Genomic DNA, 64,526 nt, shown 5'->3' with positions numbered 1-64,526 from the left:
GGATCTTCTGAACGCAGCTGTTCAAACGCTCTTCTCTGCACAAACATGACATGTTTGAGAGGAGCAAACTGCTCGCAAAGCAATAGCTTTTCCTCCATCAAGTGAACATGCGTGCTCCATGCGCTCTAAAGCATACTTCCAATTAGCACCTAATAGGGATTTACAACCTTATTGAGTTTCATAAATGTATTGAAGAACCCATAATAAATATACTGACTTAATCCAGAACCGCATACTGTAATTTTACTGCAAAAATAAGAGCAGTATGCTAGAATGCAGATCCAAATTCAGCACTGATTAATTTGTGTATGTAACATCAAGGACTTTATAAATTTTATGATTAATGATAATAGCCAACATAAGGGTTCTTGTTGTTCAGGTCATATTTTGCATCACAATCAAAAGAAATACATACAAAATTACATTTTGAGCAAAGAAAATATTTTGTATTTTATATATATATATATATATATATATATACACACACACACCCATACATATATATATATATATATATGTATTTCACAAAATAAATAAATAAGAAATTATATTTTGCTTATAGAAATGTTATATAATATAAAACCACTACCGACAATTATAAATAAATAAATTAATTAATTAATTTAATAAAAGCAAAATTTTGCGTATATTATGTTAACTTAGGCGGAACAAGCTTAACTTAAAAATTTAATTAAATTCATAATGGCACTAAAAAGCTTGTTTGTTTATTTATTTGTTTTCATTAGATTCACCCACACCATGAAAAAGAACTAAAAAGAGGTTTATTTGCTAAAGGTGTTGTAAAAAACCACAGAGCAACTTTTTAAAAGTGCACAGCAGATTTTTTCGAAGTAGTAAATAAATTATTATTGAGTATGTTTTACGAGAAAATACTACTTCAGTCTTTCTAAAAAAAAATTTTAACATTTAATTCAACATTAAACAAACCAAATACCAATTATACCATTTTTTTAATAACAATATAAAATTAAAAAATATCACAACACCAAACTTGTAATCTGTTGCATTTCTCAGTAATTGGCAAAAACAAATAACTTGCTGTAAATGAGCGTCTTCAACAGCTCTCTGTTCAACAACAAACGCTCGTCTATTGACCAGAGAGAGACAGTAAATAACATGTTGAGCATGTTCCCATTTTATGTTCTATACACAGCATAGAAACACAGAAAATGAGTCCATCCGCCAAATTCTGACTGTAACCATGAGTCAATATTAGAACGGAGCAGAATGAGTGAGAGCAGCAGAGGAAATGGGCTTTTTCCAGACACATTCAAAAACACAGAGAATCTGTTCTGGCAGAAATTCATCTCCACACAAACACCAGAATAAACGCTTCATCTGTGTTCATTCTCATTACATTTAACCTACTGGCCCACAGCCGTCTCTCATGGGCCTTTGAGTCTGTAACATCCCCTGAAGGATTTTTAAAATGTAAAACACTGATTCAGTGAAAATAATATGAGATACAGAATTCAGAATTAAAGTATTAGTAGTGGTATAGTAATAGTATTGTATTATTATCTGTCTATATATATATATATATATATATATATATATATATATATATATATATTTTTTTTTTTTTTTTTTTTTTTTTTTCAAAATGTTAAACCTCTCTGTAAGTGTGCTGCTGTTTAAAAGTTTGCAGTCATGAGCTGGCTATACAGTGACGTCAAAGAAGGGTGCGGAATAGAAATTATAACATGTCCATGTTTCTAATCTAAATCTGTGAGAGGGTCGGTGGTGGACAGAAGAGAGATTCATTCATTCGTTCGTTTCATTCAGGACTGGTAGACACATGGCTGGAGCGTTTAATAACATCTTGGCCTTCACAGCTCTGTGTCAGTAAACAGACCACGATCCTCCTGCAAACCGTCTGTAGACTGACAAAATCACACTGTCTTCAGCAGCAGACTACATATATACATAAGACAATTTAAAGGAATGGTTCACCCAAAAATGGATGTAGATGAGTTTGTTTCTTCATCAGATTTGGAGAAATGTAGCATTGCATCAGTGTCTCATCAATGGATGCTCTGCAGTGAATGGGTGCCGTCAGAATGAGAGTCCAAACAGCTGATAAAAACATCACAATAATCCACAAGTAATCCACTCCAGTCCATCAGTTCACATCTAGACAAGACAAAAACTATTCAATAATAAAAAATAAAACTTCAAACACTTAAAACCAGCTAAAATATGAGTCCATAATCCATAATAACGCTTCCTCCAGTGAAAAAGTCCATCTCCTGTTGTCTCTCACATCAAGTGCAGATTTCTCTTCTGATTCAGACCACACCACTTTTTCACTGAAGGAAAATTATTATGAACTCATATTTTAGCTGGAAGCAATGGTTTGAAGTTAAAAACATCTTAATAATGGTTTTGCATAGCTTTTGTCTTCTCCAGATGTTAACTGATGGACTGGAGTGCTGTGGATTATAGTGATTTTTTTATCAGCTGTTTGGACTCTCATTCTGACGGCACCCATTCACTGTAGAGCATCCATTGATGAGACACTGATGCAATGCTACATTTCTCCAAATCTGATGAAGAAACAAACTCAACTACATCTCGGATGACCTGAGGGTGAGGATATTTCCAGTTCATGTCGAAGCACTGAAATAACTAACTGTAAATTTAAAAAAAATAAAATAAAACTGAACTAAAACTGAAATATAAATTAAACCCAAAGAAAAAAAAAATAATGACAAAAGCACAAAAAATTACTAAATTATATATATATAAAAAAAAACAAGCACAAAGATTACTAAAACTTTAACTTAAAATGAAAGTATAAAAATATAAGCTAATTCAAAATGTTAATTAAAACTATAAATAATGCTAAAATAACACTGGATCCCAAAGCATTGTGGGATTTCTTTCTCCATACACAGACTGTTTGTCTTTAGAGGAAGTTAAATATTAGATGAACTGCATGTAAATACCCAGAAAAGGGACATTTCATCCTATTTACGTCTGCAGCTCAGTTTCAGTCTCAGAGTTTGTAAAGCTTGAAAAATGAAATAGCAGAAATGTCAAAGTTTTTGCTCATTAGAAAATATTAAATATAAACTACATTTGTTCAGAAGTCAGTTCGACCCAGTTAAACTTTTCCTATCCTGTACCATAAATACTGAAATACCGAACGTCTCAGACTCTGTCTTTGGCTCGATTTAATCTCAACTCTCATTACTTTGGTGCTAGGGAAGATTTCGTCCCACATCTACACGTCTTTCCTGTTTAAACATCTCAACTGAGAGCTCATTTGAACTTTTTATGTATTTAACAAACTCATGATTTAATGAAGAAAGAGTTTAGAAAACAACCACAATCCATTTTCTCTATTACATTCTCTGCATTTCTGTTTATTGCAAATCAAACCACAAAAGACCTCATCCATCCAAGTCCAGCATTCATGGAAGGAGTCTTATAATCACGGCAAAGACAAAGGAAGCTCGCAGCAAACATTTCAAGATGTTTAAGACAGAAATATCAACTGAAACCTGGAAAACTATCCACTTTAATAGTGTATATTTTGCACTAGTGATCAACACTGGAGTAAAACACTCAACCACTATGTAATAAAAAGCCAAAATAACACAAAACGTCCCTCAATATTATCTTAGTTTAAAAGACAATGTTTATATTTTTTCATAACCTATGCAATAAATACAAACACTAACATTCTAATCTATTAATTTATAGTTCTTCATTAAATAAATGTAAAATACATTCTATTATAATGCAAACATCACAAAAACATGTTGATTTGACTTAAAATTGCTTGCACTAGGACAAGAAATCATCTAAAATAGATACAGTACATTTGTCTTAAATATTACTCCAACAACTTTACGGAGTGTTTCAAGTTACTAAAAAAAAACTTTAAATTAAATTAAACCTATGCCTTTAAAAATCATCTCAAGGGCTTTACATCCTGTGGAAACAGAAAGAAAGAAATATAGAAATGTAGTGGATTATTGCTATGATCTCATATTTGTGACATATTAATGTGATGAAGTAAATAAAAATGCATTTCCTCACCCAGTTAAGATGCAGTTTCTTGTTTGGATGTAAATGCCGGTGTAAATGACCTCACATCGCACAACGTTGTTGGAGAAGTCAGACTCGGGCACTAGGAAGTCTGGATTGACTGTGACCTGGACAGGAAGTGAAACGCACATCAACAACAGGATCCCGTTTGGAAAATGTCTCTACATCAGCTTTATATCTCATACCTTGAGAATGTAGTTTCCAGGAGGGACGTCTGTGATGTCGATCCACTGGCAGTCGATGTCGGCAGCGTATGTGTCGTGGCAGCCTGGACTCAAACCCTGAAAATAACAGCAATAATATCTCTATTAAACCAAAACACTGAATATGATCAGCACAAATCTGTCTTCTTTAGATTTATGCCATTAGAACTAAAATTATAAATTTTTTGTTAATTGAAATTAAGCTAAAATAAAATAAAACATAAGTAGAAAAACTTAGAAATCAGAAATGCCTTACAGTTAGTTGCCTTAATATTTCTATTAATCAAAACACTAAATACATCAAGCACAAATTCATCTCAACCAGGGTAATTATTGTCTAAACTGAAATTATTTGTTGTTAATTGAAATAAAGCTGAAATAAAATAAAATATAAATATGAAATGAAAAACTTCAATTAAATTAAAAACAAAAAAACATCAATAATAAATAAATAATCAAAAAAAAAATAAATAAAAAATAAATAATCAGAAATAATGTTTCATCCAGGGTTATTACTAATAAAACTAAAAGTGTTACTATTTATTTATTGTTGTTTGAAATGAAGTGGAAATAAAATAAAATCAATTATAAAATAAAATGTAAATATGAGATTAAAAAAAACTTTAATTAACTGGAAATAAAATAAAAATAAATCAAATATAAATAGTAATATAAAAAACAAACTAATAAAAGAACAAAAGCACAAAAAAATTAAATTGAAAATTAAAAGCTAATTCAAAATATAAATAAAAACTTTAATAGTATATAAATACTACTAAAATAACACTGGTCTCATGTTAATGAGATTCTATTATATTTTTCATCAATGTTTTGAATGCATTTTTTTTTTTTTTTTTTTGTGAACTATAATAACGCTGCTGTGCATTGTCGGACACTGTGGTGTGTGTGTGTGTGTGTGTGTGTGTTTGTGGTAGTACCTGTGTGTGTGCAGTGCAGGCGTATCGGCGGTGAAATCCAGGATCACAGCCCGTATCTTCCAGACAGAAACTGGCCTTGTGACCCTCAGCGACCTTCAGTCCGGTGTTGATGTCCAGCAGATCATAGTGACTGAATGCATCCATGCTGTGATAGTGCCTGTCAGATATCACACAGTTCATACGGATCATGCACTTCTCATGTGTTACGATTAACTCTATTAATACATACACATAATGATTTGAACAAACACACTAGCAATCGCATAGCAACCCATTGAAATGCATTACTCACATAAGATTTATTAAACACATAATACTAATAAATGTAACTTTTAATGAACATTAATGTATTTTATAATATTGCTGTTGCTGTGATTTTATAAGAAGCAAGAAGCATGAATTGCATTACAGTAGGGTTTTTATTATTTATAATTTTAACATAATTTATAATTACATCACCCTATTTGCTGAAAGAAATCCAATACTTGTTTCTAACTAATTTTGGGCCGCTGATTTTAAAAATACTGCCTGTTTTGCAGCAGCAAGTCACTCTTTCACACAAAATATGTGCATTTCATAGCATTATTGCTTTTGACAAGCATTTGTGCAGTGAAGAAGTCTCATATTCTCCAGCAATCAGCAGAAAAAAACCACAAACACACAATTCCTGTCCAAATCTGAGCCTCATCACAACTAGCTGTTCACTTCTAAGCCATTTTCACATTTATTACATTATTTGATGAAGAAAATGCAAACATGAGCCTCATGTTTTCTGTTGCATCTGTGTTGATGTAGTGAGTATTTTAACATTTTTGCAGATTGTAAGTTAAATGATACATATTGAAAACATAGTTTTTGGACATTTGAGTGCTTTTGTTATTTTGATAAGTGCATTAAAGCTTATACATACATATAATTTGGAAATTATTATTTTGTGAAAAAAAAAAACTGTCCATGATTGAAAGTATTTATTGATATTTTTAACTCAGCATCATCAAGTTAGGTAATATTGGACTCTTTTTTTGTTTTGTTTTTTGCAAATCATCTGATTTTATTTAAAGATGCATGGCTGTGTAATCATTAGGATGATTAATCAGACTCTCACTGATGACAGCTGTGCCACTCCCACTGATGTCTGGGTTTGACGGGCAGAAAGTCAGTCGTTCCCATGTTTCTGACCTTCTGTGGGAAGCGCAGCAGAACCCTGTAGTCGATGTCTCTGACTGTGGGTCTGTATGCAGATCTGAAAGATGAAAGATAGCAGAAGATGAGCTCATGGATCATTGGGTCACGAGAGGTCATGCAGTACAAAAAATAAGTTTACATATATTTTTAGCAAAATTGACCAACATTTAAACCATGCAACATTTAATTTTTAGGGAACACTATGCCTGCTTCAACTGTCCAGTATTGCAAAAACTGCAAACTCCACATATTGTGACCATAAAATGTATTTGGACTCTCAAAACAATGTCTGAATATCAATGAATTAGACAAAAAACTCAAAGCAAGATCTTTTCTCTTCACTAATGTTCACTTTTCATGATTTTTTTAAGTCTCGGTGTGTTTGAATCCGCTGGTGTTTTAGTGGTTTTAGTTGATGTATGAATTCAAGTTCACACAAGGGTCATAGTAGAAGAAACCACAGGTGGTTACAATTATGCATGAAATCATACAATGCATTATAAGGTGCTTAATTAATGTATTAAAATACTTTTATAATGCATTATATTTAAAGGCTTCAAGTAAAGTGTTAGTGTCAAATGTTTAGCTTTGTGTGTATGTGTGTGTGTGTGTGCGTGTGCGCGTGTGTGTGTTTGTACATTGTTCTTGTACAATAAATGACATTTTCTTTAATATTTTGTATCTAGTGCAATGATTTTCAGACATTTTTAACCCTCATGTTGTGTTCTGGTCTCATGTCTTACAATTGTCTCATTATGCTATATTATCTTTTTATCAACTTGTTTTCTTTGAATTAGCACAGGTTTTCTATTTCATTTTGCAACTGATTGGTTATCTGAGCTTATGTTCCCCATGATAATATAATAATGCTTTTTTACTCAGAAACTGATGCACATAAGTTCAGATTATATATTATAATATTATAATATATCCATTCAGGGATATTTTTTCTTAACTCTCTTCATCACTGAACAAACTGGTGTCTCATTAGATTTGTTAAAGCAAAACAGGCAATAGTCCATGTTCTTTGGAGAGAGTTAAACTATGTTTGATAACGTTTGATCAAAAACATTTACTTGAAGTATACAATGTGTACAATGGGGTTCTGGGGTGAAAATCTGGAAACGTTTGAAAAAAAATGCTGTCATTAAAGCAAAAGAGAGACACAAAACAAATACTATACTATAAAAACTATAAAAAATTCTTTAAATTTTTACATATATTCTTTACCTTTTTTCGGATTCTGAAAAAAAAAATCGTAAAATAAATATGCTGTCATAAATGAGAAGTCGGATAAAAAACAAATACTAGAAAATATTCACGGTTATAGGATCATACGTTTTTCAAGATTCTGGAAAAAATAAAATAAAATAAAATAAAAAAGACAGGTTTGGAAAAATGTTATTAATATATGTATTGATGGCCGGACCCAAAAAAGGTAGGTAAATTAATGAGTTAAGTGTCTAAATGCTTGTTATAGCCGCTGTAAATCTACACAGTCACAGATGATAACTCATAACGCACCGCGCCAGGCAGTTCTCCTCCGCCGCGCACCGGAGCGCATACATCTGTGCGCGCTGGATGTATGAGCCCGACTGGATGGAATATGGATCTGGCACAAGATCAGGAAGACCTGCAGTAGAGCACAACACAAGCATACTGAAAACTGTCCGTTTTAAAGAAATCCCACACATCCCCCCACATGTTGAGGCTAAAATCGTCCATTGCGCGCAGCTCACCATTTTGGAAGTATCTGGTGCCGTAACCGGTGCCAGGCGGCGGGCGGTGCGGGATGACCGTCCTGCCGCCGGGCGGGTAGATATTATAGAAAACCGTATTCCTGTTTCGCGGATCATCTCCTGCCATACTTTCAGACGTGGTTCCCTGCTCCACATTTGGAGCTTGCGCTCTGGAGAGCCCCGCTTCATTATAGTTTTCATTAGTTAAAGTGTTTGAATTCTCTGTAGGCGCTTCCAGGTGTTGGAGATTGGCAACCACTGGCGCCCTCCGTTCGGTATTTTCCCCTTGTGCCGAGGTTCTTCCGCCGCCGGAGTACTCGGACGAAGCGCTGGCGTTGGATCTGGTTTCTGCAGGTGCTCTGAGCCGCTGACGCACCTGCATTTGTCTGGCGCCAGGCGCGCGGCTGTTGGCCGCGATGTATTGCATGCGGTCCGGACGCAAAAGCGCGGTGCTGCCGCTATTAGTGGCCGCAGAATCGGACGCTTCCACTCGAATTTGCATGGTCCTGTCCCGGACAGCATCTCTATTGCTGCTTTGAAACACCCTGGACTGTCTGGACGCCACCGGTGCCTGATACTCCGAGCCGGTGCTAATTAAACTGAACACCTGGCCGTTATTGACCCACTGGATCCGGTTCCTCCAGGGCGCGGAGTTTTGCGCGCTGATAAAGTTATTAAGTCCTTGAAGTAAATAGAAAACCAAAAGCAAGTTTGGCATCTTGAAATAGATTTTAGAGCTGGACGGTCACTGATCTGGGCTCCCAGCACAGATGTCCCTCTGCCAGTGGATGTGGCACTCCGAGGTGCGTCAGCGGCATAGTCCGGATCTTCCTCCAGATACTGGAAACGGACCGAGGGGGAGCGGACGGACATTTAGTAAATTGTGGGAGGTCACGCGCGCATGCACGGTCAGGGATAGCCTACTCGCGCTTAACGCTTTCCTCCCCGGACTAATGTTGGTGACTCATTAGTTTTGCTAAAGCAATTAGTAATAAATAAATAAATAAATAAATAAAAACTACATAAATAAATAAAAAATAAAATAAACAAATTTAGCTAAAATGCTGTCATTAAAGCAAAATTAACAAAACAAATACTATAAAACGTTCTGCAATTTATGGGAATTATAGCCTACTTAAGTTTTTCAGAATTAAAAAAAATAATAATAATAATGCAAAAGAGAGACAAACGATAAAACTTATTAAAGTTATGGGATATATGTGTACAAGTTTTTCAGGGTAAAAAAAAGAAAAATGCTGTCATTAAAGCAAAAGAGAAACACAAAATAAATACTATAAAACTTTCTGTAATTTATGGGATATACATTTATCAGGATTTTAGGAGAAACAATAAAAAAAGATAGATTTTTTTGAACAAAAATAAAATGAAATAAATGAAATAAAAATGAAAGCTGGATTTTGAAAAACAACAACAGATTTGGAAAAGTTAATTATATTATAATTATTTAATTATAATTTATTATGTAATTATGTAATTATAAAACGATAATGATAATAAAAATGACAAGTTAAGTGATATAGGCTTATACTTTTTTTTCAGGATTCAGAAAATAATTATTAAAAAAAATACATTTTGGGGAAAAAAATCATTTTATTAAAGCAAAAGTGAGAAAATTCAAATACTATAAAAATGTCTGTAATTTATGGGATATAGGCCTATAAATTTATCAGGATTGTGGGAGAAAAAATAAAAAAAGATAGATTTTTTTGAACAATAGCAAAAAAACAAAACAAAACAAAAAAACTGGCATTAAAGTAAAAGAGAAACACAAAACAAATACTAGTTTTGTAATGTATGGGATATATATGCCTATACGTTTATAAGGACTGTGAGGAATAAAATACTATAAAACTTTCCATAATTTAAATATTAGCATATATTTAACAGGATTGTGGGGGGAAAGAACTTTATTTATTTATTTTATAAAAGAATAAATAAAAAAATTGCTGTCATTAAAGCAAAAGAGGAACACAACACAAACATTTAGGATTTTGAAAAAAAAAAAAAGTAAAAAAGACAGATCTGGAAAAATGCTAATTATGTAAAAAATGATAATGATAATAAAAAAATATAATTTAAATGATATAGGCTTATAGGCTAATCCTAGTAGTTTATCACTAACTACAAACCAATATTTGGTCCTAAAATGGTTAGCCCCATAGTTATAGTTGTTATAGTTAATTGTGTTGAATAAACAACATTCTTAAGGTAAAGCACCTCTTTTTTTTCTTTTGAAATCTTTTTATAACAGTTGAGTCTCATTTGGCACTATATATTTGTGGAAAGACTCATAAACGCTGCACACTGGTATTGTGGTGAGATGTTTGTGAGCTGTTCTTCTGACACAACAAACAAACCATCCTGCTGTCAAAAACACTCTCCAGACCTGTTCATTTACAACAGTCCTAAATAACACAGTCCATCTTTCTCCGTGAATTAATGCAATTTAAATACCTAGATGTGTTTGCTTAATTCAAATCTACCACAGTTGAATTTGGTGAGGTTCACAACTAAAAATAAAGACACTGAATATCAACTTAAAGAAGGAAATGTTTGTGAGACTGACAAAGTCCATTAGATGGCAGTGTGCACTAACAGAAAACATACAGACTGAGGTAGATTCATCTCATCAAATTCAACGTCATGTCAACAATTCATTTCTCTGCCAGTGATTTTTTTTATATTGGTCTCAAACATCCATTCAACAGCAATAACAACACACTGACACACATTAAGATGAAATTCACTGCATAAAAAGCTTGAAAAAAAATGTGTTTTTCATAATGTCAAAACAATATTTATAAATGCTACCTTATTATTATTATTAATATTTTTATGTTTCATTAATTCTTTTGTGTTTCATAATTGTCTTATATTAAATTTGGCTGAAAAAAAACAATAAAATAAATAAAAACAAAAACTACAAAAAAAGTTTATAATCAAAAAAAAAAAAAAAAAAAATAAAAAACATTGTTATTACTTGAAATAAAATAAAAATTAACTGAAATAAACTTAAATATAATTTTTTTGTTTAGTTTAAGTAGTCTAAATAAACTAAAACATAATAAAAACTGTTAAGACAAAAAAAACAACAACATAAAATTACTTAAGTTTAAAATGAAACAATAAAATTACTAACTACAAATAATATAAAAACCTAAACTAAAAGAGATAAAAAAAACAGTAATTAAAAAACTAATTAATATGACAACAATTGCTAAAACTAACTAAAAGTTTAATGAAAACAGGAAAATATGATTTTTTTTTTTCAAAATATTAACAAAAACTAAAAAAGCATATAAATTATACTAAAAATAAATAAATAAAATACTGGTTCCCAATGTGCCAACTTACTCCAGATAATATGACAGATTATATTGTAACGAACTGCAATATATACAGACACTAAATATTTTTTACATATTTAATGGTATTTGATACTTTGTTAATTGCTTTTGATATATTATACTTTCAGTAAAACATTTGCATTGGATTTGTAAAGGATAGTTTTACACATGTTTTGGTGTGAGTTTTCGTTGCATTTACAAGTTTTGACCAGCAGGCGTCACCAGCGTGCAGAGCTTCGAAACAGTGAATCATTTTGCGAAGCAAAAGTTTCAGTTGATTCGAAGCTTCGAAAGGATTCGTTTCTCCCTGAATCAGTACAGAGTCCAAGTACTTTATGAGAATAACAACACATACACTAACAGTCAAAAGTTTTTGAACAGTAAGATTTTTAATGTTTTTTAAAGAATTCTCTTCTGCTCACCAAGCTTGCATTTATTCTATCCAAAAAATAAAAATAAATAAAAATACTGTGGAATATTTTTTACTGTTTAAAATAATTGCTTTCTTTTTGAATATATTTTAAAATGTAATTTATTCCTGTGACTTCAAAGCTGAATTTTCAGCATCATTACTCCAGTCTTCAGTGTCACATGATATTCAGAAATCATTCTAATATGCTGATTTGCTGCTCAAGAAACATTTATTAATACTTTTATTTAGCAAGGATGCTTTAAATTGATCAAAAATGATGATAAAGACATTTATGATGCTACAAAAGGTTTCTATTTCAGATAAATGCTATTCTTCTTCATCAAAGAATCATAAATAAAAAAAAATATACAATTTTAAAAATAATAATCAAAAACATTTCACAATCTGCTGTTTTCAACATAATAATCAGAAATGTTTCTTGAGCAGCAAATCAGCATATTAGAATGATTTCTGAAGATCATGTGACACTGAAGACTGGAGTAATGATGCTGAAATATCAGCTTTGATCACAGAAATAAATTACATTTTACAATAGATTCAAATAGAAAGCAGTTATTTTAAATAGTACAAATATTTCACGGTATTCCTGTATTTTGGATCAAATAAATGCAGGCTTGGTTCTTTAAAAAACATTAAAAACTTTTGACTGGTAGTGTATACAGCCAAATATGGAATTGTGAAACACATAATTATAAAACAACAACAACAACAAAAACATTAATAGAGCATCGTTCGTCACAGCGTATTCAGTATCATTTCATTTCTTGTGTCAAATCACAGCGAGGACTTGGAAAGCCAAATAAGGCAAGAGCTGCTGATAGAGTAACGTGACACTGCGAGCAGGAATAGAAATGAGCTGGAAACACCCCTGACAGCCTTCATAAGAGCAGAGAGCCGAGCTGACACTCACACTCCCTCAGCAGAAGAGACTAAGATACAGTTTAGACTACAGTAAGTATCAAACATTACATTGAGTCTTTACTTGTGTGTCTGAAAGTGCCAAATGTGTAAAACAAACCACAAGCAGAAGCGTTGCTTTCCACCAGCTTCTGGACATTGTATGTACAGTAGCGAATAAACTCAGTGTCTTTGGCGCTCCTGGTTGTTTCTCTGTTGGGTTTGTTGAATAAAATCTTCCCCGTGTTTCCTCCCGACATCAAACTAACGCTGCTACGCTTTTAAATTATTTCATTCGTAAATCTAGGTGTCCAGAGCTGCACTGATCTTTGTGTGATTTCACGAAGATGGTCTTTAATGGTTTGAGCACAAGATTTCCCAAAAGGAATATATTTCCACACACCTGATGCAGAAACATTATTCTTCGAGGAATTGCCATCTAAATGATAGTGCCTAAAATAAAGGCTGAAGGTCACCTTTAATTTACTTCTGGAAGCAGGTGAGAAAACGCATTTTTGCCTTTCAAGGAGATACGCAGCATGAACGAGCTCTCAGACTTGTGGATCATGGAATATGTGACTTGCTTGGAAGAATAGTGCAAGCGGATCGCCAGAATGGATGTATGATCTATAATCCGATGAACAAAATGTCTATCTGTCTCATTTTGAAGCATCAACCTTGTGCGTAAAGCGCGCGTCTCCAAATGCGCGCCAGGATTATCACGCGCGCAAACGATAAAACGATTACAGCAAAAACTAAATTGAACTAGAAAAGAAAAAAAATGTACTTGCATCTGTAATTCGGAAAATATACTTTATGTACATATATTCTACTAGCGCTTCGGTATGAGAAAAGCGCGTAAATGTATCACTATCATTTATTTACTTTTGTAATTATTATATACAGTTACACATAAATACAGGCAGTCAGTTCAATAGTAAATAAAGCATTTAATTTATTTAGTTTTAGTGAATATATTTACAGATATTTAAAAATTTAATTTAATGTCTATTTGTTGCTATTTGCATAAAATATATAGCACAACTCTAACATTTTGTTTTTAGTAAAGTATATAATGTGTTAATTATTTATTGAATATACTTACTGACATTTAAATATGAATTAATACTGTTTTAGTATGCATTTTGTTGCGATTTGATTTTATAAAACTATAAAAATAAACTGGAACAATATGCTGTGAATAAATGCTATATATTTCTATATAATCCAAGACAACAACATAAATATAATTTATTTAAAATGTAAGACTAATTTAAGACAAACAAACAAATAACAACTAAAAGAACAATACATTTCCTATAATAAGACATTCTTTTATATATAAATATAAATCTACTGATTCAGTTTGTTGATATGGTGTTTTATGATTGCGCGTTCAAGTTCACGCAAGTAAAAACTTGCATATGACCTACATTCCTGCTAACACTGAAGGCCGTAATGTCCTACAGTTTCAACATCCAAATTTGTCAGTGTCCATATTCCTTCATTTAAAGCGTCCGTATGTCTGCGTCACGTGGTCTGCATTAACACGAGACGTGTGTGTTAAAAAAAAACTGTTGCTCAGCTAGAAATGGAGGAAGATGAATATTATTTGTGTCTGATGGAAAAAGAAACCCAGTTTGAATTTCTTGCTCGTGGTTAGCACTGACCTGGTGCCTGTCCTATTGGTAAACCAGCCATTCTGATTGACCAAGTTGGTCTTGCTAGTTATACTATATGTATTTTTTATTATATTACGATAATACAAAGTATTCAACATTTGCCTATTTATAATTACAAATATAATTGTGTAATTATAAACGTATCTCTAGTTTGTTCCATGAAGTATTTAATTTTACCGAAATAGAAATTAATAATAGAAAATTATAGAAATTAATTTAAATCACTAAAACGTAAATATATTGACATATGTATGATATATATATATATATATATATATATATATATATATATATATATATATATATATAGATAGATAGATAGATAGATAGATAGATAGATATTTAATCAGAAATGAATATTTAAATGTCTATTTTGATTCTACACAAAAAATAAATATTGTTATAATATTATACACAGCATATATATGTGTGTGTGTGTGTGTATTATATGTATGTGTATGTATTATATATGAAATATATATATATATATATATATATATATATATATATATATATATATATATATATATATATATATATATATATATATATATATATATATATATTAATTTTATGATGATAATTAAAAAGATATCAGTGTCTCTTCTGGTCCTTAGTTTATCTACACAAATTAATAATAATATATCAAATTTATATTATTTATGTAATATTTATATAAACTCTAGACACAAATGCTAGAATTTCCCAATAATTCAGGACAAATAATAATAATAATAATAACAATAATATACTTGAAATTTCGTTGTTCGAAAGTGTCAGGTTCTATTAATAATCCTCAGACTGAACACAGAAATGCCTCACATATTTGCAGCTACTGATGGGACAGCAGCTGCCGCTCTTCAGCTGTCTCAGATATGAGGGTGTGTGACATCAATTTCAGCCCTCAAAAAGCCCCTCACACACACATCACTTCCTGCAGGCTCACCCAGAGCAGTTAATGATTCAGTGACGCTTGAGTCTAAATGTCTAAAACTGGGAGTGAAAAGCATATGAATATCAACTCGCATTTCAACTAAAATAGGAAAAGCTGAGTGGCAGCTCTGCTACTTTTTTGAGGTCTTTGTGACAAACAATGACGCTGGAGACATTCTCACCTTTCCTCCAGCCAGACCTCGTGGTCCAGACTCTGATGGAGTGACAGTGTGACACGGGGTCGAACCCGTTAGAGATCAGAGCATGCACATCTATTTACATCTCACAGAGGCCCTTCTCTTCTGACACTGAAGGCATGTCGCCTAAATATAACGGCTCACACACATAACCGCGCTCCAGACCCCCTGACAATGCATCATCAGATACCCTCCAGTCCAGTACAGTCATAGACATGCTTTCCAATCTGTTTGACAACCTGCAGGACTGCAACGAGATCAAATGGAGAGCAAACAAGGACTCTAGCTTCAGAAGACAACACATGTGCATTCAAGTCAGAGATCTAAATATAAACGTAAACATTTCTCATCTAAATTCTACATCTACTACAACTATTGACTCACTTCAGTCCATTTCTACAAATTAAAAAATTTACAAATTTGTAACTAACACAGTAGTTTTGTCTTGTTTTGAAGTACAAATATTTAAACATTCTTAAATCAAGATACATTTACTTAAGCAAAATGATGCAAGATATTGAGTCTTGTTTTCCAAAAATAAATAAATAAAAAGTATTAAAGTTTTTGCTTACAACAATATCCCATCAAATTCATGTTGTCTATAACACATGCATGAATAGAAATCAGCAAAGTGTTGATTGTAAAATGAGACATAACTGAGATAACCTTGAAGCCATAAAAGCTCTTACAGCTCACAGCGATCATGTTTGTCATTCACACCTGGTATTAAATTCCAGTCTGTATGAACAGATGCCAGTAGAGGCCTACTGTTACTATTTAACATCATGCATCAAACACTATTAAAGTGCATTCTGTTTATTGATATTACTTAATATTATGGCACAAAAAAATAATTCACTGTACCATAGACACAAATCCATGCATGCAGTACAACATGATCCAGTCTGAAGTACTTGATATCCAAAGGATGAAATAAGGAAGGGAAGGTTCTGATTGTTTGTGTGCACTGAAAGTACTTTAATAAAGTTTAGTAGCCTATTGACATTTCATACAAGCTATGAATACCAACACACTGACCTTGTGTCTGAGTGTCTGATAAGTGTTTGTTTTCCTGTTATATGGCATATATAACTTTGAATAAATGCTTGAATAAATGTAAAACCAGAACCAATGTTGCTGTAATAAGTATTTTGCCAGAGGAGTTTTTGATATAGTAAGTGAAGAGATATAATGGAGCCAAATATAAATATATCAGGAAATAATTAAATAAATAATGAAATGTACAGTGACATGTGAACATAAATAAACAAACTAAAATGAGAAATTGCAAAAAAAAAAAAAAAAAAAATAATAATAATAATAAATAAATGCACTGGAATTTAATATGGACTAAATTAAATAGCCTTCAATAAATAAATATACAACATATAATGGTGTAATGATAATTTTATGGAGAATGAAAATGACACAAAATATGACATATAATTTTATATGCTGGGAAATTAAATAAATAATAACAGCATGAAATGCATATATATATACTGTATATATTTATTTCAACATTTTTATTAAATAATTTGATTAGATATTTTGTTTTCCCCTTTACATTCATCCATCATAGTCCAGAAATTGAAATCATAAAAAGTTCAATGTTTTCTACACATGTCCCAATGTTGAGAATGAAAACACCACACAGATGTCTGTTCTGATTGAAGATGGTAGAGCTTTGGCTACAGTGAAATGAAAACAAGGTCATAATTGCCATAAACTGTTCATCTCTGGGCATCCCAGAGAGTAATACTTGTTTTTAATAAAACAAAGTTATATAAATATAAAATCACAGGCTTTTGCCATCAGTTTTAAATTAAGTTAGTATTTATTTACAAAATCCGTCTAGTGGCAGAAGCTATTTACAGTTCTATACACACACACACACACACACACACACACACACACACAAAACTGGAGATGCTGCAAAGAGAAGAAGGAAAATAGATAAGAAAAACATCTTTACAATGATGCATGTCATATATATTAAAGGATGGAGGATCTCACCTATAAGACATTCAACAGGGAGTTCTGGATGCCTTTATAAACTTGGTTATAGAGGTCGTCTTTTGTTCTCATTCCATCCAGATATTCTGCAGATATGAATCGTGCATGTGAGTTACAGATTGCAGAATGCCATTTTAATGCTAGATTGGATGACTTACGGATATCTAGGCGGTTGTTTTCCATCTCCTGCCTGTATTTCAAGTACATGGGCCACACGTGGCCGTCGAACAGACCAGGAGGGTCAGGAACGGTGTACGTTCTCATACTGAAATAAAGGAGACGGATTTGTTCGAAAACCAGCAATTGAATCACCACAAACATCTGATCTTCAAAAGCAATTCTCACCTTCTTCTTCTTTTGCACTCCCCGTATGGAATGGTGACATAGTAGCACTTGCTGTAGACATCAAGCAAAGGCCTGGAGGTGAAAACAAGAGGAAACCATCAACCTGTCACATCTTTTAATCTGAATAAAACCAACAAGACTTAGAAGACGCCTACTTGTAGTTATAAAGAAGAAATCCCTCTATAATGAGTATGTGGATCTTGTGCTCAGGGTCAGAGCTGTCAGATTTGGGTGAAACGGTCACGCCGTGGGAACGTGCAAACTTCTCTGGGTTCTCCATCCATCCCTTAACCGTGTTCACCATGGCGTCCATGTCCAAGGAGGTAATCACTACACAAGGAGACAAAAAAAACAAGACGTGTCTCACATGCTTGGATAATGAAAAATAAAATAATACATTGAAGACTTTATCTCTTCTAATGATCCTTTTTCCTCTTTTTTAGGAATGTTAATAAATAATAGGACTGTGAGTCAAATTTACACTACCAGTCTAAAGTTTGGACACGCTTATTTCTTATTACAGCTATTTTAGATTAATAAAATGGTTTTTAAAACTGTTAAAGAACATCTTCTTTGTCTAGCAGCTGCTCTCACTCTAGATGTTTCTAATGAAGGAAAAACATGTATAATGATGATTTTCCTTCTCTATCTGCTCCAAATACATTCACAGGCCATTTATAATCACTTACAGAGCACATTTCAATCATTAAGTGTGTCCAGACTTTTGACGTGCAATGTAAGAAAAATTGTTTTGCTGGGTTTTAGGATTATGTTACTAATATGCAGAATGTTTATGGAAAGGTGGGAATACGTTACTGTTTCTCTTCCCACAGCGAAAGCCATTCTTACCATCCCATTGTTTAAAGCCGTCCTCCCCGAACTCTATTTGATCTTGGGGCTGCAATAACAGTGACCAATAAAACAAAAAGGTGTAGATCGCTCAGGCAGTGCTGGTCCCACCTGGACATGTGACGCCAAGCCCTCAGGCTAGTCCTCTAAAAGCATCTTTAATTTCAACTTAATTTGGTTGAAATGCACCAAATGTGCAGTTATGCATTTGTTGGACTGAATTATCTCTATCAGCATGTTCTTGAGAGAGAGAAGAGCCTCTAATGACAGTTAGGAATGTGTGTGTGATGCACTTAAGAGGTGTTATTAAATATATCGATATGGGTGCTTGGAATGGTGGTGTGAAGGTTGCCAGATCCTCTCACATGCCACAGAATGATAAATGCATGAGCAAGAGTATCATATTATAAGTGGAATTAGGAGTTTAATGCTGTGAATGAATGCCTGCTAGACTCATTTGTTGGGTGTTTGAGGTTGGCTGTCCAGGAGAACACCAGCATAGGGTTCATGAACCACAATACGGACAATGGATCCATAAATACAACAAATGACTAAGTCCTAAACGTCTTTACCTTTTCTGTTCCTTGGGAATACTGTGGCATTAATAACATTAAGTATTTAGACACTTTAATCAAACTTAAAATGCATTAAATTGATTGCATTAGATGGTTCTATTAGCTATAATGCAATAGCATTCATACATTCTTAAGTTTGGCTTAAATGTCTAAATACTTCTTAAAGGGGCCACACAGTATATCTCTATATAAATGAAGAAGTAAATACTTTAAGCTGACAAGTTAAGGTTAAAATTGTGGAATCTCTCCGTACCTTGAAAAAATCATCTTGATGTATAACACAACAGTTTGGTAAGTTCTTTATGAGTCTTTCCGTCAAAGTCGTCTTGCCTGCATTGGTCACACTGTAAAAGACGGATAACACATTTTTGAAACATACAATAGAAGTGCAATACGTGGATCTTGTGGATTACTCACCCTCCTATTCCAATAATAAACTTCATTCTGATCCTTGGTCTTCGCGGTAGGACACTAGCAAAGGAATCGCTTCCTTTAATTACAGTCGGGAATGCTTTCTCTCTCTCCTCTCTGCCTCTCTTTACTATTTCATTGATGGACTAGTCTTTCGCCTTCTTTATATAGGCGGCCAGGCTTTGCGTCACGTAGACGTGAGTCTCATGCAGTCCTGCTCATTTGCATATTGGCACCTGTTCCACCGTTGCACCTGTCGCTCCGCGTCTGTCAGCGGGTCGCGCGCGCGGTGGGGGCAGATCGCGGGGACGGCGCTGCTCCGAGGGGCAATTAAAGAGTGGAAATATACCACCAAATCATGCCAGCTAACACATAGTTTGTGTTTAACACGCATTACAAACACTAGCGAAATGAAGGACGTGAATAAACGCAGGTAATGGAATAAACACTTAAGATTCATAATCAAAATTCATAGGATACATAAATTTGCTCTGGATATTTTGCTTATTTATATTTATTGCTCAGATTATAAATGTAATCACACACACACACACACACACACACACACACACACACACACACACACACACACACACACACACACACACACACACACACACACACACACGCTATATTCTCTGATAACAAATAAACTTCAGCGATTAAATATACAGCTCATTGCTACTTTATTACTGTGCCAATTTACAATAGCGGAATATTAGCAATTGAAAAAATATTTATGAAAACAAAACATTTTCCATTAATATTTTTTGAATGTTTTAATTTTTTTTTGTGGCCAGAAATTAATTCATACTACATCTATTATATATATATATATATATATATATATATATATATATATATAGATATATATATATATATATATATATATATATATATCTATATATATATATATCTCTATATATATATTCAATTTTATAATCAATCCTATGAAAAACAGACTACAATAAATTACTGTAGCTTATCTTAATACTGAAGATTGATCATTTTACTATAAATACAATTGTGTATTTTTATAAATAATTTTATAAAAAATATTATTATTATTATTATTACTATATATGTAACCTGAGCTCCCTTCACCATTTTTAGTATTTCAAATAATAATTTACATTTATATTTAATAATTTAGTGACACTTTTATCCAAAGCATAACAATTAAGTAATAAAATAATAATAAATAAATAAACTAATTTTTTAATCCAAAAAATAATGGTGATATCAATAATTAAAAAATTAAGGTGTTTTTTGAATTTGTCCTCAAACTTCTAGCTGTGATATGACATACAGTAATAATATGTGTTCCTGAATGCACAGTATGTGGTACGCCTGTTTCTTCAATAACTTTGTCTCTATGCTCATCCTACCACATTATTTCTGCCCTACATTACAGCTCAGGGTCATTTTACTCTGTGAAGTCCAGTCTGCTCAGAATCCGACATGTGATTATTAATTTTCAACATCATCAAGTACTAACACAGAATCTTTAAGCTTGACGTTTAAGAGAGAGAGAGGGTTGACTGTAAGAACAGAGCTAGATTGATTATGTTTGTTAGTATGCATACAGTTTAGATTGTTAATCATTATATTATGGTCACACTCTCCACCTAAATGGAAGTGCAGATCTAAGAGCCTAATGTTAAATAAAGACAAGACATGTACGTGGTATTTCATTATGTTTGCTCTCATGATACTTGACCATCCTGATCAAATTGTTTCCAATTACTTGACTCGTCTTGCTGGCACGGTGTGAGGGAACTTTTCTCCTGGACTGAGGTGAAAAGTTCCATACTTAACCAGCTCTCAGTGGACACAGCTATATTTGAGAGCTATATTTGGCATGATGTCTATGTATGACTCGGTACAAATGCTTCCGATGCAACTCACATAAATATGAGACTATCAATTTAATAGCAAAAGACCCGATGGCAATCGCTCTGTTCCAAAACCTTGTAAGCCTAGTACGTAGATAAATACATAAATTGGTTATACAGTAGCTTTGAAAATTATCAATTTTTCCAGCTTGACTTTATTTGACTTTTGAGATTACAGACAGTATGAGGTGATGAAGCTCAGGCTGCATTAGTTTCTAATGTTTTGTTTCTGCATGACATCCTGAGATCAGATGTGTTAACACAAGAGTGTGTGAGTAAATGACTCACCTCATTCCTGACCCATGACCAGCTCACAACATATGCCTGCTGGGACACGTGTCACTGGCCGATACTGAATTATAGACACACTATGTAACCTTTGGCCCTCTAGCAGTTTAAAAATAAAACTTAGTAACTTCCGTTACTCGCGGAGGATTATTGTTTTGGTTATTACTGTACGCGAGTTCAGCTCTACTATTCCGCGTGGATTAATCTGCTGTTTTTTGTTGGTTTGATCATGATTACAGAGGCCCGATTCAATAAGGTTAAGGACTTACCCTGAGATGAGAAACCCAGAGTTTTCCTCATTTCAATATTAACATGCTCAGAGTTTGCACTTAACCTCTTTTCTGAAACATTGCTTTATCAGAGCAAATGACACTAACGACATCAAAACTCACAAAGACTGGTATCCGGAAAGTATCGTACTGTATAAATGCTGCTGTTGTTTTGACTTGTTCAGTTGTTTTATAATATTATAAAAGTTTGGCAACGCTGATTGCTATTCATATCATATAATGGTGAAAATTATAACTATGAAGCTTTTTATACGCAAATAAACTAAAATAGTAACTGGTTTAGAGATTGGCATTTTTATTAAAGCAAGCATTGTTTTGCAAATCTATTTAATGCACAGCAAGGTTGATTCGTGTTTTATTACAGGTTCTGTCACTTTCCCTTTTTGCTTGCAAACACTTTTTGCTTCGAGGTTCAGAGGAGGTTAAGTGAAAACTGAATATATTAAACCTGAAATGAGGCTCCAGTTGTTGTGGCTTGTTACTTTGCTATATATAGTATTACTGTTATACTTTAACTGTGTATAGAGCTTATGTGTCAGAGAAACAAGCGCGCTGCCATCATTAGAATGTTTTCTTTCAACTTCCGTTTTTGTGGCAGCTCTATAATCACTGTTGAAGAGTAATTAACTGGTCAAGTGGATTTACTTTATACACGCACAGAGGAATGATGAAAGTATGCAGTTATAAAAACTATAATTATTCTAAGCTAAATCACGGTAAAGAACTTTGAACTCATTTTGAACAAAAAAATAAGGTATAGTTTATAGCTTCAAACACCAATTCATGCTTGGCTATTGGGAGTCATGCAATCAGAGACTGTAAAATACAAAGCTTGACAGTTAAATTTACCTTTTATTAATTATCACATCATCAATGTTAGCAACTCATTCACTTATTGCACATCCTATGATACAAATGATTTACACACAGTACACTGTTATACAGTCTGATAATGTCCCTTCAGAATACATTATGAGCACGTCTATGCTGATTGGTCAATCTTGTACATCACTGCAAAATCCAGTGCAACGATGACGCTAAATGAATTTGCTAAATAAAAATGGCATGTTTATTGCTGTTATTGTGAAATTAGTCACGCCGCTGTGTCGAGCTGAAAAATATTAGAGATGCTTGCTACACTTTACAGTAAGGCCTCATTAAAGTTAATGCATTTACTAAGAAAGAGCTTTTCATTTGTTTCAGTATTTATTAATATTTGTTAACATTTGTAGTTCATGTAATTCAGGTCCATTAAATAATGTTAACGGATACATTTTTTAATTGTAATAATGTATTGAAATCTACAGAGGACCTTATGTGTGGGAATAAATAAATATAAAAATAAAAATACAGTTACAAATAAATTAAGAACATAATAAATAAAGGGGATATTTAGGACAAATTTAATTATATCATTTAAAAAAAATGTTTTAGCAAGTTAATTATTCCTTTATTTATTTTTCTATTATTATATTTATATTTATTTTATTTATTTTTGCAAGTTTGTTCCTCCATATAGAAATGAACAACTTTAGTGTGCTTTAATACAATGCTTTAGTTAATTTTATTATTAGTTCATTTTAACTGATGCAGTTCACTAATGATAACAAGTAGAACCTTACTGTAAAGTGTTATTGAAACGTTTGTTATGAGAACTCACTGAATCCTCTCTCTGTACCCATAAGGCATTATGAAGGGAGGGAAAATAAGCTCCGCCTCCTGTGATGTCATATTGGGAAGTTTGAGTTGGAAGCACACGAGTTTGTAGAGCTGCATGTAAGAGTCTATGTACATGGATAACTTACAGTGAATTCAGACGACTCACTGTGTCCAACACTTCGGCTGTGTTGGGAATATCATACTACAGTGCTATTTCTACAGTATGCATATTGTGCATGGAATTTTCTGTATGAATACTGTATTGCACAATGAAACACACTCAACTTGACCTTCAATTTCTAGTGTGATGAATGAAAAGTAAATCATATCAGCCATGATTGTTAACATCTTGACTCATTTGATTAGACTGGCAAAGGTTAAGACATCTTCAGATATAACTGCATTAAAATGAGTTGAATAAAACATGCAATACAATGAGGTCTTGTGACAGCAATATAGCAGAAAGCCTGTAAACTGCTGCATTATGTAACAGGCTGAATGCGTTTCCCATTGTGGAAGCTGTTGGCCGGTGAACCTGGATAAACTGCCAAGTCAAGTTAAAATCCCGCTGGTATTAAACATCCCATGTTTTACATCTGTACAACACAAATGACTGTTACACAAGAAGTTTAAGTTTGCACAGATGTTCCTCTTCAGAAACAAAACAAGTGTAAGAAAAGAGAGTCCTCTCGTTCACACTTACTCAGCTGCGGTCCGGTCAAAGGTCAGTGTGTATCGCAAAACTTCAGACAGAGCGTCACAAACATCATTATTGTGTTTTGAGATGATGATGATTGTGTTCATCCGCAAGATTGTTCTTTACAATTGAACAGCTTTGGAAAATGGCATGCGCAGATGAATCCCTCCCTTGAAGTGTATCTGCAAATGAGAAAAATACCATTCACAATCACTATATTTATCATTTAATTTCTTTTCGATTTTAGGACTATTGTGTTTTGTATTTATCAAAAGTCTTGCAAAAAAAAAAATACAAAGGTCATCAAAAAAGTATGTATGCATTAGTTTTGTTTTAACATATGTCTATATACAGTAGGTTTTATTGTTTTTTATTTCAGTTTTAGTTAAGTGCATCTAGTTAAACTAAATGAAAATGAGAATTTTTATATTTTATTTATTTCAGTTAACTTTTTTTTCCAAGTAACAATTTTTTTTTTTAATGGTTTTATTGTTATTATATCTATCTATCTATCTATCTATCTATCTATCTATCTATCTATCTATCTATCTATCTATCTATCTATCTATCTATCTATCTATCTATATATATATATATATATATATATATATATATATATATATTACTTCAATAACCCTTTCAGGGTTATTATATTATTTAATATATGTTCAATATTTAATATATATTAAATTATATATTTAATATATAATATATAATCTTGCTGAGCAAAGAACATTAACAAAATATTTATTTAAATACATTCAATTAATATTATAATATTATTAAATATATAATAAATATACAGTTTTAAATAACACATTTAGATATTAAACATTTATATTTCAATGTCAAATATGTAATGTATTTATATTTCAGGTCTTATGAATTCATACAAAAGTTTTAAAGCTTCCTTTTTGCTCAAGCTCTCAAATCAAATGGTCAGTCAGTATAATGAATGTCACACAAAGGTGGACGTCAATGACACCGTTACTGGTTTTTGCATGTCTTATGACTTACATTTCAGTTTGTTCCCTGCACAAAGCTATCATATGACTTCAGATGACTTGGAATAAAGCCCGTGAGTCATATGGACTAACTTTATGGGGTTTTTGTCCTTGACAGCCATTGAGAAAGAAATGGCTATTAGAAGGAGCTATGAGAACGAAATAAAATAACAGAATGCAGGTTTGAGTAAACATTGACTGAATTTTCATTTTTGGGAGAATTAGCCTTTTAAGTTACTCCCCAACACTGAAGAAAGACAGACACACAGGGCGATATGCATGTGATGGGATATCGTCCATGTGCCGGTCAGTAGTCTGGTCAAAAATAGCAGTGATGGGCAGCAGGGTCGCTGCGGCTGCTGTTCTAACGAAAGCAGCAGATGTGTTTTATGCAACAGACCAGATAAGATGCCACTCCACTCGCCATTCAGAGACCCCAAACATGGCGTATGGTGCAGAGGTCATTAAACCCACCCTACTGCTCAATCTACTGTTACAGTCAGGCGTTCACTCTCTTACCCAATGAGACGCGTCAGGGACAGGCCTCCGCAGCCACTGACGGCGGCCTGCAAAATAATACACCAGTCAACATTACATTCAAAACAAATAGTGTGAATGCACATTAAACAATCACATCAGATTTCTTTGCATTTAAAATCAACAGGCAATGGTGTTTGAAACACATTTAACTTTTTTAATTGGACATATTTCCTAAGATATTCAATGAGAAATGTAGTTTTCCAAGTAATTTTAACCATGTGGAATTAATTCGATCTGGAGCTTTAGTGCTAGAGAAAAGGTAAAAAATAAAATAAAAATAAAAATAAAAATAATTTGAAGAATAATAGAGAGGAAGAATAAATAATAAAAATAAAATAAAAATAAATTAATTTAAATTATATACAAATAAACATAATTATTTTAAATAGTAATAAAAATGAGATTAAAATAAATATATTAAAATAAAAAAAAAACCTTATTAAAATAAATAAGTAAATGAGTAAATAAACAAATAATACATAAGTACATACACTGTAACTATGGAAGCCCATTTCTGGCATGGAATAAAAAATTATTAAAAAGGCAACTGTGACTTTTCATCTCACAATTTCGAGTTATAAAGACAGAACTGCAAGATAAAAATTCTAAATAATATATTTGCAATTCTGAATAATAATTCTAAATATTTTCCAAATAATATTTTTCTCTTTATAACATTAGTTTTTCACTTTATGCAAGTTTTGTTTAGGGGTCCATGGCATATAAAAGATTGAAAACCCCTGGGTTTGATGATGAAAAATAACTCTATTTGACAAGTGGTTGGAGTGAAGGCAATGAAAAATAGGACTTAAATAGGACTTTGATGATTTGAGAGCAAGCAGAACTATGAGGTGTAATAAAGTGTTAAAGTTTTTTGATTGCACGTCGACTTTAAAGCACTGAATCATGTATATGTATACGTGTTGTAATAAAATCTAAATGCATGATGTTTTCTCATTAAGCTTTCGCTGTCGATGCAGTAACCTTTGAAATATAAGTCTGTTTGATACACACGATCAGATTATATTATGGCTGCATCCCAGGTTGCATACTTATCATCATAAATAGTATGAGAGATAATAATTATTTGACATTTTATAATGTCAAAGGTATGGCTCAGATGGTTTACAGTTCATAAGGTATATTTTGTGTGCATCCACCCACACATTTTGAAGTAATATTATTCATAATTCTTTTGCACTGAAAATGAGGGTCTCTGATGGTTTTCCGTTCCTTTATTTTCAGTTGTAAGAAATAGCAAGGAACATGAAGCTGCTCTAAATAATATTGAGGTTAAAAAGTAAAAAAAATATAAATGCATAAGCAAACAAACTTTAAAAATCATATTCATAAATTCTTAATAATATATTAATAATAATTGATAAATTAAAAATTTATTAAAAATTAAATGATGTTCTGTAGTATGTAGTAATACTACATTAAAAAGTACACATCCATTCAAAAGTTAGGAATTATTAAGATTTTTTAATGTTTTTAAAAGAAGTCTCTTCTGCTCACCTAGGCTGCATTTATTTGATTAAAGAAATACAGCTAAAACAGTAATACTGTGAAATATTATTATAATTTAAAATAACTGTTTTCTATGTGAACATCTGTTTAATGTAATTTATTTCTGTGATCAATGCTGAATTTTTTTCATTTTTCATTACTCCAGTCTTCAGTGTCACATGATCTTCAGAAATCATTCTAATATGCTGATTTGCTGCTCAAGAAACATTTCTGATTATTATCAATGTTGAAAACAGTTGTGCTGCTTTCATTTTTAAATAATTATTATAAAATTCTAATACATTTTACAATAAAATATTATATTAAGTAATATTATAATAACATGTAATTTTTTCAGGATTCTCTGAAGAACAGAAAGTTCAAAAGAACATCATTTATTAAAAATAGAAATCTTTTGTAACACTGTAAATGTCTTCACTGTTTTTAATCAATTTAATGCATCCTTAATGAATAGATTTTTTTCTTAGTATTTAGTTTTTCGGTACTGTATGTATGGTTTCATAACCAGTGAAATATATATTTTTAGTATGGAGTATGCAAATTGAGATGCAGCCTGTGATTCCAGACAAAATATACATCAAACACTGCTGAACTTCACTGTATATATGGATGTAAAGATTTTGACCTCTCTGAGGTCTTGGCCAGATGTTCAAGCCTGTGAGGACATAATCAAAGTAACATATTAGTGCACAACAAACATCTGACAAACTGAGAAATATATTCCTGTACGTCATCTTACATTTCATACAGTTGACTGTTGACAAACATGATACAGGGTAACGACTCACTGCGTGATGTAGTCCATAAATTCCATAAATGCACTTACAACCTAACAAATTAAGAAAAAAAACAAAAAAATACCACCTTTATTAGATTTAATTTAAATTAATAAATATGATATCACACAAGCAGTGAAAGCAAAATCACAGGAGTGCTGTTTTTGTCCTGAATAGCACAAGTGCAAAAATGATTTTATACAACAGTTCAGTGGATAAGAAGTTTATATAGTGTTATATTTTAAACACAATATTGTCTGTTTTCACTTAATTTTGCCAACAAAAATATTCCCTATAAAGAAACATCACAAATAAAGCCAACATCAGAAACAACTATCAATCTCTTAACAACAAAAGCATCCTTCTTTCTGAACAAATCCGCCTACTACATTTTGAACAAATCGGGTGAACAAATGATTCAAAGCCCATTTATAAAGAGAGCCATTTACTTCATTCCTGAATGAATCAGCCTTTGAATGAATCGAATGCATGAATGATTGACTCATTGACATTTACCACCACCTACTATATATTTATACATATAAAACATTAAAGGGATAGTTTGCCCAAAAATGAAAATTCTGTCATCTGAAAACTGTTGGTAACCAAGATGTTTTAGTTAACAATGACTTTCAATGCATGAACAAAAAAAAACCGTTTATGTGAAATAAATTTTATGTTCAAACAAATAAAATATTTCCTTCTAAAGCTACTTTTTGTAATGTCTATTGATACTTTTCTCACTTAACACAATAATGGGTGTAAATTATTTTTTGAGGGGCATTTTAACAGACAATTTTAATGTGTGATTAATTAGATTAAAAATTTAAATCGATTGATTGCCCTAATACACACACACACACACACACACACACACCACACACACACACCACACACCACACACCTTACACACACAACACACACACACACACCCCACACACACACAATATATGTTTTATATATATATATATATAAAAAATGTGTGTGGTGTGTGTGTGTGTGTGTGTGTGTGTGTGTGGTGTGTGTGTGTGTGTGTGTGTGTGTGTGTGTGGTGTATCTATATTATATATATATATATATATATATATTATAATACTTTCTCTCTGTACATATATATATATATATATATACACATGCTGGGGTTTTACCTTTCTCTCTGTGCTTTGATCCGCTCCTCGTCACATCTGCAGAAAGAAGAAACCGTAAACTGTTATAACACTATCACACATCACAAACACTGTGCATTTCTAAAACCTCACACCTTCAACACAGAGAAATCTACGACTGTGTTCAGAACTGCCCAGATACTCGTAGTATTTTCACAGTATGCAGAATGTTTGCTATGTACAAGAAGTGCATTTTCTGTATTCCTGGAATACACACAGATGACATACATTTATTAAAATGAGATACTGTATCCTACAATGCAATGCACTTAAATGAACCTTTCATTTCCAACTGCAATACTGGATATGATTTGAAGTTAGGACACTAAAAAATTTATTAAAATGCCATTCATATTATTTACAAACATAATAAAGGGCCACTACGAAGAAAATATCAACAAAAATCAAACCTAACACAACATCCTCCATGCCTTCTGTCGTCTGATTAATAGTTTATTGTAACTGTACAAACGTCCAGCCTGAGATAGCGCGTTGCAATCACAACTCTCTCCATTTGCCCTTCTGTCGGTCTGATTAAATAGTTTATTGTAACTGTAAACAAATCACCAACCAGCCCTTGAGCTTGCCTTGAGCTGTCACATGTCCTTTTCCTGCTGGTCAAAATCTTTACTGATTTTTATCAAGTAAACATAAGAATAACTGTTAGTAATATTTCCAGATGAACATCCTACTTTCTGGACCTAAAGCAGCTCGGCTTTTCTACTTAGACACATTATTGCTCCTGTTTCTTAAATATGATCTTCAGGCTTTTGAGGAACGTTTATGTGTTCATCTCTCGATCATCACTGGATTGCATTGCATTATATGGTTTGATCATTTAAATCTCATCTTACTTAGACACATTATTGGAGATATAGAGTGATGATTGACATTTATATAATTTTATGTAAGTATCTGCTCTTCTGTTATAAAGATCTCATTGATTTACATTACAAGCATCAGAATTTCATCACTTTTTGTGCATATGAAAATCATCATCTGCACAAAAATTGCATATTTTTGCTCAGTTTGGCACTCTAAATAAAAGTGAGCTTCTTGCTATATCATACTGTATTAGCCATAAAAGCATGATGTATCAAAATGATACTCAATTTATATTCTGTCTAAAGGTTTAATAAACTCTTCCATTTAAAAAAAAGTGATTTTTCAGACTAAATATGCAACATAGTGAAATCATGTTAATGTGAAATGTTAATATCTGCATACAGCTTCAACAGAACTCTACCCTGCCCTTGTGTGTTTTAGTTTGCATCTCTGCAAGTGTGAACCATAAGACATCCATGTGTCTCCTCCTTCTGGTGAAGGTGACTTACTGCAGCACGCACTCAGGAATCTGCACATGCTCCATGGGAACGATCTGAGCCAGTTCCTCCAGACTCTGGACGTAACGGATCTTATCCATGAATTTTACACTGCAGAGGAATGAAAATATATTAGAATGCATTCTACAAAATGTTAAGGGTTTTTATGTGATGTTAGGTGTTTTCTGACCTGATAAAGGGCCGCAAGATGGCCAGAACTGTCCGGATGAACCAGGAGGGATGTGCGATGATCAGACATTTGAGATTCTTTCTTAACCTGGACATTAATAAAAAAAATAAAAAAAAAATAATATGAAATTCTACACCAAAACTGGTCATAATAACTAACATCAGTGTCCCACCTCACACAGCATAAACACAAAATATTTTTTTTTATATCTATGTTTCATTCAAGAATCAGCTGAGTTGTACCGTCTTTCGATCATCTGGTAGCCAGCCAGCCGAAGCCAGCCAACCCCCTGCACCCCTCTGCTCCACTCAGCTACATTAACATATATTATCATCAAGCCACCAGCTACCAGCAGCTCTAAACTACTGATCACATACCTGCAGAGACAATACAATAAAGCATTCAGATAAAACTTCAGGAAATATCCATAGTCCATGAGGAAGTGCAAACCTATAAAATATCTGCATTTCTCTGTTTTAAGACAGGGTCTATAAAATATGTTCAAAAGGCTCACCGAGGCTACATTTATTTAATCAAAAATACAGTAAAATTGTGATATTTTATTTCAATTTAAAAGAACTGTTTTCTATTTGAATATATTGTAAAATGTAATTTATTTCTGTGATGCGCTGCTGTATTTTCAGCATCATTACTCCAGTCTTCAGTGTCACATGATCTTCAGAAATCATTCTAATATCCTGATTTGCTGCTCAATATACATTTCTGGTTATTTTCAATGTTGAAAACAGTTGTGCTGCACAATATTTTTGTGGAAGCTGTAATACATTTTATTTTTCAAAGTTCAAAAGAACAGCATTTATCTGAAATAGAAATCTTTTATAACATTATAAATACTTTCAAATTTCACAAATTTAACAAATCAATGCAACAATAATAAATAATAAAATTAATTTCTTTTTAAAAAAAAACTTTATTGCTATATGTATGTAGAAGGTTTTTATAGCTAACTAAAATGAAAAAGTTTTTTGAATTAAAATTAAAAATATTAAACTACTTGAAATACTTAAATGAAATAAAATATAAAAAACATTTTTTATTAGTTTACTAGCAACTTTTAAAATGTATATTTAGTTTAACTTACACTGAAAAAAGTTAATTTAAAAAAATCATGGTAATTATTCACATCTATATTTTTTAACTTGAGCCAATGAAAATTAAATAACTTGCTCTTAAAATATAGATGTGAATCATTACCCTTAATTTTTTTTAATTGGATGAATGAAACACTTTTTTCGTGTAATGCACTAAAATAACTAAAACTGAAATACAATTAATAAAAACTATATAGACAAATAAAAAAAAAAATTACTAAAAATGACAAAAACACAAAACAAAGTGTCTAAAACTTACCAAAAATAAAATGAAAATGGAAAATCTAAAAATTAAAATTGATTCCAAAATATTAATAAAACCATAATAGTAAATCAATGATACTAAAATAACACCAACATATATGTTTAAATAAATTACAAAAATTCTATGTTTCTTGAAATATTCTGTATGTTGTATGAAAACACATTTATGGGTAACTCATAGTGAAAAAGGAAATGTAATTAAATAACAATATAAAAATAATAATAACAATAATAATTATTAATTTAACAAGATAATAAAAAATGTACAGCATATACAGCAGTTATATGAGTTTCTTTAACATTCTATTTTGATTCTGCTTCCTTACATTCAAATTTGAATTATGTTTAGGACACACTGTCTTTCTATAACCCAAACGTTTATGTTTATCTGGTTTCAAATGCACACTGGTCTACTCTTTGACTAAAGTGAGTGTGTGTGTCTTACAGAAAGAGGTTCTCCATGATGTAACTGTAGTCTGCGCAGCCGCTGTCAGGCAGATAGCAGGCAGCAAACACGATGATGGCATTCAGTCCTTCACCGTAATAACCTGTGGACAGAAACAATAACAAGATAAAAATCAAAACACTCCACATTCACTCATACCACACTTTTTGTAAAAAAACGGCCTTGGAACATAATGCGCTGTATTTTCTCTTAAGTCCAATTACAATGTGCCAACAAACAAGAAACATTGTCTCCATCCTTTAGAATTAAACAAGCTGTTTTCACTACTGTACCTTTAAGATATGAATATTGTATGTAAAGAGTGGGACGAGTTACACAACAAAGCTGAATTTAGTGTTAAGGGGTTTGTTCAAATCAGGGTTATTATAGTTAAAACAAAAGCTAAAACATAAAAAATACATTACTTGAAATAAAATAAACTTTAACTGAAATATAAAATAAAAGGTAACACTTTACAATAAGGCTCCATTAGATAATGTTAATGTATTAATGAATGAACAATGAGCAATACATTTATTACTGTATTTATTAATCTTTGTTAATGTTAGTTAATGAAAAAACATTGGTATATTGTTAGTTCACAGTGCATTAACTAATGTTAAGAAGCACAACTTTTGATTTTAATTATGCATTAGTAAATGTTGACATTAACATTAAAATTAATAAATGCTGTAGAAGTATTGTTCATGCTTAGTTCATGTTAACTAAAGCAGTTAACTAATGTAACTAACGAACCTTATTGTAAAGTGTTACTAAAATAATATATAAAAGAAACCTTGAACATTATATTTCAGTACGTTTCCAAGGCATTCATTCTCATTTTGATTTAGTTTAACTAAAACTAAAATATTTAAAACTGAAATAAAAATGTATAAAACTATATAGACATAAAAAAACTATTAAAAATGACTAAAACGTTAACTAAAATAAAATGAAAATATAAAAACAAAAGCTAATTCAAAATATTAATAAAACTATAATAGTATCTTAATGATATGAAAATAACAAAGGTTTAAATCTCTTAACCTAATAAACAGCATCAATAATCAATAAGTTGATGAACAGAATGTATGTAGAAGAAATATATACAAATTAATTAAATACAAAATTCTATGGGTGTTAAAAGTTCTTTTATTTAGTTAACATTTATTTTAATAATTTTTACAAGTATAATTATTTAAATAATTAAATATAAATTATTAATTATTTTTAGTATTAGTAATTTTGTTGAGTTTTGTGTCTTTTTTTGTTGTTTATTTATATGTTCAGGTGAAGGAAAATGGTATGAATGACAGTAAACAATATATATATAATATCATGGACTGACCTCCATGCGTGACGACACGCAGGTACGGCCTGATGACCTGCATGTCTATCCTTTGCTCCTGATCGCCGATGATCACTGTCCTCCACAGACGGCCCGCACCGTCGCCCCCGTCGCCGCCGGGACCCTTCGCACTGGCCACCGGAGTGTCGTCTGAAAAAACAATTCGATCTGTATTTAACTGGGCAAATCTGAGAATGTTCTGAATCTAGATGAGTGAAGCTTGATAGCTTTGTCCGAAAGTTTGGAACTTTGAAAAGCTTTAATTTTGAAGAATTGAATGAAGTCAATGATTTAGCACATTGCTAACATGTTTCTAGCATGATTTAACACAGTTACCATAATTTAGCACATTGCTAACATGATTTAATACAGTGCTAGCAATTTACTAGTATGATTTAACACATTGCTGGCATGTTTTAACACGTTTCTAGCATGATTTAGCACTTTACTAGCATGTTTCTAGTGTGGTTTAACACATTGCTAGCATGTTTTAACACGTTTCTAGCATGATTTAGCACTTTACTAGCATGTTTCTAGTGTGGTTTAACACATTGCTAGCATGTTTTAACACGTTTCTAGCCTGATTTAGCACTTTACTAGCATGTTTCTAGTGTGGTTTAACACATTGCTAGCATGCTTTAACACGGTTTCTAGCATGATTTAGCACTTTACTAGCATGTTTCTCTAGTGTGGTTTAACACATTGCTAGCATGCTTTAACACGTTTCTCTAGCAGGATTTAGCACTTTACTAGCATGTTTCTAGTGTGGTTTAAACACATTGCTAGCATGTGTTTAACACGTTTCTAGACTGATTTAGCACTTTACTAGCATGTTTCTAGTGTGGTTTTAAACACATGCTAGCATGTTTTAAACACGTTTCTAGCCTGATTTAGCACTTTACTAGCATGTTTCTAGTGTGGTTTAACACATTGCTAGCATGTTTTAACACGTTTCTAGCATGATTTAAGCACTTTACTAGCATGTTTCTAGTGTGTGGTTTAACACATTGCTAGCATGTTTTAACACGTTTCTAGCATGATTTAGCACTTTAATAGCATGTTTCTAGTGTGGTTTAACACATTGCAAGCATGTTTTAACACGTTTCTAGCATGATTTAGCACTTTACTAGCATGTTTCTAGTGTGGTTTAACACATTGCAAGCATGTTTTAACACGTTTATAGCATGATTTAGCACTTTAATAGCACGTTTTAACATGTTGCTAGCATAATTTAGGACATTTCTAACACATTTCTAGCATGTTTTATAATGTTTAAGTATTATTTAATATTGTACTAGCATGTTTCTAACATGATTTAACACATTGCTAACATGTTTTAGTATGTTGTTTAAATTATTTAACATGTTGTAACATGTAACATGATTTAGTGTAGTTCTAGGGTGTTGCTAACATGTTTGTAGCATGATTTAGCCCATTGCTAGCATGTTTTAACATGTTGCTAAAATGATTTAGGATATTTCCAGCACATTTTTAACATGTTTAACATGATTTAACACACTGTTAGCATTATTTAGTATGGTGGTAGCACATTTTAACATGTTGCTAACATGATTTAGGACATTTCTAGCACAGTTTTAGCATGATTTAATACTGTACTAACATGTTTCTAGCATGATTTAGCATGTTGCTAGCATGTTTCTAGTGTGATTTAACACATTGCTAACATGTTTTTAGCATGATTTACCACTTTGCTAACATGTATTTTACTAGTATGATTTAGCACATTATTGACATTTTTAGCATGTTGCTATCATGATTTGAAACACTGTTAGCATTATTTAGTATGGTGATATGGTGGTAGTATTTAGTATGTTTCTAATACGATTTAGCACATTACTAGCACGTTTTAACATGTTGCTAGCACGATTTAGGACATTTCTAGCACTTTTTAACATGTTTAACATGTTGTTAACATGATTAAATATTGCACTAGCATGTTTCTAACATGATTTAACACATTGCTAACATGTTTTAGTATTTTGTTTAAATGATTTAACATGCTGTTAACATGATTTAGTGCTGTTCTAGGGTGTTGCTAGCATGTTTGTAGCATGATTTAGCACATTGCTAGCATGTTTTAACATGTTGCTAGCACGATGTAGGACATTTCTAGCACTTTTTAATATGTTTAATATGTTGTTAACATGATTTAATATTGCACTAGCATGTTTCTAACATGATTTAACACATTGCTTACATGTTTTAGTATTTTGTTTAAATGATTTAACATGTTGTTAACATGATTTAGTGCGGTTCTAGGAAATTGCTAGCATGTTTTTAGCATGATTTAGCACATTGCTAGCATGTTTTAACATGTTGCTAACATGATTTAGCAAGCTGTTAGCCTGATAACCTTCGGCAAACCAACATAATGAGATTTGTTCTGTAATGTTTCCTGTTTTCCAGCCAAAACCACATGACCTTTGACCTCTGACTGACCTTCCCACTCCAGCTCGTTGCCGTTGTTGAGGGAGCCGAGCGAGTCGTCGTCAGGCGTGTCGATGTCGTCCACGTTTATGTCCAGGTCGTCTGGTGTTTCCAGGAAGTCATCAGAAAGCAGTGAACCTTCGCTTTTATCCAGCGACAGGTTGATATCCGGAGCAATCAGTGTTCGGCGCTTCTGTCTGACCGAATCCGTGTGATCCGCCGTCAGAGCGGCACGATGAGCTGGACAGAGAAATCACAAACATTCATAAAAGATGCTAAGAAAATAAAACACATTTACATAAAAAAAGAAACCCTTTAATTTATGAAAAACACTCTACAGCCAGAAGACAGCAGTGAATTTATATAATCATTAATATACAAATATAGGATTCATTCATATTTTGAAATAGTTTTTATTTTTATGCTTTCCATTTTCATTTCAGTTTGTTTTAGTGATTCAGTTTTTTTTTCTTTATATTTCATTTCTTTTTATTGTAAAACTTTTATTCAGATTGATATTTCAGTCATTTTAGTACATAAACTATGTAAAAAATTATATATATATATGTTTTTTATATTTGATTTAAGCTAACGTTTCTTTATTAACTAATAATTATTTTGAAAAAGATATAATAATTATTTAAATAATTAAATATAAAATTATTATTTTTTATTTTGTTCGTTTTAGTAATTTTGTGTTTTTGTCAGTTTTTTTAGTTTGTTTTCTTTTTTTAAATGTCTATTTAATTTTAGTTTTAGTAATTTTACTACTTGGACTTAAACTAATTGAAAATTATGTTATGATCATGAAATTTATTTAAAAAGTTTATGATTAAGATATATAATGAAATTATGTTGAAAAACAATGTTACTCAGGCAACTAATTGAAATAAAATGTTTACCTTTTTTTCATATTTTATTTTAATTCAGTTAACTTTTATATGTTATTATTATAAAGGATAAAATTATAATAAAAAATATATAATTATAATACATTATACATAATAAAATATTTTATAATAAAACAAATATATAATTATTTTCTATAACTGAATATACAATTATTTTTTAAATATTTTTTGTTTTAATTAATGGTGATTCAACTTTCAACTTGAACCAGTTTCCTGCTCTTCTATTAAAATCTGTGGATTATCTTTCTCAATTCTGCTATTTTATTAGCAGTGTGTCCATAAAGACACACAGTGAAAAACACATGGATGAGATGAACTGAGATGAACATACCAGTGTTGTCAGTGAGTCCTTCTAAATCACCGTCTTCAGGAAGAGGCCTGGAAATCAAGCCAGAGAAATTATACAGACAACACACACACACACACACACACACACACACACACACACACACACACACACACACACACACACACACACACACACACACACACACACACACACACACACACAAACTACACATTCCCTCTGTTATTATAACCACTTCTTAAATTCACAATAACGACACAACTCACCACACTTTCATTCAGTGACCCACAATAATAATTAGCACCTTTGGGTGCTTTTTAAGTTGTTGCTTACTAGTCAAGTGAAAAGAGTCATGCATTCTCAAGTCCTTGTTATAAATATAGCACTTTGACCACAAAACAAGGACAGTTAACAAGCTATAGACTCAAGATTACACAATGACTCAACACCATGATTATTGTAAATGATGCCGTTTGCACTTCTGTGTCGAGCTTGAACAACAGCGGCTTCTAAACAGTATGTTTCAGCAGGAGTGAAGCAGACAATTAACCCATCATCCTCTGGCATTACGATCAGCAGTGTTTGTGTATCTCATGCTGACTGCAGTCGGTGTGTAATTACCCAGCAGTCTGTGCGGTGTCAGGGGACATGCTGGTTAATTAGAGACTGCAGTGCAATAATCAGGGTTACAAAACTCAGTTCAGACCATTTTTGTGACAGGATGCTTATAAAGATGTCTGCTGCAGTGTAAACCACTATCATGAAGTAAGTTTTAATGTTTGACACTAATATAAAAGGGACCATTCTTTGCATATGCACCATTGTAATATGTAGTTTATGGTATATTAATATGGTAATCTATCAGTACACTGAAAGCTAAAATAAAATCATGCAGTTGTTAAGGATCTATTTAACTGGTCTAAGCCTTAAAAAGTAACTTTTTCTTTTTATAATGGAATCAGACTTATTAAAATTAATTAAATTGCATAAAGACTGTTATATCATCAATCAATCATTTATTTAAATATTATTTATTGATAATATAAATGAATAAATAAATAAATTAAATGTTATATTGCACGAAATGGTTACCGCACTAAGCATTTATTTATATATACAATTTATAATTGCATAAAAACAGTTACCATATGAAGCATTACTTTAATATTACTTATTAATATTATAAATAAACATATAAATAAATCCAGTTACTACATGAAACATTTATTTAAATATTATTAATGTTTAATATATATATATATATATATATATATATATATATATATATATATATATATATATATTATATTACATTCCATAAGAACAGCTACCACGTGAAGCATTTATTTAAATAATACTAATAAAAAATATTCAAACAAACAAACAAACAAACAAACAAACAAACAAACTAATAATAAAACCAGTAATTACATAAAGCATTTATTTAAATATTATTATTGATTAATATTATTTAATATATTAAATTCCATAAAAACAGTTATCACATGAAGCATTTATTTAAATATTTAATATTATTTAAATATTTAATAAATTTTAACAGTGTACCATAGTATATATCAAAGTATTATGATATTACCATAGGATATAATCACTGTGCCATGGTGATTTAGGATTATTTCATCAGAAATTGTGAGTAAAACATTGAACCCAAAATTATCCAAAGCTAAAACATAATCAGGTTCATCAGAGAGAAAGTTTCATGATAATTAAAAACCTACTTCAGCAAGTTTTTGTTCAGCGTGGGTTTATGTGATAATGTGCACTAGTGCAGCATTGCACACTCACAGAATCAATTATTCAGCACTCTGTGTCTCTTACTACCCTCATTGTCATGGCAACACTGATGACCTCATATTTGACCATAAATGGTAATGCATTATGATGTAAGGCTGTGCTCTTTATGTCTTCATGTATGTTGACCCACATGCTGCTTCTGGACTGTTTATGCCATGATTCACCTTCATTTCTCCCTCATGTGCAGCTAGATAACACATCCTCAGCTCCACACACTCTGAGCTCTAATATTGATCTGACATTATCGATCAGAAATCAAAGACGTCTGTGCTGTGGAGGAAAATAACTCGCCACTAACAAGCCCCATGGATGACGTTCATGTGCACATGTTTACATGCCTGCTGTCATATAGCAGAGATGGAAATCTGCTTATTAGCAAGAAAAAATCAATATAACTAAATAGTATCAATATATAGATCAATAGCAGTACTGATTGTGTACACAATTAAAATGTTTTTGAATGAAGTCTCTTCTGCTTACCAAGGCTGATCAAAAAATACAGTAAAATATGAAATATTTTTACAGTTTAAAATAACTGCTTTCTAAGTGAATATATATTAAAATGTAATTTATTTCTGTGATGTGCAGCTGTATTTTCAGCATCATTACTCCAGTCTTCAGTATCACATGATCTTCAGAAATCATTCTAATATACTGATTTGCTGCTCGAGAAACATTTCTGATTATTATCAATGTTGGAAACAGTTCATATTTTTGTGGAAACTGTGATACATTTTATTTTTCAGGATTCTTTAATGAATGCAAAGTTCAGAAGAACAGCATTTATTTGAAATGGAAATCTTTTGTAACACTATAAATGTCACTTTTGATCAATTTAATGCATCCTCGATCAAATTAATTCCTTTAAAATAAAACTCTTACCCACCCCAAACTTTTGAAGGATAGTGAATCACAGTTTCCACAAAACTATGAAGCAGCTCAACTGTTTTCAGCATTGATAATAATCAGAAATGTTTCAGTATTACAGTAGCAAACATTTATCATCAATTCCTTCTATCCACATTCACTTTAGCTCTTATTTATGTCAAAAACTATGCTAAAATGCTACAGTTACAACCTCTCTATGTTGCATTTGAAGTTGAGCACAATGCATTGTGGGATACAGAATCTCATGCACTGCATACTGTATATTTGGGAAATGTTGTGGGTCATATTCTCTGCAAACAGAAGATTCATATACCTTGCACAGGTATGCAAAAATAGCATTGGTCAGTGTCAGAGTCAGTGTTTATGTCTGCGGCTGAAGGTCTTACCGTGGGAAATCATCGTCTTGCCACTCATCTTTCACCTCCATGTTCTCCATGCGTAAAGTGGCTTCAGTGGTTCCCATCCTCTGCTCCTGATCACACTGATCAACACAATCACAGAAGATCAGCACATCCAGAGGATAAACTACATATCATTCTCTCAGTTACTTCTCTTAAATCAGCTAATGCATTAAGATTCTTTCTTCAGCAAGAAACATGATTTGAGGAATAAATGGAATTTTGAGTTGCCTTAACAGTAACAGTGATAATGTGTTTATGGCTGAAACACTCTCAAATCACTCTCTATCAGAGGTTTACAGTCAACATGACAAAAAAACATATTTTATTTCAGATTAAACTTATTTTTATTTAGTTTACTTTGATGTACTTAATAACTAAAATTAAAATTGAAATGAATAAAAAACTATAAGGACAAAAAATTAAACTAAAATGAAAATGGAAAATACAAAAAAAAGAACCCATTCAAAATTAAAAAATAAATCAAATAAAATATATAAAAATTAACTTTATTTCAGCTAGCTGCCAAAGCAACATTTCCCATGTTCATTTCGTTTAAATTGATTTTCTAAAATAAATAAAATAAAAATGTATTTAAGAAATAAATAATAAAAATGACAAAAACACACAACAAAATTACTAAAACTTGAACTAAAATTAATATGAAACTTAAAATACAAAAATAAAAACTAATTTGAAAAAAAATATTATATATTAAACACAAAATTTAACTACAACTAAATAATCAAAATTTTAAAAAGGAAAATACAAAAATAAAAACTTAAATACTTTATTTCAGCTATTGTTGCAAAAGTAAGATTTCCCCTAAAATAAACTTAAAAAGTAATAAAATACTATACACACATATATATTTTTAAAACATCTAATAATTTAATTACAAAAACACAGTATACATTTTTTTTTAAAATAGAATGACAACGGAAAAAACAAACAAAAATGAAAACGGAAAATATTACAACAAATTAAAAAATCTCTCTCTCTCTCTCTCTCTCTCTCTATAATGCTAATGTAATCTTTCATCAAAATATAATATCTGCAGATCTGAAATATTCTTTTTGTTGTTGATGACATTGCCTACAGTATTTAACCCTGCCCTCCGTGTCACATCCAAACACCTTTCAGCATCCAATCAATTCCACACGGAAAAATCAACATCTCAGTGAATGTCCTGTTTACTCAGAAATGCGTCACGCTGTGGAATTAAAACGAGTTGCAAACATGGCTCATCTGCTCAAACACTCACAGCAGAAGGGAGTTTCTCTCAGCAGGCGCTGGTTTCTCTCTGCGTTTCGCCTTCAGGCCTGTTGATTTCTCAGCTCTTGATTAAATCCATGGCACTCATGCTGGATGAGGAGCTTCAGATCTGACTCTCAGTTTGCTGTCTGTCTGTCTGTCGGGTGAATCCGGTCCCGTCTGTGGATCTCCTCAGACAAAGGGAGGTGTCTGGGGCGGGTGGATGATGCTTAGCGTCTCAGGATCTGTGCATGACCATTATCATCCAGAAATGACAACATACAGATTCTTTTTGAGCAGCTATCAGATGTGTTTTATAATTGTTCCCAGACCAGCGCATAATCCCGCTCCAGATTACGTCATATCACCTGGCGTCTCCTCCCCTTCCTTCTATCCTTCTTTCTCATATATGGTGCATTTATTTCCCTCCTTTATAAAAGGCAAACCTTTCCGAACCTTGCTGGATGTGGAGTAAGCTGCAAAAGATGGATGTCTCCTCACTGTTTCCTAGCAACAGCATCCCTGTGTCTCCATCCCGGCACAATCTCTCCTCTGTATGTTCCTCCCTCGTTCTCTCTCTCTCTCTCTCTCTCTCACAGCTGCTCCAGACTCCTCCCTCGGTCTCCTGTGATTGGCGGAGCCGCGTTTCCTGCAGCGCTCTGATTGGCTGAGGCTCTGTTTGATGATGTCATCTGTTAAGTTTTTAGGAGGCTTTTGTGCTGGTACAGTTCATGTACGTGATCAGTGCATCTAATATGTCATTTGCAGTTTAATCAGAAAATTTGTCAAATAATGCTTGTCAAAAAAAAATTATTTTATTGGTAAATTTAATACAGTTATTCATAAATTAAAATCAGGAAAATGCAACTACTTGTAACCTGCAAAAAACATTTAAATGTAACAGTAGTAGTAGTAGTAATAATAATAATAATTATTATTATTATGCTAGTTGTTGTTGATATAATAATTAATAATAATAATAATAATAAAAACAGAATAGAATATTCTAATTAAAATTATTTTAAAAATGTATAATAAGCAATATCAGTTATACTATTACAATTACAATAATATTACAGCAATTTAAATAATAATTATTATTATTTTGTTGTTGTTTTCATCATTTATATAATTATAAGTATTGTATTATAATAAAATACTAATTTAAAATAAATGCTGCTGTTGTTTGTTATTAATATAATAATAATTATATTATAAAATGTAACTGTAAATAATATATAAATATCATGGTTATTATAATTTAAAATAATAATTTTATTTATAAAAAATGCTAATATATATTATTGTTGATATTAATATAATAACAAAATATTATTTTTATTAATATCAGTTATATTATAATTACAATCACAATTATAAAAAAATAAAATAATGTTTTGTTAATAATAATAATAATAATAATAATTAAAAACTACTTTTATCCTAAAAGTAATGTTTTTAATTATTATTATTATTATTATTATTATTATTATTATTATTATTATTATTATTATTAACAAAACATTATTATTTTATCTTTTTTATTATTATTATTAATATTATAACTAAATTATTATAATATAACTGTGGTTAATAATCATAAAAGTTCTATGATTATTAACCACAGTTAGTATATTATAATAATTTAATAATAATAATAATAATAATAATAATAATAATAATAAATGAATAACATCAACAACGTCAAAAACACCAACTACAACAACAAAATTCATAACAACAACAATAATACTTTTTATTATTATTATTATTGCTGAATAATGCAGCGGTTTGGGATTAGGCTTTGCAAGTCATTTGGACCATTTTGTCTTTTGAATGTGTACAGCCATAAACATCATAAACTCTTTTTAAAACGGTCCTCAGAATGGTTTTGTCAGTCACAGAGACGACTTCATAAAGGACGAGAGTGAATTTAGAGAGATGCTGTCTGTTGGAGACGGAGCCTGAGGTTTTTCTGTCTGGACAAACACTGACCAGAAACATCAGCGCGTCCATTAAAACCCACTCAATCATTCAGGACAGCCAGCCATGTGGAATCCAGCACACAAGAGTGCTTTCTTTTTGTAGTTCAATCTCTAATAGTTCACAAAATACATGCAGTGTTACAAAATATCAAAATGATTTATTTCAATATTAGATAGTTGCATTTGATTGCACAATATATACATTTGTACCAGAAGAACTGCTGTGCATATTAAAGCCAATATGGTTCACAAAGTTACTAAATATTCTAAATTAATTTAATAACAAATTCCTTTTGCTACATACGTGCCGGGTTTTTTTTTGTGTGTGTGTGTTTTTTTTTTTTTTTTTTTTTTTTTTGAGCGATAAATAAATATAATATTCAACTGTTGAAATTTTTAGTTCAGAGCTGTACTTCACTATACTCACCACAAGATGGAGATCGAATTCAAACAAACCTCTATGAGGCTCCTGTCCACAGGCAGCACAGCAGGAAGAAATGGATCTGATTCAAGAGAAAATAAAAGCATTCAGTTTTTCACCTTTATATGCGTAGGCACACTTCACATAGAGAACAGCGGGGTAAAGTTACTTTTACTCTAATCAAAGTGAAATGAGGTTAAATTAAACCCTCTAATTACATTTCAGAATGTGATTTAAAAAAAAAAAAGGATTCACTACAACACAGTGGCATAATAACACAAGTAAAATGTTAATTAAAAAAAATAATAAAAAAGATTAATGCTGCATGCTTCATTTGCCATGCTAATATATACTAATATATATCCATATATATAATATATATAATATATATATAGTATATATATATATATTATATATATAAATTTATATGTGTGTGTGTGTTGTGTGTGGATATATATATATATATATATATATATATATATAAATGTAAATACAATCAGGGTTATTTTAGTATCTTTGAGAAACAGTTATAGTTTTTATTAATATTTTGAATAATATAATAACATTATATAGAACTTTTTGTTGAGATTTTCATCTAATATCTATATCTGATTTGTATTTCAGTCTTATTTCAATTAACAAAAACAATTGGTTAATATTTTCATTTTAGTTAACAACAATTTTTTAACTGTAAAATAAATAATAATTATTTTCACCTAATATTTATATTTTATATCAGCCTTATTGCAATTAACAAAAACAATTTTTAATAGTTTTTATTTTAAATTGTATAACAGTAAAAATAATTTACTAAATAGGTCTAATTATTATTTCTTATAATATTCAATCATTTTAATTTTAGTTACATACTGTGGCTTTATGTTCATGTATTTGCAATTACAAATGTTTATTATATTAGAAAAGCATGCAAAAAAAAAAAAACTTTTTTCACTAGTTGTCGCAGACTTTTGGACAAAATTGAACATGTTTTCTGTTAATAAAACGAATGAACACTACTTGATATATGTATTTCAGATCAGCAGAATTATGCATGAAGATAACAGCCGTTCGTCCTTGGCCCAAGGTGAGGCATTTATAATGAGCTAAGCTCTTGAGCCGTTTTCATCACCCTCATCTTCATCACAGGTGCCAAATCTGGAACTCACACCTCTATTGTCTTCATATAGTTCTCGCTGCTCCAAAACGAGCTCAAATAGCTTGAACTTCTGAACAGGAAAGCCTTGGGTCAAACACTTGAACTAGTGGATTCTGGATAGTTCATCTGTTCTTCAGGCCTAAAAGCAGAGAAGATGTCCTTCCTCCTGCAGCAGATGTTGGGGGACAAACTGAAGAACATGACAGGAGGAGGAAACACCGACGGAGAGGAGAGCGAGGGCGGAAAAGAGTCGGCGGCGTCTAAAGGAATGAGCAGAGAAGAGTTCGAGGAGTATCAGAAACAACTGATCGAGGAGAAGTGAGTCAAACTTCCGTGTCATGCATGCAAAAAATCTGAAATGCATGGGAAGTGTCGATTGCGGCGTTACATTAAATGTTAATTTGCCCGCATTGCATCAAATTTCTTTTTATTACGCGCGGTTCGCACCGTTGAGCGTTATAACCAATCACGAAGTTTGAATAACCCTTTTATTTTTCATGCTATTAAAATAACCAAAGCAAAATCTTGATTTACTAATCCTTAAAAAGCAATAAACAAGTTCATAAACAGTTCTTAGCATTTAAAATTTATAAACAGTTATTGCAAACAAACAAACAACACACTTTCTATTAATTGACATTTATACAATATCAAAAGCAATGATTAATAATTTAGTCATGATATTGCAGCTTTGCTCTCTAATGAGTTCCTGATTTTTTTTTTTAATTAATAGGCTATTTACATATTTACACAATATTTACATTATGCAATGTTTTGTGTAAATACATAAGCAGCATTAAACAGTCTGTAAATAAACATACATGCAGTGTAAAGATGGCTTTAGTGGATGCTGGGGAAAATAGACTGGTGACAGACTATAATATTGTGACAGATTAAACTGGTTCAATTTAATTACTTAAAAACAACAACTCATACAAATTTAATACAGTTTATGTAACTGGCCTTACAAAGGTAAAAAACAAACAAACAAAAAAAAAAAAAAAAACTTGGAAATCAGCTAATAAGACAACTTTAACCACAAAATGTCCTGATCAGAACAACCAGCAAGCACAGACCTATTTTGGTTGCTTTCAGTGAATCTTATTGGATGTTACACATAATTGAATATTAAGCATCATAATTGATTGGCTGATTTTGTTTTTGATTTTTTGCTTTCAAAGGGCATTAATACTGATGGCAATTTAAGCAGTGATAAACTATAATTCAGTTTCATCCGAATTAAAATTGAATAAATGCATAAAACTTTATGCAAATAAGTAGTGATGGAGAGATGACCAATGAGAGGGCAGAAACTGGATGTCATGTGACCACATTTGTGTAGTACATTTACTAACAACAACACAGTGACTCAGTGTCTGCCAGAGATTAATGACTTTCATTAATGGCCAGATATTATGAAGACAGGTTCATGACATTTTATTGTGGTCTCAAACGTATTATTATTTTTTTCACGTATTACAGTATATATATTTTATTTCATTTCATTTTACATTTTATATATATATATATATATATATATATATATATAGTATATAGATATTATATATATATATATAATTATATATATATATATATATAATATTTAATAGCTTAATTTTTTGTTAATAATACATTTTATAATTGTAAAAAGAATTAATTTGATATTTTTTCATCTAATATTAGATTTTATTTCAGCTTTATTTCAATTAACATTTTTTTTATATATAATTGTTAAATTTTTAGGCTACAACAATCTTATAATTTAAAAAATAATTAATTAAACAATACTTATTTTTCATCCAATATTTACACACACAGTTACCATAGTAATTATTTGTATAACTATGGTATTTTGGTGGGAGCATAGTTAAGCAAAGTTATAGCATAGTTTTTTAATAGAAAATTATTTACTAAATAATTAGATAAATATAAAAATAATAAATAAAAATAATAAATAATAATTATTATCAAGTATAATTACTAATAACTTTGGATGTATGAGAATTCTACTGCATTATATACAGTACCAAAGTAAAAAAAAATTATAATAATAATAAAATAAAAAGCCTGATTGTTATGTAATAATATTACATCCTAATATTTCTGCAAAAGTACATCATTTACTGACAGCTGTATTGGCTTTTATTTAGATCCTTTGAATTCCACGCAGTGCACAGTGATGTTTATAAACATAATAAAATCGTCTTAGTCTGTAATTATTGTCTTATCCTAATTCCCATTTCCTGTGGCATCCTGCCGGCCAATAAAGCAGCCGCCACCGCTGATGTCAGAGATGCCTGACACTATATTACAATGATTGTTTGTCATGATTTAAAATATAAAAAAACAGTTCTGTGTGCATTCATTTAATTCTTGGAAATAAAGACACTAAACTCTCCAGCCGGACATCTGAAGATCTGGAGTGAGATGAGAAAACTGTGAAAAGTGTGAAAGCTTGTTACTGCAACGTCTCGGAACTCATCTCTTTATATAATGCCCGATAGCATGAAGACCAGAACTGGGTCACGAGAGTCCTTACAGGGTCAAAGGTCACGGCCTTTAGTGTGATCCAACCACAACAACCAGTTACATCAGAAAATCATCAGATTTACACACAGGTGTTTCTGTGGCAGTGTTATTTATTTAATATTTTTATTAATTATTTTTATATCCAATTATTTATTTACATAAATAATACTAAAATAGCAGTGCCAAAGCTACTATAGTTATTTATATATATATATATATATATATATATATATATATATAGTATTTTTTTTTTTTCACAATTATAATTAATTAATTGTTTAGTTAATTATGTGCTTTTGTCATTTTTATTATTTTTTCTTTATTTTCCAATAATTAGTAATTTTTGGTGTAATTCTAAAAATGTTAAGTAAATAATTTAATAATTATAAAAAAAAATAGTTATAATAAAAAAATAAAAATGTGAATTTGGTAGTAATTTTTAGTAATATTTATGTACTATAATAGTTTTTATGAATACACTGAATTAGCTTTGTTTTCATTTTAAATTAAGTTAATTTTTTAGTAATGTTTTTCTACTTTTGTCATTTTGTTTAGTTTTTGATTATTTCCTCATAGTTATTTTTTTAATTTAAAACAATTAATTTTTATTTCATTTTTAATTTATTTGAATTTATTTCAGTTAACAAATAAAAAAATATAATCAGTAATATAATAAAGTAGTTTTAGGGACTGCAAAGGTTGCATTTGTATGTTGTTTAATAGCTGGACTGGGTTTGGCTACTAAGTATTACAGCGTCGTCCCTGTTTGACTCGAGATATAAAGCCACCTGCTCCATATTTTAGCTCTAAACCCTTCTAACCTTCTTAGCCTCTATCCTGCTGCAGGTCAGCTATAGTGCAGTTAACTGGGCTATTTATTATTTCTGTGAGCAACAGTCTGTAGATCCGTATGAACGATGGCTAATCTCTGTGGGTCAGAGTAATACGATTGTGAGAACTAGTTAGGAAGATGCTCAGATTGATTGGTTATCCTAATAGGAGCCCGAAGAGTCGTTTTTTAAGCATATTTCATAAATGAATTGCATTCTGAAGCACAGTATAAAAAACTAAAATGAGATATTTGAAAAACAAATCAAAATTAAAGAACACTCACAGATACCTCCCAGTTATTGGTGTTAATATGGCACCTGGTGCTAATTTCCTTAATTATATGACAGACCTTATTTAACTGGCAGCATTCCTCAGTTTCACTGAGATGGTGGGCCGCTTTAAGATGACTGAAAGCCTGCGGCATCAGATAGTCCAGATGAAGGCCAATAGCAGCGATAGCAAGAGAAGCTGGTCATTCCAAATCTGAGATTTCTAGAATATTGCATATTTACAATGCCACTAATTCATTTAAGTCCCCTAAAAAGGCTGATCGTCCACATTATGAACAAGAGAACAGGATAATGCAGAGACTCTCAATGGGAAATCGGTTCAGCACTGCAGCTGGAATTGCTCAACAGTTCAGCACTGATCAGGGTCTCGGCACATTTAAGAGAATTCGGACTGAAAGCACACTCTGCAGTGATCAAACCTCTCATCAGCAGAAAGAATCAAAAGGCTGAACTCACCTTTGCTGAGGAGCATGTTGTGTGAAGAGAGGAAAACTGATCCGAAGTTCTTATATAGTGATGAGAGCAAGTTTCATTTATTTGTGTCTGATGGGAAACATTATGTTTGGCATCAAGCTGAGGAAAGACTGAAGCCTAAGTGCGTAAAGAAGTCCGTGAAAGGTGTTGGGGGTGTTTTCTGCAGCAGGAGTTGTGACTCTAATAGGAAATGCACCCTGATTGATACTTTTTATTACATATATATATTCTCATATTTCAGCAATGAGAAGTTGCATAAGAATATGCTTAATTTTCATAAAAATAATAGAAAAATGCACAATCTTTAATGCTAACATTTACATTTTTAGCATTTAAATTAACATTTTTAAATTTTGATTCAACAAAATATAATTTCTTATTTTTTGGTGCATGTGACGCACAGCAAAGTGTTTGTAAAGCTGAAGACCTCAGAAAATCCTGAACGTGCACATTGTTAGTAGATCTGGTTAGCTGTTGTCTAACATGAACTAATGTCGTAAAACCTTTAAATAAACAATGCATTAACATGTTGCATGCTTTATTGACAGGATCGCCAGGGACAAGGAGTTTGCTACAAAAAAAGCAGAGCGAGCAAACTTACGAGTGCTGATGCGTGACAAATACAGAATACCACAGGTAACAGATCACAGGTTCATCATGATAACCAACCGGAGATATATTTATTAATAATAGAACATCCTGGGATAATCTAACAAATGACATGTCCAGATTACTCTGATTTGATTTTGGGGTGACATAATATAATAAAATGAAAATTTAAACCAAACTAAAATAACACTAACCATAATCTAAACCGTAAAGTATCAAAATCAAAATTCCAAAGCCTCTAAATGATGAAAACTTTGCTGAAAAACCTGTTGCACACAATCTGTGCCTTTGATTGATAGTTTAGAGGGGTTTTATCAAGTAAAAGCTCTTTTAGTGTAATTGTACAAACGTTCAGCTTCAGCTCGTGCTTCACATGTCTTTTTGCAGTCAAATCTTCACAGATTTTTATAAAGTAAATGTGAGAATATCATTGTTATTAAATATTGTTAATATTTCCAGATGAACACTTACTGGAGTGAAGCAACGTAGATTTACTTGATTATCTGTAAAATCCTGTTACATAATCCTGCTATATAAAATCATCATTGTATTGCATTGCATTATATGTTTTGATCATCAAACTAAGCATCTAAATATACAGGTGCATCTCAGTAAATTAGAATGTTGTGGAAAAGTTCATTTATTTCAGTAATTCAACTCAAATTGTGAAACTCGTGTATTAAATAAATTCTGTGCACACAGACTGAAGTAGTTTAAGTCTTTGGTTCTTTTAATTGTGATGATTTTGGCTCACATTTAACAAAAACCCACCAATTCACAATCTCAACAAATTTGAATATGGTGACATGCCAATCAGCTAATCAACTCAAAACACCTGCAAAGGTTTCCTGAGCCTTCAAAATGGTCTCTCAGTCTGGTTCACTAGGCTACACAATCATGGAGAAGACTGCTGATCTGACAGTTGTCCAGAAGACAATCACTGACACCCTTCACAAGGAGGGTAAGCCACAAAACATTAATTGCCAAAGAAGCTGGCTGTTCACAGAGTGCTGTATCCAAGCATGTTAACAGAAAGTTGAGTGGAATGAAAAAGTGTGGAAGACAAAGATGCATAACCAACCGAGAGAACCGCAGCCTTATGAGGATTGTCAAGCAAAATCGATTCAAGAATTTGAGTGAACTTCACAAATTAATGGACTGAGGCTGGGGTCAAGGCATCAAGAGCCACCACACACAGAAGTGTCAAGGAATTATTTGGCTACAGTTGTCGTATTCCTCTTGTGTAAGCCCACTCCTGAACCACAGACAATGTCAGAGGCATATCTTACCTGGGCTAAGGTGAAGAAGAACTGGACTGTTGCCCAGTGGTCCAAAGTCCTCTTTTCAGATGAGAGCAAGTTTTGTATTTCATTTGGAAACCAAGGTCCTACAATCTGGAGGAAGGGTGGAGAAGCTCATAGCCCAAGTTGCTTGAAGTCCAGTGTTAAGTTTCCACAGTCTGTGATGATTGGGGGTGCAATGTCATCTGCTGGTGTTGGTCCATTGTGTTTTTTGAAAACCAAAGTCACTGCACCAGTTTTACCAAGAAATTTTGGAGCACATGCTTCCTTCTGCTGACCAGCTTTTTGAAGATGCTGATTTCATTTTCCAGCAGGATTTGGCACCTGCCCACACTGCCAAAAGCACCAAAAGTTGGTTAAATGGCCATGGAGTTGGTGTGCTTGACTGGCCAGCAAACTCACCAGACCTGAACCCCAGAGAGAATCTATGAGGTATTATCAAGAGGAAAATGAGAAACAAGAGACCAAACAATGCAGATGAGCTGAAGGCCACTGTCAAAGAAACCTGGGCTTTTCCACAACATTCTAATTTATTGAGATGCACCTGTAATCTTACTTGACACATTATTGATTTTATATAATTTTATGTAAGTATCTGGTATACTGTTATAAAAATCTAAGTGATTTACATAACAAGCTTCAGAATTTCAGCACTTTTTGATCATATAAATATCAGCATCTGCTCCAAATTGCATATTCTTTTCTCAGTTTGGGCCTCTAAATAAAACTGAGCTGTTTTTCCTCCATATTTTCACTATATCACACTATAAGAGCCTTAAAATCCTGATGGATCAAATAGGATACAACACGCATATGCAAGTTTGTGTTATAATATTTTGTCTAAACTGTTCCATTTCAAACAGACTAGTATTTAATATGTCAAGCTTTACAAGGTTAAAACAGTTTTATTACACCTGTTTTTGCACCTGTAAACAGAGTGCTCAAGATGAAGCCACTGTCCAGATGGCCGGAGACGACCTGGACATTCCCGAGGAGCTGGCGAAGATGGTGGATGAAGACGAGGAACAGGAAGAGTTGAACGATTCTTTTCTGGGAAAACTCCAGAACATGGACGTGGACTTTGATTCGATCAAAGCCAAAGCTCAGAGCACGATGACGGAGGTGAAACAGGTGGCGGAAGAAAAATGTGTCATGATGTGATTATTCGGTTAAACAAACCAACAAGTATGGATTTTTAAAATGTATATATTTGTAATGATAAAGGGATATTTTACTCAAATGAAAGTTCTGTCCTCATCTATTCACCTTTAACCTGTAGTATGACTTTTAAATCTTATTCTGAACAACATTTGTATGCAATGACACAAAGGTGACTGAAAAATGACTGAATTTTTATTTTCGGGTGAACTGTCCCTTTAAGAGGGTAATAGTGCAATATGCTATAGAGGTTACAAGGCTTTCTACATGCTTCAGCCAAGCAGGACATTCTGGATTAACATCCTCTGCTAATCAAACAACTTATATCAGAGGACAATATATTAACAAATATGAATGTTGTCCAGAATGAACTCTAAAATCTGACTGAACTAGAATCATGTCCTATCTGGATGAAAAATGTAAAGCAATGCAAAGCTGTGGAGATCTTCTGTTTTTCTGAAAAACAATAAGCATCAGAGGACATGTTAAAATAATGTTGCTTCATCTGAAGTAGTTTGCACTAATGAAACACTTAAAATTAGGAGTCATGTAAAAATGCAATCATTTAAATATATCATTCTTTTTCCACATTACAGTAATGAGAAGATGCATAACAAATATGGTTAATTTTCAATACATAATGAAAAAATGCAATGCAAAAAATATGTTTTTTAAATTTTGTTACTTGTAAGATTTACCCGGCTATTTATTGATGTGTTAAAGTCCACAATTGGTTTGGGAATTGTTTTACAAATTATTTTTATTTGGCTTCATTGTGTCATTCTTTATGTTTTAAGTCAGCATTACTGTACTTTACTGTATTATTCTATTGTCAGCATGAATTCAAAATAAAGTATTTGCCATCTTTACATAAAAAAAAATGAGTCCAAGTTCATGTGTTTGATTGTATTTAAAGTACTGAAGATTAATAGCATTATAATGATTTTTAATAATGATTCTGATAAAATGAAGTTTTGCATTTGAGTACACTGTAAAAAATTTTTTTTTTTCGAAGTTGTAAATAAAACAAAGATTACTGGAGTATGTTTAAAAAAATACAAAATACAATTTCAGTCTCAGAATGTTATTTTTAATTCAGTTGTTACTTGCCATCTGTTTGTAATTTTTTGTCAAATTTACTAGCAATTTCTAAGTGAAAATTGTTTTAAAGAAAATCCTACACAAATTTTATGTATGCAGTTGATCAGTATTGTTGGTCACTTGATTACACGCATGAAGAAGATGCACATGTAACTCTAACCACAACATTTAAGGCATGATTTAACCCTTGAAGAGCTAGACTTTTATTTTATTATCTATTTTCTAAACCTTGAGACCAAAATGTAACTGATGATTCCTTAAACCTTACGTTTAGGAACGGTTAACCATTGTTCAAGACTTAACCTTTACCTAATTCCAAGCCTGACCCCAAACATTAACCCTATAATGAATTAACCATCAGAGCCTGATGACAATCTCAAAGTGAAAAGTGCAAAAAGTAGATAAACGGGACAACACCATCAGCTAATTAACCTTCATTATGCAGCAAAACTAATTAAACTGCCATTGTGATAAACCATCATCTACTGTCAGAGTCAAACAACAAGCATGAAAACTTTTATCTGCTATCTATACCCTTAACTGTGTCCCTCAACTGTCAAAAATCAATCTCAAAATTATACAGTCACTGTTGGAAAGGGTTCAAATATGAGGACGATGCACACAGTATTAAGAATTATGCCCATGTAAACTTTTGAACTGATTTTTTTTGTGTGTGTAAATTCAGGTATTATTTTGTTTTGTGGACTATATGCATCAGTAGCTATAACAACAACAGGGCAGTTAAAAATCAGCATGCAATTTTTATGATCACTCCTATTTTGTTTAAAATTATCAACATTTTGTTGATTATGCAAGTTGCATGTAAACCCATTAACCATAAAATTACACATTAACTAAAAAAAATATATTGAATAAAAAAAAAAGTGTTGATTAAATGAATAAATGTAAAACTTTTATGTTTGAGTCTGAATAAACAATGACAGAATTTGTATTTTTGTTTGAACATTCTTTAAGATCAGTTCAGTACTAGTTGAAAATAGACTACAGGAGAGTTGAATGTTAAATAGCATTGCAATGGTTTACTTCAGGGATCCCTTGTCTTTTCCTCCATAAATGTTAGCATATATGTGAACAGAGTCTCTTCTTCACAATGGACAGCTGATTAACTCTTTTCTGCACATGCATCACAACACAGCCTAAGAACAGATAACCAGATAACCACAGACACCAGATTGCTTACTTAGCAGCATTAGTTCATAAAACTTCCTATAGATCAAGACATTAGCTCTTTAGATAGACATGAGATGCTTAGTTAGCAGTTATCAGCTGTTTGGACTCTCATTCTGACGGCACCCATTCACTGCAGAGGATCCATTGCTGAGCAAATGATGCAATTCTACTTATCACCAAATCTGATGAAGAAACAAACTCATCTACAGTTTGAATGGCCGGAGAGAGAGAGCACATTTTTTTCAGCCAAAAATTACACTTCAAATTGTTCCAAGACCAAACTGCTGCAAAGGAAACCCAAATGAAATCTAAATCTTGGATGGCATGAGGGTGGGCAAATTTTGGGCAAATTATTTTTTTTTGCGTAAACTATTCCTTTAAATATGAGCACCCTGCAAATGATATGGTAGTAAACATAAAACATTCACAACCATATACTTCCATAATGAGACACATTTGTAAATGCAAATGCAAAAACTACTGTAGACTCACTTTCATTCATGAAATGAACAAACGTAATCTCTGTGAGCAGTGGGTGTATGTAAGGATGGTGTAGGTGGAGTTAATTAGCGCATAAAGACTAAGCAGTAGATTAATCCTGCTGGAACACCAAATCATGGCAGTGTCTCACCGGGATTTGACGTCATCAACAACCTAAAATTACACACACAAAATACATTTGTCTGGCATTAACAGAGCTGCTTGACAGGAAACACCCACAAAAATCATTAAAAGCATGTGAGTCATTTACATACAAACATGGACGGCTGAATGCATGCGTTTACTGCTCTTGGTTTAATTTGATTTTCAGCCGTAACAGGATTAATTACCTGATTTCATTCTTGTCCTTGATCTATCTATCTATCTATCTATCTATCTATCTATCTATCTATCTATCTATCTATCTATCTATCTATCTATCTATCTATCTATCTATCTATCTATCTATCTATCTATCTATCTATCGGAAATCTATCAGAAACCTATCTATCTATCTATCTATCTATCTATCTATCTATCTATCTATCTATCTATCTATCTATCTATCTATCTATCTATCTATCTATCTATCTATCTATCTATCGGAAACATATTTATCTATCTATCTATCTATCTATCTATCTATCTATCTATCTATCTAACCAACCAACCAACCAACCAACCAACCTAAAAAACTATCAATAAATCTTAAATCATATCTATCTATCTATCTATCTATCTATCTATCTATCTATCTATCTATCTATCTATCTATCTATCTATCTATCTATCTATCTATCTATCGGAAACATATCTATCTATCTATCTATCTATCTATCTATCTATCTATCTATCTATCTATCTATCTATCTATCTATCTATCTATCTATCTATCTATCTATCTATCTATCAGTAAAATCTCTCTCTCTCTCTCTCTCTCTCTCTCTCTCTCTCTCTCTCTCTCTCTCTCTCTCTCTCTCTCTGTCCTGGCGTGGTAAGCTGACGCAGCTCCTTCAAGCGTTATCTGCTTTATCACTAATAGGATCTGCGAGGCTTAAATTGTCTTCTACTAAAGGAGCTTGATAGCTACATTGCACCTCTTAGCTAATTTGCTCTCAATTAGGATAATGAGGAAACAAGCAAAGAAGGGCAGCCTTAATATTTTAACGTGATAACATGATTATTAGCCTCTTCACTCAGTTAGCGAAGCCAACTATCGATCATGTTTATCACAGTGATTTTTGACGTTAATGTTAACGAATAATTAAATATTAGAGAAAAGAGCATATAATGTACTATTCATAAGGTTATACTTCAAGTTCTAAAATAAAAATATATATTATATATACTATTACAATATTTAAAACGATAAAAAGCATATGAGATGCATTCACTTTTACTCTTTCTCAGTGACATAACAATTAATGAATTAAAAATGAATTTTAATTTACTAAAGAGACACATGCACAGATATCAACTAAGCTTCAATCTAAGAAAGTTATAATACTAGAGATTATATACTCTATTTCAATAACAGGCTTTGTATTTTATTAACAGCAACAGACTGAGTGCAAATGGGTATCAATAAAATGCAATGTGTTTCAATTCCACTATTTACAAAAATGCAATGCAAAATGCAAAACTTTACTTACCCTCTTGTGATCTTCCTTGAGCCTCGTTATATAGCATCTCTGTATTTAATAAAGAACATAATTATTTTGTTTTTATACAAACACTATTCTGGTCACTAAAAATAGGGGGTGGGGCAGTTTGCAACCCTTTTTCTGATCTTCCATACTATAGTGATTAAAATAAAATACATGTTTTATTATTTTCATTTTTTACATATAATGAAATATACATATTATATTTATCTAGTTTGTGCAGGTAGTCCTACAGCTCAAACAGAAAGCTTGCAATTATGCTTTCAACCGGTCATGGGTTCAGAAGAAACCAACGTTTAATTTAGGGTTTGCGGGTGTGACTGGATTATCTACAGGGTAAATTTAACAGGCCAGTGTTGTGCGTCACGTCCAGACGCCGGTATGCACGGCAGTTCTTCATTAACACAGGTCAGTTAATTGATTTAGTGTGTGAGAAGCCTAGATATACTGTAGAGATACATGTAGTTACAAATTTAGTGCAATTACAGGAAATCAACATGCAAACCTAAACTAAATGTAAAAATAATAATAATAATAATAATGTAGAATTTCCTTTGTTGACTAGATTTATGTTTTGTAAGAAAGCAAAAGAAGAAACAGAAAAAAAGCATGCAGAACTTTTGAAAGTCAAACAAAGACGTACTGATGTACGTTATACAAGAAAATACAGTTCCACTCTTTCTATTTCATACATTTCATGTTTAAATTCAATGTTTTACTCATTATTTTTTCTTTGTAATTAATTGTGCCATTTACTAGCAAAATTGTTTCTACATATTTTTTTTGTGTGTGTAATGCAAAAGAAATAATAAATGTAATTCAATGTATTATTTCTGTATTACAATATTAATATATCATTGATTAGATGAACAATATAAAAATCCAGTTATGTATCCCATTTATGTTTTGACAAATATTATTTTTAGGCTATTCTTTTTGCGCCTTCACTGTAAAAATAGGTTTTGATTTTGTTTTTAAGTAATTTGTACAAGAAAATACTGTTTCAGTCTTTCAACTTAAAAATGTCATGTTTAATTCAATGTGTTACTTGCCATTTATTTAATTAATTGTGTAATTTACTAGCAATTTCTGAGTGAAAATTGTTTCTACACCCCTTTTTTTAGCTTAATTTTCTCAGATTCACCTATAGTGTAATATATTTTTCTCTAGTTAACATCAGAGCAAACCAAAATGCTCAAAAATATACACAACACAAAACAATGATGAATAACTCAATTAGTTATTAGCAAAACTGCTCTGACTTCCTGCTCTGCAATTGGCATTAAAAGCCTTTCACTTGAAGCCCAGATGGTCTAAAAGCCTCTTTTATCAGACAAAAAAAAAATCCCACTCCAAGAGACTCCTTGGGGTTTGTTAAGAAATCCCAGAGTTTATCAGTGTAAAGTCTGTAATTGGCTCGTCTATAAAATGATTTGGCCCTTGAATCACATCTGTCCATTTGTGGTGACATTCACAGACGCAATCACCTGAAGTCAGACTGTTTTGTGTTTAGACTTGAGCACTGGAATGGAAATAAAATCGCTCTTGTCTTTTGCCTGCTGTGTTTTAAGCTGAGGTCAAACAGACAGCAGGCTCGGGTCCATTAAGAGGGCAGTAAACATGGCTGCTGTCAATGTGCGTTAGCACTGACCATCCTGAACACATGCAACAAAACCTGTGCAATCACAAACTATATGGATTTGCAATGCACTTAAAAAAAGTTAGTTTCATTTTAAACTTCAATTTCTGTACAGATACACACCTTAAAGTCTTAAAGTCTGTTGGTGCACAATAGTGGGGCAAGTTGTCACAATAGAACCTGCCATTAAACAGTCTAATAATTTCAGCATAATTTAAACAGTAAAAAGTCAAAGCAAATCATGAAACAGAAAAATATAAAAGGAAACAAAATTATCAAACCATTCACTGCAGGGTTATTATATTACCTAGAACTAAAACCAATAATATATCTTTGTTATAAGAAATAGTTAAAACATCAACTAAAATTAAATAAATTAAAAAAATAACTTTTTATTTCATTAATCTAAGTTTTGTTTATTTTTGTTTAACTTGATGTACTAAACTAAACCTTAAAAATGAATAAAAACTATAAAATGACACTACTAAAAAAAAATACTAAAGTGACAAAAACACACAACAAAATTATTATAAGTAAAACTAAAATTTAAATGTAAATATTAAATAAATACTGATTCAAAATATTAAAAGTCTTGTCTCTGATGCTGCCAGCTATATCTATACATAAATCACACATAAACATCACAATGAGTCAATGTAAACACATGAAGAGTCCTGACCTGCTGAAAATATTCAAAATTATTAATTAACGAAGGGAAGGTGTTAATAAATCAAGGGAAAATATACATCTTATGCCTTCCTTTCTTCTAGAGATCCTAACTGGTCATCCAAGGCTTCTTAAACTTAGCTTTAGATTTCATTAAGGCTGGGAAAATCTCTAGAAGATTCTGCATCAACCTGTTAAAGAAACCATCACAGGCTGAGACTTTCCAGCACCGAACCGACTCGAGTCACCCAGAACATGAGGAAGACACGTTTAAAACAATTAATAAAGAGTCTGAGCAGTTTGAGGTCAAGTGTGGCTTCGCTTGATGAGGTCAGATCTGAGTCTAATGAGCTACGTGGGGGTCAATTTAGAGTAATTATGAGCAGGTAAAGCCAATCTATTATACAGTCAGCTAATAAACACCAACAGTGAATTCATCAGTGATGAATCTTTTCATATTTAGAGCTTTGTAAAGTAATAGAAAGTCAATAGAAAATGGAAATGCTGAATGGAGTGTAAGTTATGTCCAGGTTGTACATGGTATCTGTATATATATTATATATATTCTTTATCTGTATATTTATTATAGTTAACTAAGTTTAACTTTAACTTGATGTACTTAAATAAACAAATATATAAAGTAATCAAAACACACACACACGCATAAATACAAAGGAATTACTCAAATCTTACATTTAAAATATTTAAATTATAATATTCTATATATATATATATATATTATATATATATATATATATATATATATATATATATATATATATATATAATATATTATATATATATATATATATTAAATTAGAAAACATCTATTTTAAATTGTAACATTACAGTTTTTACTGTATTTTGATCAAAATATGACCATAATTACAATGAAAAAACTTTTGAACAGTGGCATATATACAGTATATATATATCTATGTGTGTGTGTGTTAAAACACAACAGAAATAAAAACATAATACAAATATACTACTAAAAATTACTAAAACACAACAGAATTACTAACATTCTAAATGTAAATTTTTTCAAATGCAAATGGAAAATATAAAAATAAAAGTTGATTCAAAATATTAAATTACATAAAACTTTAATTTAAAAGATTTAATAAAAAATATTTTAAAAAGACACTTGTTCGGATGCTACATTAAATCAGATGATTTATGTTGAGACATGTAGGTCATTAAGTTATGGACATGGCAAACAAACTACCAATAATACAACTCCTTTAAAACTACAATGTCTTTCACTGTTATCAGCAATACAACACTTTATCTCTCTGTACGCCTGTTTATGCTGATCATCTTTGTGAAGCACTGAAGGCATTTGGCTGCACAGGAAACACATGGTGTGTTGTTTTTGTGAAGTTGCAGATTTAAGGACACTTTCAGTAGGTCACCATTATCATTTAGACAAAAGAGTGTTGAAAGGACATTCTGTCGGTGCTTCATTAGCGCAGGCCTCCCTCTGTGGCCAAACCACGGCTAGCGTTTAGTGCAATTACCCCGGCAGAGAACAACTGTCAATCATCCTTAAAGGGGAAGGATTCCAATTATTAAACCTCTTAAGTCTTTTCCTCTCGCCACCGGCTCTCAGCGCGTCAGGCCAGTTTTCATGGCTTCATCCTAAAGATCAAGACCTCCATATGCTGCAGGAATGGGACGGTTTCGGAATTTCCACTCACTTTTGGGATCCGCAAAACATTAGTTAACGGTCATTTTACAGTCTGGTGCAGGTGCACTGTGGGTAAAAAGTTGCGGTGTGTCATTTGCGGCGATGTTTGGAAGTGACAACAACCCTGTGTGATTCTGATGAGCTGGAAAGTTGAAGAAAAAGGTGCGTGAAGTTTAGTTTTTCTGATTTAAAGATTCCACATTCCCTTAGATTTAAATTGCATTTAAATTAGCTTTAAAATAGGTGAAACTACACAAATAAAACGTATTATTTAATTATATTTATGTATTCAAAGCAAGTACATTTTAAAATGCAACACACTGTATTTTTGGTTGATTGAGTTAATTATCTATTGGTTGAAAGTCTACAAGCACATACAACAAGCATGAAACCCAAGTAAAGTAAAATATTACATATTGAATAGCATAACCACAAACTTAAAAAAAAATTATACAAAATTAAAAAACTTTATGCATGTGCCAGTGCATGTCTGTACAATTCTGATGAACTAAGACATTAATGGAAAAAAGTGTGCAATTTTTTTGTCTTCTATTTGATTAAATGACTTTTAATTTGTAAACTCTTGAGCATTTTGAGACATTGTTGATATCTCATTTGTCAATCTAGAGGAGACACATGTGAGATTACTAGAGTATTTTTGCTCAGGAGAAACATCTATGATTAAGATATATTTATATAAGCAAAATTCACCATGCAAGACATTGAAAACTTGATATATAGATATATGAAAGATTCCTATGGGGTTATTATATTACATGTTTTAGTATTATTTTCAAATTATATAATACAAATGATGGAAATATTATGAAGTTTAGTTTTCTATTTGAGCCTAATTTAATTACTTTTAATTTGCAAACTTAAATTTAAATATATTTGATTAAATAAAAGTAACCACTACTTCACAGAAACTAAACAAATAAGACTTTAATCTGTATTTGTATTTATAAAGCATATAGATTTGAACATGATGCATGCTTTTGGTTGATGGCACAGAGTTACTTAACTTTAACTCTTTTAACTGGTGACTGAACATTTACATTGAAACAAAAGTCAAATTAAACAACTTATAATTCAAAGCGTGATTTCCAACTGAGTCGAATCATATATTCAATTTGTAAAACTCTATGGAAAAATGAGCCAGATTGCTGAAATAAGGATTCACTGTTACTAAAGTTGCTTTGTTAGGATGCTTTAGACAGTCAAAAGGGATGAAAATGACAGTTAAGAACAAGCAAAGACAACTGATCTCAAGCACAAAGAGTTTCTTTTATATTCCATGTCATTCAGTATCAATCAGTGCAGAAGAATAAAGCATCTCTGTGTCAGTAGTCTTTTAGTGAAACTATTGAAGCACGTAAACCATGAAGGGTCAGAGCAGCTTCTTTAACTTGAGTTTAACTTGAGTTTAACTTGACAAATGCTTTTTTGGAAAAAACGATCATCATACTAAATGTTATAGGGATATATAACTAGTTTGAGCATAATATTAGCACTTGGATAACTATATGCATTATTTTTTATAATTTGTAGAAAATACAAAAAAAAATTTGTGATTATTCTTTTCTATGGGTATAATATTTAATATTTTTAATATTTTCTAAAACATTTTTTTTAATTAATTAAAAATAAAAACATAAAAGGAACAGATACTGTCAGGACTGCTCTTAATGGAGATTTCATGGAATCACAAATAGTGAAAATATATAGCAATAAAATGAATGGAGGTGGTTGATGAGATTTGAAAGAGATCTAATGTTTTATGTTATATGGGTTTATGATATGATTCTTTTTTCTTTTTTCTTGCATTTCCAAATCATTGAAACAAAATAAACAAACAATGAACAGATACTGTCAGCACTGCTACTAAATATTGGAAATATACAATTATTTTTACATTATGAAACCATTATTTATATAACAATTTAACAGCTGAAATAAAGTATGACCAATATATATCACAAATTTCCACTGTAAATAAAACTGTGCTTTATCTGATTTTGTCAAATACTGTTGCACTGACCATAACTAAAATTTAAAAATATTAACCCCTTTTTGGATGTCTTATTAACATCTGCTCTTCTTGTACAGATCTTTGAAAGGGAATCTCTGCCACAACCTGGAACCAAATTCTCTTTTGGACATAACTTGCACACATTTCCCCGAGGAGACTTACGGTAAGGGCAGATTGGATGCATTTGTCACCGGATATGATGAACATGGTGGACGATGGCTGCCTCTCAACGGACAACTACCATGATCTGGGGAAAGGTGGCGCGTCGGGGATTGGAGGCCGCGTCCACAGCATCGACGTGATTCTGGGCTTCAGTAAGGACCAGGATCCTCTGCTCAACCCGGTCGGGCCTGTCAGCACACAAGTGGACGGAGCCGACCTGGGAGAAGAGGAGAAACAAGTGACCTCTAACCCCTACGGTCACCTGCAAAGTCTTCCGGATAATTCACAGCAGTCAGCGTATCATGGTGAGAGTCGATCGCTTTATTAAATCACATCTCACTTTCTGGAAAGTGAACAAAACATCACATATAAAGACACAGTACTTGCACAGAAATATCTGAGTGTCCCGATGCAAAAAGTGCTTTACAATGCAAAATCCATACATTAATAAATGATGTATTATCCTGTGCAAAACCCAATGCCACAGGGTTACAGAGGTTTCTACTGTCTTGCATGATCTTCCGGTTTCTAGATTTGGCTCCTGAATCACCTTCAATGTAAGACTGTGGGTTTTTCCAGCTGTTTAAGTCTGATGACATAATTTAACAGCATACCTTAAACAAGACACGTGATTTGAAGAATCACCCTTACTGTAAGAGATGAAGTATACATCAAAATGTAATGCTTAAGAACACGCTATAATAAAATAGTGATGCATGACTTGGAAAACACCACTAGTGTTTTTGAAGGTA

At 31.7% G+C, this 64,526-nt stretch overlaps 5 protein-coding genes across 8 annotated transcripts in view; 2 read left to right on the top strand and 3 right to left on the bottom strand.

Annotated features, from left to right (window-relative positions):
- Nucleotides 1–3,252: 3,252 nt before the first annotated feature.
- loxl5b (lysyl oxidase-like 5b) lies at nt 3,253–9,150 on the bottom strand. Its single transcript, XM_019114725.2, has 7 exons — nt 8,143–9,150; nt 7,928–8,036; nt 6,324–6,461; nt 5,219–5,375; nt 4,263–4,358; nt 4,069–4,184; nt 3,253–3,961 (listed from the first exon to the last, which is right to left on the bottom strand). The coding sequence occupies exons 1-7, from the start codon at nt 8,858–8,860 to the stop codon at nt 3,955–3,957; spliced, it is 1,341 nt and encodes a 446-aa protein (XP_018970270.1). The 5' UTR covers nt 8,861–9,150; the 3' UTR covers nt 3,253–3,954.
- Nucleotides 9,151–17,163: 8,013 nt separating this feature from the next.
- LOC109100888 (nicotinamide riboside kinase 2-like) lies at nt 17,164–20,004 on the bottom strand. Of its 2 annotated transcripts, XM_019114321.2 has the most exons (8): nt 19,855–20,004; nt 19,691–19,781; nt 18,863–18,911; nt 18,169–18,343; nt 18,014–18,085; nt 17,827–17,933; nt 17,669–17,754; nt 17,164–17,584 (listed from the first exon to the last, which is right to left on the bottom strand). In XM_019114321.2, exons 1-7 carry the CDS (start codon nt 19,878–19,880, stop codon nt 17,669–17,671), a joined length of 606 nt encoding a protein of 201 aa, XP_018969866.1. In that variant the 5' UTR covers nt 19,881–20,004; the 3' UTR covers nt 17,164–17,584. The 2 variants fall into 2 exon arrangements, with proteins under 2 accessions (XP_018969866.1, XP_018969867.1); XM_019114322.2 differs by lacking the exon at nt 18,863–18,911 and having other exon boundaries at nt 19,855–19,976.
- Nucleotides 20,005–23,153: 3,149 nt separating this feature from the next.
- On the bottom strand, nt 23,154–42,983 carry LOC109100882 (caytaxin-like). Of its 3 annotated transcripts, XR_006153306.1 has the most exons (14): nt 42,406–42,983; nt 41,130–41,224; nt 38,065–38,111; nt 36,835–37,062; nt 34,375–34,524; nt 33,027–33,129; nt 31,448–31,582; nt 31,206–31,292; nt 31,028–31,126; nt 29,676–29,711; nt 28,350–28,406; nt 26,201–26,247; nt 24,684–24,859; nt 23,154–24,576 (listed from the first exon to the last, which is right to left on the bottom strand). XR_006153306.1 is itself a non-coding variant. In XM_042713008.1 (13 exons), the coding sequence occupies exons 2-12, from the start codon at nt 41,204–41,206 to the stop codon at nt 26,214–26,216; spliced, it is 1,053 nt and encodes a 350-aa protein (XP_042568942.1). In that variant the 5' UTR covers nt 41,207–41,224; nt 42,406–42,983; the 3' UTR covers nt 23,154–24,859; nt 26,201–26,213. The 3 variants fall into 3 exon arrangements, 2 of the variants coding, with proteins under 2 accessions (XP_042568942.1, XP_042568955.1); XM_042713008.1 differs by having other exon boundaries at nt 23,154–24,859; XM_042713021.1 differs by having other exon boundaries at nt 23,154–24,859; nt 28,377–28,406; nt 42,406–42,982.
- A 2,954-nt stretch (nt 42,984–45,937) lies between these two features.
- On the top strand, nt 45,938–54,010 carry cplx4c (complexin 4c). Its single transcript, XM_042712999.1, has 3 exons — nt 45,938–46,275; nt 50,630–50,717; nt 52,928–54,010. The coding sequence occupies exons 1-3, from the start codon at nt 46,112–46,114 to the stop codon at nt 53,150–53,152; spliced, it is 477 nt and encodes a 158-aa protein (XP_042568933.1). The 5' UTR covers nt 45,938–46,111; the 3' UTR covers nt 53,153–54,010.
- A 7,397-nt stretch (nt 54,011–61,407) lies between these two features.
- The window catches only part of LOC109102973 (retinal homeobox protein Rx2-like), an 8,759-nt gene continuing 5,640 nt past the window's right edge, over nt 61,408–64,526 (top strand). The window contains exons 1-2 of the mRNA XM_042712989.1: nt 61,408–61,742; nt 63,690–64,079. Coding sequence (XP_042568923.1) covers nt 63,791–64,079 — 289 coding nt within the window. The 5' untranslated portion in view covers nt 61,408–61,742; nt 63,690–63,790. The remainder of the gene's footprint in view (nt 61,743–63,689; nt 64,080–64,526) is intronic.

The sequence above is a fragment of the Cyprinus carpio genome, chromosome A2, assembly GCF_018340385.1.
Source record: "Cyprinus carpio isolate SPL01 chromosome A2, ASM1834038v1, whole genome shotgun sequence".
Lineage (NCBI taxonomy): Eukaryota > Metazoa > Chordata > Actinopteri > Cypriniformes > Cyprinidae > Cyprinus > Cyprinus carpio.
The sequence above is the reverse complement of the archived record's forward strand: the minus strand, read 5'-3'. Positions and strand labels throughout refer to the sequence as shown.

Excerpts from the sequence above, each read along its gene's own strand:
- loxl5b (XM_019114725.2), bottom strand. The coding sequence starts at position 8,860 with ATGCCAAACTTGCTTTTGGTTTTCTATTTACTTCAAGGACTTAATAAC. Across the intron at positions 4,359-5,218 it reads CCTGCACTGCACACACACAG|GGTTTGAGTCCAGGCTGCCA; the intron begins GTACTACCACAA and ends TGTTATTTTCAG. Across the intron at positions 4,185-4,262 it reads CTGGAAACTACATTCTCAAG|GTCACAGTCAATCCAGACTT; the intron begins GTATGAGATATA and ends CTTCCTGTCCAG.
- LOC109100888 (XM_019114321.2), bottom strand. The coding sequence starts at position 19,880 with ATGAAGTTTATTATTGGAATAGGAGG. Across the intron at positions 18,344-18,862 it reads CGGCTTTAAACAATGGGATG|TGATTACCTCCTTGGACATG; the intron begins GTAAGAATGGCT and ends CTCCTTGTGTAG. Across the intron at positions 17,934-18,013 it reads GAGTGCAAAAGAAGAAGAAG|TATGAGAACGTACACCGTTC; the intron begins GTGAGAATTGCT and ends CCTTTATTTCAG.
- LOC109100882 (XM_042713008.1), bottom strand. The coding sequence starts at position 41,206 with ATGGGAACCACTGAAGCCACTTTACGCATGGAGAACATGGAGGTGAAA. Across the intron at positions 31,127-31,205 it reads ATCTTGCGGCCCTTTATCAG|TGTAAAATTCATGGATAAGA; the intron begins GTCAGAAAACAC and ends ATTCCTCTGCAG. Across the intron at positions 28,407-29,675 it reads ATCAAAGCACAGAGAGAAAG|GCTTGAACATCTGGCCAAGA; the intron begins GTAAAACCCCAG and ends ATGTCCTCACAG.
- cplx4c (XM_042712999.1), top strand. The coding sequence starts at position 46,112 with ATGTCCTTCCTCCTGCAGCAGATGTTGGGGGACAAACTGAAGAACATG. Across the intron at positions 46,276-50,629 it reads AAACAACTGATCGAGGAGAA|GATCGCCAGGGACAAGGAGT; the intron begins GTGAGTCAAACT and ends CTTTATTGACAG. Across the intron at positions 50,718-52,927 it reads ACAAATACAGAATACCACAG|AGTGCTCAAGATGAAGCCAC; the intron begins GTAACAGATCAC and ends ACCTGTAAACAG.